This window comes from Plecotus auritus, assembly GCF_963455305.1.
Source record: "Plecotus auritus genome assembly, chromosome: 1".
NCBI lineage: Eukaryota > Metazoa > Chordata > Mammalia > Chiroptera > Vespertilionidae > Plecotus > Plecotus auritus.
In genome coordinates, this window is record NC_137770.1 from 33,205,088 (window position 1) to 33,277,176 (window position 72,089).

The following is a 72,089-nucleotide window of genomic DNA, read 5'->3' on the forward strand; positions in this document are numbered from 1 at the left end:
ATGTTATGTGATACCATTTACATAAAGTTTAAACTATGTCACACCACATTGTGTAAAAATACCTTATACAGTAAAAAAAAACACACACACACAAATATTTATGGGGCTAAAATCACTAAATCTGGTACAGTGGTTACTTTGGGGGTTGGGGGAGAAGGATGAGTAAGAAAGGGCTACATCATTTTTTACATGATGTTTTATTTATCAAAAAATAGATTTGGAGAAAGCCTAGCAAAATGTTAGGACTGGATACGACTGAGTGGTAAGTGTGTGGATGGTTGTTATATTATGCTCTGTGCTTTTTTTATGTGTGCTATATCGCATTCTGTTCTAGAATGACAACAGACCTAAGATTCTCTTGCCAGGGCAGGTCACCATTGCACAAAGCTGGCACAGGAGGAAGTACCAAAGATATTTTTCAATTCAGGGAGTTTGGTTTCCTCCAATTAGATGGATGGATTCATTTGAGTTCTTTCTACACATTAGGAAGCTCACATAGATTAGTTCTTTTTAAATACTGGCAATAAAACAAAGGAAGGTCAGACAATAAGGCATGATCTTTTTAAAATATGGTAAATAAATGTTTGTTTTTCTCTGGGGAAGAGCTCATTATCAAAGCAGTGCACCAGGTGGGCAGCTGACAATGCTGAGAACAGTGGTTCTGACATTTTAACGAACAAAAAATCACCTGGGACACTTGTTAAAATGCAGATTCGCTAGTCCCACCCCTGACCCACCTCCTCCCCCAGCACATAAATGTTTGTTTTTTTACTGTATATGGTATTTTTACACAATGTGGTGTGACAAAGTTTAAACTTTATGTAAATGGTTTCACATAGCATGCATTTCTCTGCAAATGTTTGTTTTGCTCAGTGATTTACCATGTTGACATATGTAGATCTAGCTCATTTAACTATTACATAGTACGGCACAGTGTGACACAGTGTTGTGTAGTAGAGAGTGATAGTATAGCATTAATAGTAGTATACTGTTGAATGAATGTAGCACCAATTTTTTTTCAAATATATTTTTATTGATTTCAGAGAGGGAGAGAGATAAAAACATCAATGATGAGAAAGGATCATTGTCTGGCTGCCTCCTGCATGCCCCTCACCAGGGATCGAGCCCGCAACCCAAGCATGTGCCCTTGACTAGAATTGAACCCGAGACCCTTTAGTCCACAGGCCGATGCTCTATCCACTGAGCCAAACCAGCTAGGGATGTAGCACCAATTTTACATGCCACTTCAGCTCACCAGTGCTAGGGCCCTGTCATTTCCACTTTCAGATATCACCCAGCTAATGTGGTCACAACTGGTAGGTGAACAAAGTGACCGTAGAGTAAACTGGGACTCTCCCAGGCAGGTTGTCCCATTCCTGAACCAGAAAACATCAGTGGTTCTGATTATGAGAATACACTGTGAGCCTTGTGAGTGTCATAGTAATATTAGCTAAGAAACAGCTCCTTGAAAATCCAAATTTGTAACATTATCACATACCACATACTGCTCAGCATTCATGCATTCACCAGATATTTATCAAATGTTTGTTACATGTCCAGTACTTCTTTTCTCTTCCTTAGTTGTACCCTATATTAATTTATTGACACATACACATATGTAAAATTTCATATAAATGCATAAATGTGGTCTGTTGGTTCATCATTTTGGCTCTCCCCCCTTCCCCCACCCCAAAGTTGAACTGATTGGCCAGGAATGTTTTTTAGGTATAGTCTTTTCTTGTCCTTTTAATTTGTTTAACCATCCCTCCTACTCTTATTTTTTCATCCATATTAGCCACCCCTAGCCCAGATAATCCACATTAGCAGTTTAATATGTACCTTTCCATATACTTCTTAATGCTCATATGATCTTCTATAGGCATATGTGCACACACACTTAAGCATAGCATATCCACATGCATAGATGACTCAGCATTGTAAAAGACATAGTCTCTGCCAGAAGCTTGTCAGAAGCTTGTCATCCTTTGGGAAAGAGAATGCACATCTGCAAAAATACCAAGACAAAGAAGACAAAGGAGGAAAGATTACACAAGAGGTATAGTGCTATAGTTGTACAATGAAAAATACATTAAAAGGGCCTATCATCTCATATGTTGTAGGCTTATGCAAGGCAAAAAAAAAGTAGAAACTTTAAGGGTCATTGTCATTGTTTCCTTGGCAGATCAGGACCACCCAGCTCAAAATCAGCTTAAAACCTGGATTCTATGCATGCAAGAGACATATTCTCCCAGGGCAAGGGACCGTCATGCCCTCAGAGGGCAGAGCTGAGGGGAGAGTCCCCTCCCCAAGGTGAGCTCCCAGGTGCCAGGAACATCTTGGGGCTGGAGCAAGGTGAAGGTTAGGCAAGCAAAAGCACGCTATTTAACTTAGCAAATGCCATGGTGATATTTGCAGGCGCAATCATACAAATGTTATTTGCTGTGAGAAATGCATTTCCAAAGCAGATGCTTCTCACCATCTATGCACTTGGCTGCCTGGAAATGAAGCAATTCCTTCCTCAGCCTCCCAGGCGAGTGTTCGTGTGTAGGGGCCTGGGATTAAGATTTGGCAGCCGACCTAAAGGAAGAGCTAAAATCCTCCTCTGGGCTGGTGATGTGGGCTTCTGCCCTGGGGCTGGCAGAGCCGAACAAGCAGGCTCCGGAGGACCCAGGAAAATCCTAGCCTCCAGGTCAGCCCTGTGTCCTGACCGAGAAGGGAAGTGAGACTCTGAGTAGAAGCTGACCACCTGCATTAACCCAGAATTAGAGCTTAAGGTGAGCAGGAAGGGAACAGAAAGTCTAGAAAGTAAGTGGCACAGAGACAAACCAGCAAAACAAAAGCAGCTGGGATCAGTGAGGCGAAAGGAGGTTGCTTTCTAGTTGATGATTCCCAGTTCTCCTGTGTGCTGGCTGCTTTATTTAGCCAGCTGGCTTTATTTTTTTCAATCCTCTTGGCAGACCAAGAATTTAGGGTCATAGGACTCCCCAGTCCTTGGCTGGCCCAGGTAGCAGATGGAAAAATAAAGAAGTCGGCTAAGCAAAGAAACCTACAGCATGACCTTTTCTACCGCTATCAGGGTTAGCCCCAGACCCCTCCACGGAGTAATAAGAACTCGCTTGAATCCTCTGAGAAACACCTGTTGCGGTCCTATCACGTGAGAATGTTAACATCTTCCCACTTACCTCACCTGATTAATGCGAGGGTTGTGTGTGGCGCTGACTACTAAAGCATTTTTGAAATAGTAAAGGTTACACCATGATAAGGTCTTTATGGCACTGCATCCAATCCTCTGCCACTCGGTGTGATAACTAACACGGTTTATCTAATGCTGACCTGAAAAGCTGGCTGGCAGGCATCTTTATTTTCAGTAAATATTAAGAAGAAAAAAAAGATAATCACATGCACCTGTCACTTAACTTCTGTCCTGTCACACAGCAGCTGGAGGTGGCTGAATTACTGATTTTTTTAATTGTAGAATACTTTTCACAACATTGGGCCATTTCAGGAAAAACCCTAGTGAATGAAATATGAGGCTTGGGGCAGGGGGTGGGGGGAAGGGGAGCTCTTTGTGGCTTATTCTCTCATCTCAAAGGTGGGTGGAGGCTGAGTCAGCAGAGGCCCCTTAGTAAGGGGGAGACTTGGATTCAGCTTCATAGATACCCCTCCAACTTGAGGGTGAAGATGATTTTTTTTCTACTCTCTGATAAAGTCATCATGTGCTTCATGTTCACCTAGGTTTTTTAATTGTTCAGTAATTCAAATCCTCAAGAACTGGAATCTCCCAACTTCTTTCTAAAACTGAATCTTATAGGCCAGAGTCACCACTTGCTTCTCTGGCGATGAAGCTGAGCCTGAGTTTTCCCCTTACTAAGGGGCCTCTAGGTTTCCTTTGCTGACCCTTGGCCTCCACCTACCTTTAAGATGGGAGAATAAACCACAAAGAGCCGCCCAACCCTTCATTCCCTCATACTTCTTTCATTAGGCTTTACCTACAATGGCCCAATGTTGTGAAGGATTTTTTTAAAAAAATCAAGCAGTAATTCAGCCACCTCCAACCTGCTGTGTGACAGGACAGGTGTAAATGGCACATGCCATTTCCCTACCTAATATTTATTCAAAATACTGATGCCTGCTAGCCAACTTCAGATTCACATTAGATAACCAGTATTCCCATGCCGAGCTAATAATATAATTCTAGCCAAAGGCAGAGAAACTTCACATTTCTGTTATCAGATACATTATTATCTGTACAATTTTCAAGAGCTTTTCTGAAATATTGAAAATAGTTCGTAAAGCTCTGATGAGATCTGGAAGCTCAGATCTCCAGGTGGGCAATCACTTTACCAAAAGGTAATCCCCTGGCACGCTCCTTCCTCCCAGGCTCTCCATCCAGGGGTCTTAATTGTCTCTCCATCCCAGCCCCAGGCAGGAGCATATGCTGAGCTTCTTCCAAGCCAAGAAGCAAAATGAATGCATTGGACCATCTCTAGTTAACCCCTCATTGGCTGACTTGGGGGGCGGGGGGGGGGGGGCCTCGTGGCTCACCCAGAGCTGAGCCGACCGTGGCATCCAGCTACCCTGCCTCCTAATCTACTTCTCTCTCTTTTCTTCTTTGGAAGGCAGGGATTTTCATATCTTGCTGTAAAATAAAATTAATCTCAGAAACCTCACCATGGTTTTCTTAAAGCAGCATTGTGATGACAGAAGATTTGGGGGCTTAAGGGGGAGAATATTAGAAAGTAAAATTTGGAAGATAAGATTGTATTGGAACATCACCAATAATGAGCAAGAGAGAAGGTGCCCTGAATTCCAAAGGCCAGCACCAATAAGCCAGGCAGGAAGCTCTCTCGAGAAGAGTTATTCACTGGTGTTGTTCACTTGAGCAACATCCCTATCTGCCAGGTGGTCTCCTGAGCAGACTGTCTGCAGGAGGAACTACTATACAGATGGCTGCTGTGAGTCACCCTGAATGCTAACATCCGCATGCCCGTGTCCTCAATCCGGTTTGAGATCAGTAGGAATTCTTTCCCCCAGGCCAGATCCCCTGAACAGACCCTCCAAATCTGCATCACCAAGACCCAGACCTGGGACTGAGGTCCCCTGAGGTGCAAACTCAGTCCAAAGGTGGGGCCAAAACAGCCTCTCAGCTGCTGCCCTTGGGTCCCCTTGCCTGCACGGGGGGGTCCTTGGAAGAAGGCAGTGCAATGCAGGGGGTAAGCACATGGGCTTTGGTGTCAGCGCTGGCATTGCTGTGTGACTGGACAAGTGTTCCAGCCTCTCATAACCTGTGTCCCCTTCTACAAAGTGTGGATGGTGATAATAATAATAAGACTTACTTCAGAGGGTCATTGTGAGGATTAAATGGTGCTTAGCACAGCAGCTGGCACATTGTAACTGCTCCTTAAATGTTAGCTATTGCTATTAATACCCAGCAGGCTTCCCCCGTGTTGCTTGGCAAGGGCACGGCCTTGTGCTCTGCAGGATTCAGACAGTGTTCTCTCTTAACAGTCTGTCCTTCAGCACCCTGGCCAGAGTCCCCATGGTGTCGTTTTCCTGGACTTTACGAGACAGGATCAGAGGACATCCTGCCTGCATCATGGTCTTAAGCCCACACCACCGGCCCATGGGCTTGCCCGTCTCTCTGGGGGACTGGGAGCTCCGAACTTCAATCGCCTATAAATGGCACCAGATCAGGAAGCGAAACCAACATCCCCTCTGTGACTGTGGTTCTTCTAAGAGAAGGAAACCTTTTGATGGCCAAGGGGGAGCCCTTGATTCTAACCTCAGTTCTGGTCAAATCCCAGGTGGTGGAGCCCCGTCTGCTCAAGGCGGTGGAGGTACAAGATCAAACCAGAGAAGTGTGATTGAGGACTGCCCCAGCCTCTCACGTCTTTTCCCTCGCCTCTCCCAGCGGGGATTCGGGTTGAAAAACATCAATTTAGTATCACAGCCTGGTTTAATGAAGGCTCTTGGAGACAACGGAGGGAGCTGCAACTCTGCAGCCCTCAGATGGAAAGGGGAGCCCATGACATGCCCCAGGGCATTATTGCAAGTTGTTTTCTTGAAGATTCCAGAGCAGTCAAGCAATTACTTCTGTGCAAAATCCAGGAAAAGCTGGAGAGATAAACTCCCGGGAAAACAGAACTCATTCTGCAAAAAAGCAGGAGTGAGATGAGCAAAGAGCATGAAGATTATAATCGGAAGGGAGCTCTAGGTGATTCGTATTTTCCAAATGAGGAAGCAGGCTTAGGAAGAGGAGGCATTTCCTCAGATCACAATGAGTTGGAGGCAGGCATGAACCAATAATGGTAATAACCCAGCAGCTAGTGTTTACCTAGGGCTTACCATGGTCCAGGCACAGTGCTCAGGGCTTTATGGGACCTTGAGCACGGTACTTAACTTCTGTGCCTCAGTTTCTCCATCTGTGAAATGGATAATAATAGTGCCTACCTCAACCTTATAGGGTTATGGTGAGGATAAAGTCAGTTCTGCTTGTAAGGGTCTTCAAACACTGCCTGGCACACAGTAACTGCCATCTGTGTTAGTTCTTACTGCTACTATATCACCAAAATGATTATTACCACCTTTCCAGGTTGATATCAGGGAGGAGTAAAAAAATATTGTCTCAGCCCAGCTGGCCTGGCTCAGTGGTTAAGCATCGACCTATGAACCAGGAGTTCACTGTTCAATTCCCAGTCAGGGCACATGCCCAGCTTGAGGGCCTTATCCCCAGTAAGAGGCATGCAGGAGGCAGCCAATCAATGATTTTTCTCTCATCATTGATGTTTCTATCTCTATCTCCTTTCCTCTCTGAAATCCATAAAAATATATATTTTTTTAAAAATGTCTCAGAAGAAGGGCAAAACCTGTGGCTAATTCAAAGACAAGGCAAAATAAGTGTGGTTAACAGCCCTGACAAGAAAGCAGCCGTGACCCTGCACAGGAGGGCAAGAGTGTCACCTGCTAAGAAACAGGAGATTCCAGCCAAGCAGTGGCCACTCCAGGCAGCGCACAAGCCCCACCTGGCCAAAAGGGGAGCTGCAGCCAAGGAGCCAATGGGAGCTTAAGGGAGGCCAAGGCAGATGCTGTGAAGAGAACAGCAGCAGGAGGGCGGGGCAGGTATGGCAGAGGCAGAGGGGTGAGATTCCCCTCGGAACGCTTCATGCAGAATGGAGGACAGGAGGAGTCTGGATGGTGAGGGGTGCAACAGAGATAGCCAAAAAGATGAGCTTTAAAGACAATTCAGGCATCGATATGCGTTTTCCTTTGACTGTGAATTTACATAGTGTGACCTCGTTTATAAGGGTTTTTCCCAGCATATCTCCGCAGAATGTTCTTGCTATCTGCTTCAGCATCCTGGTTCTCGAACCACCCAGGTGCTTAAACTGGTTAAATACGGGGTCTGGGTCTCTGAGCATGTGCAGACAGGGCCCACAGCACTCCATGTTTGTGCTCTGGCAGCCGGCAGGTTTCAGGGTGGGGCCTGGCTGGACGCCCCCATTTCAGTCTGTGAGCCAAAGAAGATGCTCTGGACGGCATCAGCAAGTCCCTGTGCAAAAGCTCCAGCCTAGTCACTCTCTTCCCATCCTACAAAGCCAGCTGCTCGTCTGGCAGGGACTGGACTGAGCGGCTTCCTTGGCTGGAAGCAGAGGCTGTGTGTTCTTGATGCCCAGCTAGCTGGCCCTGGGAAACCCCTGCTCTGCATCCAGACTGCAGGGCCCACAAGGGAGGGCATTTTAAGGCAAAAAGCAAAAAGCACCAGGCTCCTGAATCCAGGAGTGTCCTTAGCACCTCTCCACATATGCTTATGTGTCAGGCATCTGCAGAGCAACGAAAGTCCAAGAGTCCCCAGGTGCCAGCCATTGATATCTACCCACTGGTATGTGGGCTTCGGATCATTTCCTGAACCTGAGGGATTGGGGATGGTGTCAAGGAGGCTATATTCGCCAAAGGCATTTAGTACATGACAGTGGATGTTTTCAAATAGGCTGGAAACAATTAGACTCAGGAGGATAAAAAAAAAAAGCACAACTCATTCTACAATGACTTCAACACACAGGTTGCTATTGTGTTCTGCCTTCTCCCCTTCCCTCCCCTCCTCCTCTTGTTTCCTTTCCATTCTTTCCCTTCAACATCTCATCTGTTCCTCCACCTTCAACCATCATCTGCAGACATGATTCTCCAATCCAGACTGCAGGGCCCATGAGGGGGCATTTTAAGGCAGAAAGCACCAGGCTCCTAAATCCAGGAGTGTCCTTAGCACCTCTCCACATACGCTTATGTGTCAGGCATCTGCAGAGCAACAAACATCCAAGAGTCCCCAGGTACCAGCCAGGAGCAGGTACTGCTCCTCCTTTCCCTGACCATGGTTCCACATTTCTGAACTTCTCCTGAATGTCTCTCTCTGCATGTGGAGCCAGCTTCTCAAACTCAATACGCCAGAACTAAATTCACCCTCCACTCCGCCGCAGCCTGCTTCTCCTGAGTGCCTTTCCTCTACTGGAACTAGCGTAGTCTCACCTACGGAATTGGAGCCCTCTGATCACCACCCTCCCAGCCCCCAGTATCCATGAGGCGAGAGCCTCCAGTTCTGTCAATTCCACCCTTAAAAGGTCTCTTGCTTCTGTCCTCTCCTTTATGTCCCCATCATCACTGTCACTTCCCTGACGGTGGCTGTTGAAACTTCCTGCTGAATTTTGGCAGCCACCTCCTCACTGGTCTCACAGCCTCAACTACTTTTTGCCCCCATCCCAGTCCTTTCCAGGCTCTGTTGTCAGATTAATCATCCAAAGGATCATGTTTGATTGTATCATCCCTTAAACTGGGGCAAGGGGAGCTGTTTCCTTCAGTCATTGTCTCCAAAATAAAATGCTAATTCCTTGGACTTCAAAAGGGCAAAGAGGGGTGTGGAATGAATTTTTCCTCATGAGCCAATGCTAATTGATCAGTGGTGGCTGTGTGGAGTGCAGTGTGGAAAAGGACTCTAAGACTGTATGCAGAGTTAATGGAAAAGATTCCCAGGATCAGTTGGTCCTGTCTTTCATGAGCACCCTACTTCTAGGCCTGCCATCCTATAACCCGACATCACCCTCTTTTTAACATTAGAGCTCCCCAATCTCTTGCTAAAGAAACAGAACACCACACTATTCCCAAACCTATTATATACCCACCTACTTCTGTGGTTTTTTCATGTTGTCATTCCTCCTCCCTGATGCCGTTAAGCTATGCATCTGTAAATCCAGCCTATTTCCCAAGGCCACACTCCAATTCCATCTCCTCCCTAAAAGGTCCTTATTTCCCCCCCGAGCTGAATCACATCTCCCTTAAACTTTTTAATTTGTAGTCCCTCTCCAATATTACACCTTCCTTCCCATAAGCAACTCAACAGCAGGGATGGCTTGTTCAGTACTTCCCACATAGTGGACAAATACTTGTCGAATGAATGAATGGATATCCAAATGTGATGTGTGTCCATGATAATGAAGCCATCTATCAGTTATTTTTTTCAATTAGGTTAAAATGCAAGTATTACAATTGAATTATTGGCTAATTATTAGCAATCAAAGCTATAAAAGAAATGCAAGCTGAGTTCTGATGTATGCTAAAACTCTGGGAACTTGATTATTAAGCATTTCAGTCCCTTCCCTTGCCGGGCGCCCTGAGAACACATGTGTGGAGGATAATTGAACCTCTTCAGGGCCTGTGCTCTACTGAGGCAGACAGCGGAGCCTTGGAGAGTTGTCTTGGCAGCCTGATGCCATTTGGAGAATTTATGCTGATTTTCTTGCAGATGGCGTGTTGTTTCAGTTTGCCTCCTACAAGTTCACGTTCATTGTTCTCCCTCTGGTTTCCAAAAACTCAAAAATTAGTTGGCTCAGAACCACCCCGAATTAAAAAGAAAAAAATTCAGACCCTGAGTAAATACACTGAAATAATTGTGATGGACTATGGTCTTTGAACACTGATTTAAAGATGGGTCACCTGTTGGTGTCACCTGTGTGTGACCCAGAGAAGGCAGAGCCCAGTGGTCCCTTCACTTGACTGAGCACCAAAGTCCACATGGAGATGCTTGGGCTTCACCCTCTGAGATCCTATTTGAGTTGGTTAGGGATGGTGGCTTAAAATCAATGTTTTAGAACCGTGGTCGGCAAACTGCGGCTAGCGAGCCACATGCGGCTCTTTGGCCCCTTGAGTGTGGCTCTTCCACAAAATACCATGGCCTGGGCAAGTCTATTTTGAAGAAGTGGCGTTAGAAGAAGTTTAAGTTTAAAAAATTTGGCTCTCAAAAGAAATTTCAATCGTTGTACTGTTGATATTTGGCTCTGTTGACTAATGAGTTTGCCGACCACTGTTTTAGAAAAAATCTTCCTATGCAATTCTGGTGTGCAGATATGTTAGGAAGCCAATTGTTACGGAGGGAATGTGTGGAGAACAGGGCCACTGTAAAGACCAAGGGAGTGCCCAGGTGGTGTGGCTCAGTGATTGAGCATTGACCTATAAGGAGGTCACAGTTCAATTCCCAGTCAGGGTACATTCTCGGGTTGTGGGCTCAGTCACCAATATGGGGCAGGCAGGAGGCAGACAATAAATGATTTTCTCTCATCATCGATGTTTCTATTTCTCTCATCCTCTCCCTTCCTCTCTAAAATCAATGCAAATATATTTTAAAAATAGAAGACTGAAGGAGCCTGTGCTTGCCCACCCAGCCGTGGAGCCTGTATGCAAGGCTGCCTGCTGCCTGGCAGGGCTGGGACAGGTCTCCTCCGGGCAGCAGTTCACCAGTTTAGTGTGCTAGAAGCATCTCCAGGAGACACTGGTAAACAAGGCCCAGCCTCCTTCATTCCGAGGTAGGAGATTTGGGGGTGTAGGGATTTGTACGTCTAACAAGCCCTCCATGGGAGCCTGAGGCAGGCAGGCCGAGAACCACGTGGAGGAATCCCTGCTCCAGGTTTTGGTCCACACGTAGCTCTGGGGTTGCCCCGTCCCAGCACTGCCAGCCTTTGGGAATGGTCCCAGTGCCCCCAGCTACTGCTTCAGCATACGAGAAGCCTTCCTACCTGACCCACCTCCATCGGCAGAAATAGCTATGATGTCTCCATTTCTTGGCACCACAGCCACATGACGAGCCCTCTGTTCTGAAAAATTCTTTGAAGGGGGAGAAACTTGTACCAGCAGCAAATCTCTCTCAGACTCTCATCCACAGCGCCCTAGCCAGCAGGCCTCTCTACCAGATGGTGGTAGGTTGCAAGGGATGGATAATGATGCTCTCTCGCTCTCAAGGCCCAGACCGAAGACCCACCTGTACATGGCCTTCTCTCTGTGCTGCCACCCAAAGGGGTCTCCCCTTACTCTGAACTTCTCGAGAGTGAACTGTCCTCTTCTTAGAGACCTTGCATTACCCTTAAGAGTGGGGGGTACTCAGCCAGCCAGCCAGGCTGGGTGCCATTTTAGGCAAAACCGGACCTACCTTGCCTGACACGCCAGCTCCTTGGCCTGGCCTCCCCTGACCCAGGCACGTGGACCCGCAGTCATTGAGTGCCCCCACCATAAGCCCTCACCTCAAGTTCACAGGGCTCTCACCGGAGGACAGAAAGTCACCAATGGGGTCACAGCATGACACCTGGGAGAATGAGGTGTGCAAGGTGCTGTGAGAGCTGAACAAGTGCACCTGACTGGTGTCTGAACCACCCCATGCTCCCACCCGGATCCTGAACATTTCAGGAGCCTCATCTCCTTTCACTACGAGGTGATACTGACTTAAATGACTTTATGTAGCTCTCTGCCCCACTCCCTCTGGTGGGCTATGGCTCACAGCTGTCCTTTTATACAACAGCCCTTCAAAGGCAGCCCTTGATTGTCTGAGCGGTTGTGGCACAGTGGGTGATAGCTGCGCCCTTCAAACCAGGCAACCTGGGTTCAAATCCCAGTTCTGTCACTTACAAAAAAGCAGAACCTCAAGCAGGTTAGTCAACGTACCTATCCCTCAATGTCCTCTTCAAAAGTGGGAATAATATCACCTGCCTCACACGGGTGAGGAAAAATACAAAAGAGATAATACACGCACTGTGGTGATTATAAAGGGCCAACGTATGACCCTAATGGTGAATTCCAGGCCTGGGGGAGAGAAGAGCAGGCTGCAGCAGGGTTTGGAGCAGGCAGGACCTTGTGGCTCACCTCCCAAATGGTCGGGCCCTGCTTCCTTTCTGCCTAGGCCTGTTAGAGCACAGTCCAGCAGCAGGAACGGGAACGAGAGCGCCCGCTCTGTGAGGACATGGCCAGCCTCTCCTTGCGGTGCTTTCCTGAGCCCCTTCACCCGCCCTGAGCTGCAATAAGCTCCCATGCAAAGGTAGGAGCCAGCCCACCTGCAGCTCCAAGTCCACTTGGCAGGCCTCATGGTCCTGAAGCACTGGAGACCCAGCTCCTCTCCACGGGGTCTGCAAACCCTCCTCTTATGTGGCAGCCAGGCCCCCTGTGCTACATGAACAGGTCTGCAGACCACAGAGGTGGGCAGTGGGGTGGGGGGCGAGGCTGCCAACAGGACGGAAGGTGTGTCTGATGGATGCCTGCCCAAAAACCAGCCATGAGAGTGTGCTGGTTGTCATAGCAACTCCCCACCCTTCTGGAAGTCTGGCCACTGTTGGAACCAGCCCTGTTTGGGCTATCCAAAGTGGATTGGTTTCTCAGGAAACATGCCACAACTTTCTTTACCTCCCATGGCCTTGGCTGATGAGCATGTTTGAAATTCCTAGTAATAATCAATTCTTCCAGGCTTGGTGGACAGAATCTGCCTTGTCTGCTCATTGCTAAAAATGCATTTGGAATACTTGATGGGAAATTTGGGTGTTGGTTCTATTTGCCAACTGAAGTGTTGATGCATATATAAACTATTCCTGCTGTGTATGTGTGTGTGTGTCTTCGCAATTGCTGTGTAACAAAGCATCCTGAAACCTAGTAGCTTAAAACAGTAAACATTGATTATTGGTTCCAAGCCTACAGGTAGGCTGGGAAATCTGGCCTCCACTGGGCTCACGCACTGACATGAGCTGTAGGTGGAGCAGGTAGCTCTCCTCCCCTTGACTGGGCTCTCACATGAGTCTGGAGGTCAGCAGGCTGTAAGATTATCTAGGACAGTGGTCGGCAAACTGCGGCTCGCGAGCCATATACAGCTCGCGAGCTGCGGTTTGCCGCTCTGTTGACTAATGAGTTTGCCGACCACTGCCTTAGGGAGAAACACTTAAAAAACATTTTAATAATGTACTAATGTCTTTAACCTGAAGTCAAAACTTCTGGGTAAGGGTAATGCCTTACAGCAGTGGTCGGCAAACTCATTAGTCAACAGAGCAGCAAACCGCAGCTTGCGAGCCGCAGTTTGCCGACCACTGATCTAGGATGTCCTGGGCTTCTTGTCAAGGTGACAGGGTTTTAAAGAGAGAGCAGAAGTAGTGGTCAAGGCTTCTTGAGGCCCAGGCTCTGGACTGGCACACCCTCATTTATGCCACCTTCTACTGGTGGAAGCAAGTCACACAGCCAGCCCAGATTCTACACAGGAGAGAGAGATTCCTTCTCCCAAGGAGAAAGCTGCAAAGCCATGTTAAAATTATGTATGGATATGGGGGGCAGGAGAAGTGGGGCATCTTTGCCAACAATGTATTTCAATGTGGAAAGATTGAGTGCTGTGAAACAATTTTCTTTAAAAGCCACATGAACTCACTTTGCAGTAAATTGCATTTCTAATTATGTTAATGCCTGATGAGGAAATGAATGAATGAATTTTAGAACTTGTCTTAAGCACCATTCCTTCCCCACTCTTGCATAGTTCAGGATTCCAGTCTGAATACCCAGGCTGCTCCATTTCTCTGTCACAGAACCCTTCACAATGAAGATCCTGTGAATCAGGCTTCCCCAAGGCCAGCAGGGTGAAGCTAGGTCAGCAGGAATGGGACCCAGGCATTGTAACCCAAAACCCGAGTGATGCTGAAAACTGCCTAGAGCCGGATGCATTAGGACTCCTCTCTGGAGCTTTGTAACCCAGTAGTTGCTGAGTCTAGAGAATAAGTACACAGCTGTGTCCCTTTTAAAAACAAGTGGCACGAAGAGAGCAACAAGATAATGTAGGACATCAATATCAATTGTACCTGGGAACATGATCCCAAGCTGTCTAAGTTGCTAAGGCAATGCCAGCAGGTCAGGGATAGAGGAAGCCAGTGTGGAGACTCTGGAAACTTCCACACTCCCTGCCCCTCCCCCTTGGGCACAGAACCAGCGACCCTATCGCTGTATAGTTCTAATTTGCACTCTTACATGTCTCACTGATGAATGGTTGCCTCCATGTTCCAGTTTACAAGTAGCTCTTGACGTCCTGGGTTCCCAACGTGGATGTGGTTTTTTTATTCCTGGGGGCACAGGATGGCTCCATCTAAAAGATATGACCCCCCGTGTACTAAATGGCAGGCCTCAAGAAATCTGCAGCCGCCAAACCCTCCCATCTGCTTGAAAACCTCCTCTTCTCCTCACCCGCTGTGTCCCACGTTGAAGAGAACCTGACAATGGTCAGATCTCTCTTAGGTTGTATTTCACTGGTGCCCTAGAAGCATCCTTGGGATCTGCCCCCGCTGGGAGGACATGGCCAGCCTCTCCTTGCTGCTGGCCTCAGCTTTCCTTTTTGTTCGAAAAAGCCAGCAGGGGGGGCAGCAAACCCCCCAGAGCCCTGTTTTTATTTTTAACATCTGTCTCCTGCATACATTATACATAATCCCCTCCTCCCCCACAGTACTGTGATCAATTTGTTCTTTCTGGAAACAAGACTGTGGCTAAAAGGAAAAAAAATCCCAAATACTAAATAATTAACTCAAGGACATCTTCCAAGAAATATACAAGAATTCAAAAGAGTAATCTTCCACTTGAATGATTTGGGCCTCTATTAATTATAACTTGCTATTCATTGTGATTAATGATTGCCAGGATGACATTTAGAACAGAAAGTTGGAAAAGAATATCAAGGGGAACTTGTCTTTGTGATAAGATCTAGCCATGGAATAGTCTTTCCCAGAGGAAGGGCAGAACTTCATTCCAGGACCATTTTAACACTAGTCCTAGCACAGCCTCAGAGAATACTCTAGAAGGAGCACTTGTCCTCCAGGGAGAGATCAAAGAGGCCCTGAACAGTTTCTTACATCTTGGCTTTCAAAGTGATTGACAGCTGTGACTGAGAATGACAGCAGCAAATACGGGCAATACAAATTCGGAGAAAGTTGACTTTCTGTTTTTAAATGAATTATTGCAACCAACTTAACAACTTGTTAGAAGTTATTGGTAAGCCGTTCATACTCATCAGTTTCCATTTGAGAAGCCTTTCCCCCATGTTTGTATTTAGATCTATTTTCTTTTACTCCCCAGGTTCAATTAACACATTACATGTATCACCTGCTAAGTCCAATACCAAATGTCCCACATACTTTAGATGACAGCCTGTAATTTAGGAGGAAGCCCCCTGGAGATACAAGTGTCATGAGCTGTTAGAACATGCTACAGTCCCGTGTGCCTTCTCCAGGGTGGTGAGGAGCTGTTGATAACTCAGTGACACTGAGAATGTACCAGATCTATTTGATATTTAGAGGCAACAATTGCAAATAAGCAATTGTACGAGCATCTCAAAGCCCAGCAGCTTCGACCTCCACACAATTTCCTACAAGGATCCCCAGTCTTTGCCTGGTTTTTTAGGGTCCCTCACCCTATTGTAGCCTGCTAGGGAGCCAAGACCCCAGAGGGACCCCTTGAGGCTGCCCCTATCAGCTCTTCTTCAGGGATTCAGTTACTCAGGCACCACCCCTGTTCAGCAAGACAGGAAGGGGCCTGTGGAGACAGGAGCAGTGTTCAAGGTCACACTTACTCAAACAGGGCTAGCCCAGCTGCCTAGCTCCAGTCTCTCTAGACTCTACCACTGCCTTCAGGCTGCATAAGATACTACTTAAGGCTCAAGGCATAGCTCCTTCCACTCCCACATCTGTGGCCATGTTACCTGTGACAAACTCTAGTCACTGAACAGGGCCACTCCAACCCATCAGATGTGGACGGGGTTTTCTTCACCACATGCCAGCTAACACATTGTGGACCACCTGCTGAATCTACCATAGACCATGCCACAGTTCCCAAGGCTCAGCCAGCAAAGCCTCAACTCCTGCCCTTGACAGATTTCCTTTCAGGTGACCTGTTGTCATTTTCTGGTTGAAGTCAGCCCATACTCTCAGATCTAGAGAGCTAGCTTTCTATCTTTGCGTGTGTGTGTGTGTGTGTGTGTGTGTGTGTGTGTGTGTGTGTGTGATGATAAGGGAATGAGACCAATAACAAGGGCACTCTCAGGACCCTGATCTCTTCTCTCCCAAGTATCTCTTCCTCTGTATGACTAGGTAGATGCAGGTAGAAACCATTCTACCAACCCCAAGTGCAAACAGATAAGTGCAGAATAACCTACTGAGACATTAATTTGCACTGGTTTTCCGTGGGAGTCAAAGAATGAGAGGTATTTACCCCTCTCCCATCCCAAGAGGCTTTTGTGTAGGACAGCAGGGCTGCCTAGTCTCCACGGAGTTTTCCTGGCATTTGCAGCTCAGGTTGATAGCCAGAAATTGCAAATGCCCAGGAGATTGCCACGTGCATGCTTGCATGACACATTACCTTCCCTCCACCATCTATGAAACAACCTCCATATGGGAGCTCTTGGGCTGCCGGAAGCCAATTCCAGCATGTCATAATTGCAAGAGTTTCATCAAAAGGTTGATGAAACTTGGGGACTCAACAAGGGCTGAGTCACATATGTAATCACCTGTTGGAATGGCTGAAAAGCACTTCCCCCAAACCGGAATAGGATGATTATTTGCTGCCAGACAGCTCAGGGCTTCTTAATCTACATGTTATTGCCTCCTGTTGGCCAAACACCTTAACAGCCGTAGGCTATTCCCCAATCTGACAAGGCTTCTGTACCCTACCCTTTGAAGTGTATTATCTCCACCTTGGTTAAGGACAAATTGTGTTAATAAAAAGCAAGGGTCCTGAGACAAGAACTTTAGCTAATTTAGCTGAAGCTCCTCTGACCCCCAATGCCTTTCAAAATTATCTTTCATCTCTGGACTCTTATTTAATCTATGCACAGCCTTTCTCCAGATTGCTGAACCCTTTGTAATGCTGGAACAAGAACCCTGCATTGGGCATTGCTGTATTTCATACAAATCACACATTGCCATTCTCCATGGGGTCACAGGGCAGGAAATTTGCATGAGCTGCCATGCTGTATACCATCACCCGTTAAACTGAACATACACATTGCCCCTCAGATGAGATTTCACGTTGCAGCTGATCTTGATCTGGATCACCTTCCCCATGTTCTGACCTGGGGGAGCACGTCTTCGAGGGTAGGTCTCCTCCTCGCTGCCCTCCAGGCTGGCATCTGGGTCACAGTCATCCCTTCAGCACTGCTCCATTCAAACACTGTAAACATGCTTCTGATAAGAAGGGTGGGGTTTGATGTTGGGAAACTGTTTACGTGAACACCTATCTCCAAATCTGCAAGCTCCCATTTTACTGTAGAATGGACAGTTAGCTCCACCATTCACCATTTCTCCATCATTCATCAGTCTGTGGGTGGTTCTGGGATTTGCTCTATTTTCCAGCTCATTTTCAACCCTCGCCAGCCTTCTCTCTCTTTCTTCCTGTAGCTCCGGCTCCTCTTCTCTCTCTTTCTCTACCGTTTTCATTCTCCTTTTAACTTTCCTGTTCTTCCTGCTGTTTTCTAGGTGCCTCTTCCTTTTCCTTCTTTATTCTGAATTCTTCTTGTGCCTCTGCTCCCACAGCCACCACTCCTCATGTAATTGTTGCCTCTCTATCTCCAACAGCTTCTCTTGTTGTTGTTCAATAAAAGCTTTCTCCTCCTTCTTCTGTGAGAGTCCCGAGTCTCTCCATCAAGTGAGTTCCTGCAGACGTTTCTTTCCTTTCTCCTTCTTCAGGGCAGCCCTGTACTTCTTTGGCTACATTTGTTCGGAAGCATCACCATCTGGGGCGCTACCATGTCGCCAGCCTCTCTTTCCATTTCTAAAACCTAAGCCAAGCCCTGACCAGTGTTCTAAGTGGTTAGAGAATCAGTTTGCACACCCAAGGCTCACGGGTTTGGTTCCCAGTCAAGGGCACGTACCTGGGTTGCAGATTCGAACCCTGGCACCAGTAGGGCAGTAGAGGCGCCTTCTCTCTCTCTCTCTCTCTCTCTTTCTCTCTCTCTCTCTCTCTCTCTCCCTCCCACTCTCCCTTTCATTCTCTCTGAAAATCAATGGAAAGGAATATCCTGGGATGAGGATTAACATAACAAAACAAAACCTAAGTCAAGCTCCCACCACCCCACCTCAGAGGCCCAGCCCAGATGAGCCTACTTCTTTTCCTGGCATCTCCTCTTCCCACCCTCAGTCCTTCCTGGACTGTCCAGGCCACATTCATTTAGAGTCTCTCTTACGCCAATTAAAGGAAACATTTCTAGATATTTCTGATATGGTTTGTTGTTGATTTGTTAGTTGACTACATGCTCCAGGAGGGTAAGAACCATGCCTTCTACTCCGCTGACACTCCCAGCTGATGCCAGTTTAAACGCAGGTCTCTATCTGTAAAGCCCCAGGCCACCTGTGTATTCTAGAAACACCCACCCCAAGAGGACACTATCTGGGGCCTGGAAGTAAATCCTCACTGCTTCCTGCCTTGTTCCCTTTGCCTTTCCTGCTTAAAGCCAAGGTTATATCACCTCTTCATGCAGGTGTGAGAGGAGTTTGGAAAGTCAGAAGTGCCTTAAATCAGTATTTTGTGAACAGAACCAAATTCAAGAAAGGAAGCAGCCAACCAGCATCAGTCTATTAAGGCCCGACTTGCTTGGTTTGGTGCTATCAGTCAACAGTTTTCTCAGCTGGACGGATTTATTGCCCTGCCAAGGACTTGCACAGTGAACTGGCTGAGCCTCGCATCCCTCTCTGCTTTTGGGTTGCCCCAGGGGCCACGCCCTTCATGCAAAGGAGATGAGATTATCCACTTTGCTCCAGAATCACAGTTCTGGGTAACTTTGCTGTAGCATCTTTGCCGCAGACAGCGTTGCCACAAGCACTTGCTGTAAAAAATAAAAAATAAATAAATAAAATAACTGTTTGACAGCTTGGGTTTTTGTTTGTTTGGTTGGTTGGTTTCATTTTTCCATTGACGAATTGACTGCCATAAGAAATATAAAATAACAGTTTGAGGTTTTTCTTATTTGCTTTCATTTCTCCATCGATGAATCAATTGCTGTAAAAAAGATAAAATAACTGGTTGACAGTTTGGTTTCATTTCTCCATTGATGAAGTGCTTCCATTTTTATATGATATAAATCTTAGTCCACATTTCCCATGGACCTTAGGATCGTTTATCAATGGCCATGTGACAACATGTCGAGAACAAACAGGGCAGAGGCTTCCGCAACGCAATAGAAAGCTGTTACGTCTTGGCATCTTGGCATTTGGAAACCCAAACGCCTCTTAATGAAGGAAGAAATTTTAGCGAAAAAGAAAAAGCGTGATGCTGAACAAGGAAATGCATCAACAAGAAAAACAACGCATAATGCTATGTAACAGAAGACTTCAACGACAAGTGCTTAAGTACAACCCCAAAATAAATTCAGTTATTTCAGTAGGATGGCTATGAATCGACACACACTTCAAATGTATTCAAATCTTTTGTATTTTGCAATAAAGTTAAGATTTTCTCCTTTTTAGGCAAAATTGCCTATGGCCAATTAGTTAGGTGGCGAAATTGCTTGTGGCAAAGTTGTCTATGGCAAAGACGCTTACGGCTGAATTACTGGACCCGCACAATCACAACATTCCTCTGGACTAGGCATCTCCCGCACGTCAATTCTCAGCCTGGACTTTCTTGCCGACCTGTTTCTTGGACCACCATGTGCTGATGGAAGTGGAGGGTGAATCTAAAGCCATCCCCAGGCCCCCCAAAGATTTTTTAGGGTTCCTCAGAGGCATCCCAGGCAAGACACTGGCTGACCAGTGATTTCAGTCATTCCGTATCTTAGAATGGATAGCACAACCCATGCTGAGCAGCTCAGGGCTTACCCAGTGTTTTCTCAGCTCTTCCGCATCCATTAACAGCCTTTTTTTTTTTTTTTTTTTTTTTTTTTTACACCTGACCCATTTATGGCAGTAAATCCCAGGTGACACCAATAGCCACCACACATCTGTGTCTTTTTAAAAGGCTCCCAGCAAAGGTACCTGCTTCTACCACTAATTCAGCCCTCCCTCTCTTCTCGTGTTGGTAAAGGGAGAGAGAAAAGTCTCCACCGGCTGATGTCTCATCCGAGGTGCCCGGCCAGATACCCAGCTGAGCCCAGTGTGTGCAGGTCTCCGGCTGGCACTGCCGCATCCTCCCGTGACCATTTCTGCCCGAGAGCCCCGCTCTGCCCAGCACTGCTCTGCTGGCTGCCCGCACTGGCTCCATTTCGGGAGATTGCGCTTCTCCAGAACCCTGCGCTGCTTGGGTGTGGTTAGTGTACAGCAGACGCTCGGGGTGCAGCCTCCCCAGGTGTCCACAGGACTTCTCTGCCAGGTTGGGTGCCTGACATGCCATCTGCCTGCCACATCTGCTGCGACTTCGTAGTTTCTGACCCGCATTACCTGTTCCTTGTATTCTACACTCAGTCTGTTAACAGCTCGACTCCCTCCGCCTCTGTGCAGAGAGTTGATCTACCAAAGCGTCTCCTGTTCTGTGGCAACAGCCCTGCGTGTGCAGTTGGCCAGCCGTCAGCACACCCTTCTCCGGGGCCTCTTCGTCAGACACCGTGCCGTTCCTGCCTGCTGGAGTGCCGGGTGCAGGCGAGAGGCCCAGTCCCACTTCTCACCTGCACGCTGGCCGATTTGTCACAGACTGACAGGAGCTGGGCGCATGGTGGGACACAGGCTCTTATTTGTAAACATCACTCAGACTTTTGCATGGACTTTTTCAAAGTCAGAAAATGGGGTCTGGATTTATAGACTTGGTTAGCAACCTATTTGTCTTACTGGATCCAGAGCCTTTAGGCAAGACTACCAAAGAATTTCCTTCCAGTGAGTTGTGAGCATTCTTGCCAATATTTCACACACTAACAAGGGGTCAGGTTAGAATACTGAAATGTTGGACAAGCTTCTTTCAAGGAAAAAAGAAGAAATTGTAATGAATGAGGACTGCTAGCTCAATTTTGAAAATGAAATGTATTTTAATAAACACTGCTTTTATAATTACTCAAAGGTGTGTATACATTTTGGGGGATGTATATATAGAGAGAGAGGGCAACATAAGACTAATAAAAAATTATTTACCATTATTGTAATAATTTAGTGAATTAATGTATTAATAGCACCAAAATAAAATTTTACTCCCTCAAGTATTTGCAATAATATTTAGTAATTCTCAGTATTCCAAGTAGTTAAAGTAATAATTAATACTTTTAATAAATCATGTTATTTAATTTAATTGTCCTTCTACCTTGAAAAATTAATGTTTCTTCATAATTAAAACATTTAAATTAATTATAAGGATTTTTATGTGATTTAATCTATTAATAATTTAATAACCAAACTTTAAATATGTCCTCATTCTAATCATAAAACTATTTTAAAGACTTTTAAAAATAGTATCCAAGTCTTTATATTAGCCAATTATTCCCGTTGATGTAAAAACATTCTAATTTGCTCTTGATGAAAGCTGCTGGTATTAAAAAATAGGCCAGATAATTTTAATAAATAATACATAACATTTTGTAATGTGTATATAGCCTATTGACATACATGCAATAACTAAAAATGGACACTAGAGGGAGGTAGATGGAGAGGGTGAGAAGGAAGGTAAAAGGGGATACTGTTGTGCTGGAATGAAGAATGCATTGGTTTGACCTCTCTGATGCTCATTTGCTGGAGGCCATTCCCAGGAACCTATTTAGAAATCTGACATGTGATTCACATAACGTGAATTTACTTCATTTGGAAAAAGACCTGAGCTCCTCAGGCCTGTCTCTGAAGAAAGAAACTCATTATCATGCTCCCTCTACCCACCCAATACTTGTATAATGGATTCCAGTTTTCAAAATGATTTCATAGACATTATCTTATTTTGGAGGCAATGTGGTGTAGCAGAAAGAAAATTAGACTTGAGTCAGGAAACCTGAATTGTAGTCTGGTCTCTTCCACCAGATGCCGATGACCTTGGATGAGGTACTTAACCTGTCTGGGCAGAAGCTTGCTCATATGTAACATGCCAGTGTTAGAACAGATTATCTCTAGGTCCTTTGAATTCCAAAACTCTATAATTTTATACTATAGCTTGAGAGAGAGAAAAAACCTATAGTGTGTGTGTGTGTGTGTGTGTGTGTGTGTGTGTATACCTTAAACAGAATTCTTTCAAATAAAACACTACTCTGCCTCCCTGAAAGCATTTTCTCCTTCTGCCTTGGAGAAATAATGCAAATGCCAGGAACTCCCAGGTAGTGAAACAGCCCCTCTGGGATTCAGCAAGTACCAAGATTGGGTTACAAAACCTAATGCCTATATGAAATGTTTCCATCAACTTATAAAATAAAAGTCTAATAAAAGCAGTGGCTTTTTATTATTATTTAGATTTATATTATCCCCTGCAGTGTTGAAAACCCAAAGGCAACCTCCTGAGTTTAGTGGGATCTCAGAATGAAATGAAATCTGAACATGGTGAGGAAAATAGATGCATTAGACATCATCGCCCTACCTAAAAGCAATTCTTGTTCTTTGTTTTTTGTGTGCTTCTTTAAGCCCAGCAAACAGCACAAATGCTGAAAGCTCATTAGAATTTTAAAGAATTCTGAACTTGCTGATCAATTCTAACTTATGGAATTTCTGAATTATTTTCTTGTCTTCACTCTGGCCCCTCTGTGTCATTTTCATTAAAATAACACAAAGCATCTCATCCCCGGCCTGGAAGAAATCCTTTAACTCTCTTGTCTAGGAGTGTGTGGCTGCATGCCTTGCTTTTCATCTGCCTCTGCCTCTCAGCTCCCAAACTTCTGGCTCAATAAAAAACAAAGACAGATTCTAGGAGAGCTAGGAGTGTGCACTGAGAATGCCCATTCAAGGATGGGGCAGGGCGGCGGCGGGGGGGCTGTGGGGGAGGGTGGATTCTGTTTCATGGACTATCAAGTAGCGACTTGGGCAGGAGACCAGGAAGCCCAGAGAATGCAGGCTGGGAGAGACCACTGCAGAGTTCCACAGAGCAGCTGTGTAACTGGCTAAGGTGCGCTCCAAAGGGTGGCTCACGGGGTCAGTGCAACCCAATCGGCAAAGCAGAGCAAGCAGTCAAGGTTATGCAGAGGGCATCTAGATTCTCGGGTATTGTGGCTGTACGAGGATCAAATTGAAAGCGTGCACGTTGAGAGAAGGCCCAGCAAGTATGAACATGGGAAGCATCGAAAAGCTTTCAATTCGATCCCTTGAGCCCCTTTCTACAGAGAAATTCCAACTTAAGAGAAGCATTTCATTCAATAATATTGATTAAGCTCCCACTGGCCCTGTTCTAGGCACTGCATACATCAGTGAACAAGCCAGACAAAACCTCTGCTTTGATGGACATCATGTCCCTGGGAGGGGACAGAGACAAATACAGCTTCTAATAATATGTTAGATTTTGAAGGCAGCTGCCATGGAAAAAATGTCAGTAAGATAAGAAGGATAGGAATGATTAGGGATCAGGGATGGACTGTGTGCTACTTGAAAGAGTGGTCAGCATGGTCCTCCCTGAAAAGGCGACATTTCAGCCGAGTTTAAAAAGGTGAGGGAGAGCCATGCAGGTACGTAGAGGAAGAGCATTCCAGGCAGAGGAGCAGCCAGCGCAAAGGCCCCGAGGCTGTAGCAATATGTTCCAGGGAGAGGAATGTGGCTGAAGCAGAGTGAATGAGAGGGGTAGTATAAGGCCGCGGTTGGCAAACTGCGGCTCGCAAGCCACATGGGGCTCTTTAGTGTGGCTCTTCCACAAAATACCACGGCCTGGGCGAGTCTATTTTGAAGAAGTGGCGTTAGAAGAAGTTTAAGTTTAAAAAATTTGTCTCTCAAAAGAAATTTCAGTCGTTGTACTGTTGATATTTGGCTCTGCTGACTACTGAGTTTGCCGACCACTGGATAAGGAAGTAAGGTCAGAGAAGTAATCATTGACAAAATGTGTAGAACATTGGGTGCAATTGTGAGAACTCTGCTTTTTACTTTGAGTGAAATGGGGAACCACTGGAGGGTTTTGAGCAGAATTACATTTTAACTAGAGGCCCGATGCACGAAAATTCATGCAAGAATAAGCCTTACTTCCCCCGGCTGCCGGCACAGGATTCCCTCCAGCACCTGGGACCCGGGCTGCTTTCCTCCTCATGGCCCGAGGGTACCCAGGACCCGGCTGGCTTCCCTCTGGCCCTGGCTTTGTCAGGAAGGACATCCCAAAGACGAAGACATCTGGTCTAATTAGCATATTACCCTTTCATTATTATAGATAGGATCACTCTGGCAACTGTGTTGAGATTAGCCTGAAAGGAGTATATAACTCAATGTTAAATGGGACTTTCCATCTGAAATGGCCTCCCACCTGGGGCAACCTTCTAAAATCCCTGAGCCATGCCTACAATGCCTCTGTCCCTTAGAGAGGTCCCTGGGCCACAGCAAGATGATAAGTCTTTTAAGAGGTGATCCTGCCATGAGGTGAAGGGGGTTTGCTCATTCCTTCTTGGCTGGAGCCACTGCAAGATGGCGTGGCAGCACCTGTGGCCCCTTCCCAGAATGCTTTCCACGCACTCAGCCTTCTCCAGGTCGAGCCCAGAGTAGCCTACAATCTCAGAAAGCAGAAGGCCGAGGAAAGCAGAGGCTCCTTTAGCTTATAAAGGAGAGCCTGCGCACACTTGATCTTTCATGAAGACCCCTTGCTCCAGACCTCGGTCTCTTCCCTTCTTCATCCCTACCCCCTTCACGCAGCCCCCTCCTTCAGGTCCCCAGGCCAGCCTTCTCCTCCTCCTCTGTACAGTGGAAACTCCACCACTCCCACAGGAGGAGGTGCTGCCCCCTAGGACCCTAGCATCTCAGCCATCACCAAGATGCCCTCTCGTTGGCTCTTAAGCAGGGTGGGAGGATTGGGACATGGGGAGGGGACACTTGTTTCAGCTACAATGACTGGGCACACTGTGGGCATTTAGTCCTTGGGGGCAGGGATGCTACATATCCACAGTAATCAGGACAGTCTTTTTCCTTCCCAAATGCCAATAATACCACTAAGAATCATTCGAGTGCTTGAGAGTGAGAGCAGAGACGAGAGCCAGACCCCAGGTCATTCCCACCTGTGAGAGGCACAGCTGATTTTCTCACTGGTTTCCTACGAAGCAAGCGTGTTTCTCCAACACAAACTATAATTTAACATTAATTGTTCTTATAGAAAACATACGAGGAAGGTTAATTCCTCCTGATAGTGTGCCTTTGACCTTGCCCCCTGGCAATATATTGTATAGCACCGGAGGACGAGCTACCTAGGGTGAATCCTGACTCTACCACTGATTGGTTAGTAGTGTTGTTCTGAGCAGGTTACCAACCTAAGGCAGTTTTGTCATGCATAAAATGGGGAGAAAAACAGCACCCATTTCACGTGGATGTTGTGAGAGAATATGTGTTGGGGCTGAACTTCCTAGTGCTCAGGAAATTTAATTCCCTTCTTGAAACGCATCTGTTCAACCTGTTCCCCGCCTCCCCTGCCCGCAAAGATCATAATATGTAATACAAAACACGCCAATAAATGGAGTGTGTATGTTTTTCACATTGCCTGGTTGGTGACTGCAGCCCCAAGCCATAATTCAATGTGAATCTAAATGAGTTACTATTTTGCCAAAGCTCACAGGGCTTGGCAAGAGCAGATGGCTGTCAGCTGTGACACATCCCAAGGGTTGCTCCATAATCACACAACAACATTCAAGGCATTTGGAAGAATATAACACCCCATATAGTCTGAAGGTGATGTTGCTCTGAGGGTTCTTATCGCTTCCAGCAAGTCCATCCGAGTAAAACAAGAAGCCAACTGAACTTACCTGTTGAAAGAGCAGGCAAATCATCACCCCAACCCTGGCTTTTTCAGGCAGTAGCTTGGACCTGCTGTTCTCCAAGACCTTTTGGGCAGAACTGGAACCAAATAGCAGAGTTGGTGGGGTTTTTATTAGGTTTTTGAAACTCTTCCCTGAATTGTTACTTTGTTCTTTCCCCCATTTACTTCCTTGAACTTCTCAGAGAAGTAAACTGCATCCTTTCTTCTCCTAGTGAAGTCAAATGGCCTTACGGTGTTCAGATCATAGCACAGAGTCTCCTTTTTCACCAAGTCAGCTGAGTAGATGAGAAACTGGCCTGGATATGTGTGTATGTGGTGTATGTATATAGGGGTAGGGGTATATGTGGGGGGGCATGTATGTGGGGGAAATGTGTGTGTATGTATCCCTGTGGTATGCAATGGTGTGTTTGTATGTGTTGTGTGTATGAGTATCGTATATGGTATGTATTGTAGTGTGTATCATGTGGTAGGTGTGTGGAAGGAATGTGTGTATGTAAGGAGAAGGGTGTATATGTGTATATGTGTCTGGGTGTGTAGGTATGATATGTATGATATGTATGTGGGTATGATGTGTATGTGCATATATGTGTGTAGTGTGGGGAGAAGTGTATATATGTGGGAGAACGGTATGTGTGTCTGCCTGTGTGTGTGTGTCTGTGTGTATGTCTGTACCTGTGTGTGTGTCTGTGTGTGTCTCTCTGTCTGTCTGTGTTGGGCAGACAGAGAGCCAGGAATGGAGAGTGCTCCAAGTCAGACCTGACCTGGCTTTGCTAAGTGCCTGATCTTTGAGTGACTTACATACATAATATCTAAACTGCACAATTCCACAAGACTTGTTTACAGATGAAGAAACTGAGTTTCAGAGAGGTCAAGTGTAGGTAACTTGCCCAAGGTCTTATAGACCGTAAGCAGAATAACTGGGATTCAACTAGGCCTGGATACCCCTAAAAGCACACACTCTTTATGTTCTCAGGTAGTTTACCATATAACAGTCTAAGGGAAACTAAAACATTAATGTTTTAGTCTGGATTTCTTTCCCTTTCATGGTTCCTTTTCCCCAAAGTTCTTTCTATCCATTAAGTGCTCTGGTGTCAGGAATTAACTGTGTGAGTGGATTTAGGAGGGGGAAGCAGAGCTGTCAACAATCCTGTCAACAATCACAATTCTCCACTCTGGCCCTTAAGAGTGAGCAAGAGGTGACAAAAGAGGAAGAGGGAAGAGACAACTCAAACCATCTTCAAGGAATTGGTTGGAGGAGGCGTTGGCCATGGAACAATGATGTTCAGTCATAGTTATTTGTAAGCTAGTGGTCATGGGACATTAGCCCAAAAGAGCATGGCATAGAGAGTATATGGGAAAGGATAATGAGTGAAATGAATGGGGTCATAAACAGAATGGCTGGCACCTACCAGATGTTTGACATATTCACGGGGGCCATTTGGCCTCAAGCCTCTCACAGGTGAAAAGCTGAGGATATCTTGGCTCCATTAACTCATTCAAACACAAGGGCTGAGATCTGGTTCATAGTAGGGCTGTAGCAGAGATACATAGAGCATCTGTCAACAGCAGCAACTTTCTAGCTCTATTCCTTCCATTTGGCCCGAGACACCCTGGGACCATCTTGGCTGTGGGGAAACAGTCCCAGGGCACAGGCATTGCAGCACATTTGAATAGATATTGGAAGGACTTCAAATATCCAGGAAGAAAGGAAAAGCAGGCATTAGATTCAAGCTCTAAGAGACATAGACATTGTAATCTGTTACTATTGAATGAAAGAATACATGCAAGAGAATACTGAAAATATTTTGAGCTCAGTAGAAATGCAGGTAGGATTATTTTCCCTAAAGAAATCCATGGTAGGTTGGTTCAGTTCATTTATTCACCCAACAGATATTTATGAGTGCCTACTATCTAACTGTGATTTCAGGGCTAGACATACAATGAACAAGGACTGGTCCCTGCTCTTTAAGTAACTATGTCTGTTGGAAGAGACAGAATATAAGTAAACATATAAATGAGATCATTCCAGCTTGTGTGAGTGCCATGAAGAAAAAAATAAAAGCAAGAGAGCAACCTAATATCTAAACTGCACAATTCCACAAGACTTCTGTGTGGGAGGAGATGAGCTTCCACCAATGGACTCTGCAGTCAGTCAATGTTGGGTTCGAACCCCAGCTCCACCACTTGCTCTTGGTAAGTTACTCTCCCATGCCCTGGTTTTCTCATCTCTAAAACAAGGCTAATAATGCTGGCTTTGCAGAGTGCTTGAGAGATGGATGACAACAAGCAGATGAAGCACTAGCAAATAGTTAAGACCTCAAAAAGTGAGCATGACAGTGGGATTCTTTTTAAACATATATATATATACTAGAGGCCGGGTGCACAAATTCACGCATGGGTGGGGTCCCTAGCCTGGCTGGCTATTGGGCTGGTCAGGGGGAGGGACCGCTGGAGGTTGGCCACTGGCCTGATCAGGGCAATCAGGGCCCATTGGGCCTGGCCAGCTGCGGGGAGGGACTGTGGGAGTTTGGCTGTGGGAGCGCACTGACTACCAGGGTGCAGCTCCTGCGTTGAGTGCTCAACCATCATAGCGACTGGTTGACTGGTCATTCCGGTCCTTCCAGTTGTAACCATAGCTTAGGCTCTTATATATATATATACTAGAGGCTTGATGCACGAAATTCATGCAAGAGTAGGCCTTTGCAGCCACAGCGGCTGCCTCGATCCCTCCCTCACAGCCACAGTGGCTGCCTCAATCCTGCGGCTGCAGCCCCGGCTTCATCTGGAAGGTCGTCCAGATGGCCGTTCGGTCGATTTGCATATTACGCTTTTATTATTATAGATAGATATTTTATTGATTTCAGAGAGGAAGGAAGAGGGAGAGGGAGAGAGAGATAGAAACATCAATGATGAGAGAGAATCATCCATCGGCTACCTCCTGCTCTCCCCACACTGGGACCGAGCCTGCAACCCCGGGCATGTGCTGTGACGGGAATCGAACTGTGACCTCCTGTTTCATAGGTCAAAGTTCAACCATGAGCCATGCCAGCCAGGCTGATGACAGGGTTCTTAGTCGCAAACAGTATGTACTTCTGCAAGTTTAAGCAGCAAAGGAATTTAATAAAGGCTATCTCAGGGAATATGTCAGAGGGCCAGAGAATTAAACTTGCATTCTGGGAGAGTGTGCAATTGCCCCTCGATTGCTGAGTGGAAATCCCATCTCAGCAGTTTCCATGGTTAAGCTTGCCTGTAGGGTGCTTCCATTGGGAGCTCTACCACTGTGGCTTCCAAAACCAGGATGTCTCTATTATTTCACCCAACTAGATTCCACTCAGCACCTCCTTCTTCAAATTCCAAATTTGTATTTATATGGGTACTAGAGGCTTGGTGCATGAGATTCGTGCACTCGGAGGGGTTCCTCAGCCCAGCCTGCACCCTCTTGCAGTCCGGGAGCCCTTGGGGGATGTCCGACTGATGTCCTTTAGAAGCGGGCCTAAGCCGTCAGTGGGACATCCTTAGTGCTGCCGCAGAGGCAGGAGAAGCTCCCGTCACCATCATTGCACTCGCCAGCCGTGAGCCCAGCTAATGAGCCAGCCATGAGCCTGGCACTCCCCCTGTGGGAGTGCACTGACCACCAGGGAGCAGCTCCTGCTTTGAGCGTCTGTCCCCTGGTGGTCAGTGCACATCATAGTGACCAGTTATTCCACCGTTCAGTTGATTTGCATATTAGCCTTTTATTATATAGGATGTCTGATTGACAGATTGGAAGCCCTGTGTAAAATCTGGTTCCTTGGGAGGCTAGTGAATCGGGTTACGGTTTCATTCTAGGGAGGCAGGACTCATGGGAAATTCTTCAAGCAAAGGAAGGATGATCAGCAGTGCTGGGTGCTATGAATCTCAGGTGTCCATGGTACAGAGCAAAACAACCCATGCCCGAAACTACTCCTTCCCTCCCCTAAGAAAACAAATCGGCACAGTCAGAGACCATCTTTGCAAGTGTGGCTTCTCTTCTTCTGAAGTTATTTTAAAAAAGGAGGAAAGGAAATAGGGAAACAACAAAGAGATAACATTTTACACCATCATATCAGCAACATGTAAAAGTCTAACAATACCATGCATTAATGAGCAGGTGGAGAAAAGAAAATTCTCATACGTGGCTAGTGGGAGTGTGGATTGGCACAGCCGTTTTTGGCATGCAATCCAGAAATGATCAATGGAATTAAAGATGTGCATGCTCTTTGACCCAGAAATCCACTCCTAGAGAAATTCTCAAGTGTACACACAAAGAGACACATATAAAATGTTCACTGCAGGACTGTGGGTAGTAGTGGAAAACTAGAAAAAAAAAAACAGAATGCACACTAAACAGAAAACATAAATAAATGGTGGCTTATCAAATAATGAAATAGTATTCTGCAGTTATAATAAATGAACTTACAGCATCATGGGTAGATGCCTGACACATGAAAAAGAAAGTCACAGAAGAAAAAAAGAAAAGCAAACCGTAGTCTGATATCAATTAAATAAAATTTGAAAATGTAAAACCCTGCCGTCACATATTGATGGGTACATTTACATGGCGTGAAAGTGTAAGTCACACGTGGGGGTGATAAATACCACAGTCAGATGGTGCATCTCTCTGGGGAGAGAGGGAAGGAAATTAAAGGAAGGCTTCGATTCTGTATAAAATATGATGTCTACATAAACAGGTTCCTGCTTGTGATTAAAATGTTTTATAACTTAAAAAAGAAACTTAAAGGGTGGCGGATATAGAATCAACTCTGGGTTGAGACTCTGAATCTTCCACTTACTGGAAAAAAATTGTAAACTATCTTTCATCTGGAAAATGGGGCTAATACTACCTGAAATTGTCTCTTTTCCAGGACAAAGACAGTAGCATATCAGGGGTTTCATAGGTTCCATCTAACCTTACCCAGTAGAGCTGTGGTGGGAACCAAATGAAAGTGCATGGTAGAGGGCCACTCCGGTGCTCATGAAAAGCTGAGATGTTTTGCTGGAAGGTGTGGGTGGATGCTGGAAGCACAGGAGCGAGGTGATCTCTGGAGGTCTGCTGTCTCAGGGAGCCCAGGTCCTATCCGGTGGGTCCAGAATTCCCCAGACCATTGCAATAGGGTCTGAGATGTGGGAAAGACACTTGCTGATACCGAGTCTTGCAGCACAGAATTTCTAATATCATTTCAAAAGGAGAGTCTGGGGTAGGGGGTCCCTTTTAAAGACAAACGAGGCTTTCTCTGGCTGCTGTCAGATGGAGAGGCCTGCAGAGACACATCTGTTTGGCTCAAGTGCAGGGCAGCACCAGCCAGGGGCCAGACTGTGATTTCAAAGCCAATCAGCTTGGCCAACCTGCCAAAAAGGGCTCTGAGTAAGCCTCCACCAACCTTAAGGAGAACCGACTGGCACTTTCCCCATAGAATCAGCCTTCAAAACATTGAGTGCATATCTTCAGTGTACTCAAGACCAAACAAATTGCCTAGTAAATGTTTGTAGTGGGTTCCAGAAATGGCAGTGTGTGGGGGGACGGGGGAAGGGGTTTGTTTTGTTGTGCTGTGTTTATTTGTGTGTTGTTTTTTTTTTAGGTGGGGATGGCAGGAAAGAGCTGAAGATGATTAATGATCAAAGCCTAGGAAAAAAACACTCGAGCCAATTTGTGCTGATTTTCTTCTGCCTGAAAATGGGGGAAACCCATGGATTACTCAAGCTTAATTGATGTTTTTGCAGTAAAGGAAATGAAAGGTGCTTAATTCATACATACACTCTCAGAGGCCCATTACCAAGCTGTCACCCCATCAGCCAAGCCAGTAGGTTTTCCTTGGGTTCTGCTGTCTGTGCTCACATCAATCTGCTCCCAGCCGTATGTCAATCCCCGGGCACCTGGCTGGTCGGTTGTTTACGAGGAAAAAGTAGATTTGAGAACGAGCTGAAAAAAAATAATCTGGACAGAAAATCAACATCTTGGTCTTTGCAATTAACAATTAAGCAATTTAACTTGTTCTCCTTGAGTTGCAATTTTTCTGGCTCTAGCCCTGAAATAGTATTGAAAAATTTATCCAAAGTCACAGCAACTGTGGTGACCGAACTCAAACTTCCTGGGCAGGTGCTTAACTCCCTGAGTCCCAGTTTCTTCGTGCATCTACCATGGAGACCTATAAGATAGGGACAGCACTTTTCTCAAAGTTGCAGTGAGGTTTGAGTCACAGAAGATATAAGTGACACAGACTGGATGTTCCATAAATGTTATTCTCTTCTCCATGGCATTTATGAGGACAGGTAATCTTCATGTATATGGCCCACAGTACTTAATGAGTGCAGGCAGAGGAAAAGGGTACAGGAAAATGTGTACCATGCAATAGCAGCTGGGCTTTGTTAGCTAATTCTTCCCACTCTAACCAAATGAATATAAGTGTAATAGCTGTACATACTCAAAAACCAAAGAGTGCACCCCAAAAGTCAGCACACAATGAACTACAAAATCATACATAAACTAGAGGCCTGGTGCATGAATTCGTGCACCAGTGGGGTCCTTCAGCCTGGCCTGTGGGATGGGGCCAAAACCGGCTCTCCAACATCCCCCGAGAAGTCCCGGATTGTGAGAGGGTGCAAGCCAGGCTGAGGGACCCCACTGGTGCACAATCAGGGTTGGAGAGGGACGCGGGAGGTTGGCCAGCCAGGGAGGGACCGTGGGAGGGCTCCAGGGCATGTCTGGCCTGTCTCACTCAGTCCCGATCTGCTGGCCCCAGCAGCAAGCTAACCTACCAGTCGGAGCATCTTCCCCTGGTTGTCAGTGCACGTCATAGTGAGCAGTTGAATGGCCTTAGCATATTACACTTTGATTGGTTGATCGGACAACCAGACACTTAGCATATTAGGCTTTTATTATATAGGATGAAGTAGCCCTTCAAATCACATGCGAACTGTGCAAGTGAAGAGCATGAAACAAGTAAGCAGCAAAGCCTGGGCAAGACCATATTTCCTAGTAAGTGAGTGCCTTTCATTCCAGCTGTTGTTGCTAAAAGCATGTTTGAAAGGGAGGGACAATAAAGCAATGATAGAGACAGGATGTTAGCACAACGAGAAAGGTTGTCCAGGCAGCACTGAGCTGTGAACACGTGGTTCACCAGAAGTCCTTTCGCCAGCAAAGGCTACACAGAATGCATTTGCATTCAAGGAGATGCCCCTCCAGCATCTCCCAAATTGCCCGGATGGGCATTCCCTGTGAATGCAAACTTAAAATAACAGCTCTAGAAAATTAATTGCATTCTGCAATGAGCATGTTATTTCTTTTGTAATCAGAAGACAATAGATCTCACAAAAAAAGAAAATTTAAAAGCCAAATTGATTAAGGTGATTCAATTGAGTCAGAAGCCCATGTAAAGGGTGTGGCAAAAGTAGGTTTGCAGTTGTTCATATGGAAAAATACTATAATAAATAATAATATAATAATAAATTGTTTCACATACTCACAACTATAAACCTACTTTTGCCCCACCCTGCATATTGAAGCCTCATCTTTACAAATAGTTGGGGACAGTGTGAGAGTATACAACAATCCTTGTAGAAGCTTTGATGTAGAGGAGCAACCAATACAGTACTGAACAGCAGGGGCCAGCAAGGGACATGGGTCAGTATGGGACATCAACAAACAACAGAGCTAAAGAGAAGACAATGAAGAAGAGCTTTGGAACCAGAAAATAACCACCTTAGCATTACTAATACCCCTAGAGAACAGAGGAGACTAGTTGTTATCAACAGATCTGCCCTATAGAGACAACACTTATAAACCAAAAAGTCCCCTAGATCCTATCCTAGGCAAGGTCACTTTAATAGTTCGCAGTATGTCCTCTAGATCAATGTCTACTACCTACCCTGTTGCATGATCTTAGCCTTCCGCTTTCTTGTATCTCCAAAGGAAGATTCTTAAGGAATCTCCAAAGGGATGAAGGGCCTTTGGATTACACTGTTTCCATGTGTCATCGGAGTCTCCTCCAGTCTCTGTCCTGTCCTCTATCCACTATCTGGTGTCCCTAGCTAGTGACTCGTGCCTGGTGCACCTCATTCTATCAGGCTGCCAACCTGGATGTTCTTCATGGCCATTGCCACTGCCAACTGCCTCCAGAAGGCTGGCCTCTGCTCTGCTCCATGCTACTGCAGATCACCCACTCATGCTCCTGTTACAATGCCCAGTCCACCCACCCAGAGCCCTGATCTCCCTTGGGTCTGCCCCACCAAACACTGGTCCTGAGCTTTTCTCCCACCGCTGCACCGCTTGCCTGAGTCACCAGCCAGTCAGGAAACACGGCCCCTTTCCTTGTTCAGCACTTTCAGTGGGGTTCCCAAAGGAGAGTTGCTCAGTCCCAGTCATATGGTTCTTTCCATTTTGTCACACAATCTTCTCCCTGCAGGAATGTCTCCCACACAGATTGGGGGTAAACAAATATGACAAAAGCACTCACCCTAAAGAAGCCCACAGCCCAGTGGAAGGAACCTTGCAGATCTCCTAGAGAAGAGGCTGCCTTCTGGGCACTGTGGCCAGTCAATAGTAGTAACAGCCATCATTTTTGAGCTCTCACTGTGTGCCAAGATGCCACACTAAGTGCTTCTTAAAGCCCTTCTACCATTGGAGGTAGGTACTGGGGTAGACCAAATTGTTGTTCAAACCATTTCTGTCCTTCCCTGGGGAATCATGCTCTTCATTCACTTGGAGAGTCATGAGTGATATTCTCTCTCTCTCTCTCTCTCTCTCTCTCTCTTCCTCTCTCTCTCCCTCTCTCTCTCTCTCAAATATCTGAGCATGCCACAAAATAAGGATTCACTGTAACACAAAGTTGATGTATTGGTACTTAGGCTAAATACAAACATACATGCACACACATACATACATGTATACATGAATATTTACCTACATGCATATGTATACATGAATATTTACCTACATGCATGCATTCATAAAACAAAATCCCAGGGCTATCCTTCAGTCATTACCTTGGATCCAGTCAGTCAGCAAATCCTGTCTTGCCAGCCTCTATTCTTCTTCTGGCCACCACCACCTCCCAGCTGGTGTCCTGCTTCTGCCCATAGCCCCTGTAATCCATCCACAATAGGGCAACCAGAGGGATCCTGCCCAAATGTGAGTCAGATCATGCTGCTATTTTGCTCAGAGCCCTCAAATGCTCCCACCTCACACACCCTCACTCTGACTTCACATGCGCCCATGCCCTGGGTCTCCTCTTTAACTTCATCCCCTGTAGTTTAGCCCTCACCAGACCTGCCAGGTCAGCTCCTGCCCCAGGACCTTGGCACTGGCTGCTCCCTCTACTGGGAGCTTTTACCTGGTGACTGCTCGGCTATTTCCTCACTCTCCTTAGGTCTTTGATCAAGATTCGCTGCTCTGATCACCCTGTCTAAAACATCCCAGTCCCCCCAAATATTTATTACTGTTTGTATTGTGTATTTATCTTGTCTGTTGTCTGCCTCCCCTCGCTAGGATATAAGCTGCCTTTTATCAGTTTTATTCACTAAGTGCACCCAGTGGTTGGTAAATAATTATTGAAGGAATGGGAAAAGAGGAGACATGTCAGATGACTCTTGAAGGACAGGATGTAAAAGGATTCTGACATCCATGCAGCCACACATTATTATCAGGTTGTTCTTCAAGGGAAGAGGCCCACAGCCTACAACTACTACTCTGGTCGGTTTTCCACAGTCCAGAATCTGACTCTCGATCTTTTAAGCCAGAAACCAATTTGTTCCTTCTCTAATGACCAAATTATAAAATCAGAAATCCCATTTACTTCCTTACAATCATTTTCAAAACCTCTTATTTAGATGGAAAAAGTCTATGAACATATGTGATCAGTACATTCACTCTCCCTGGGAAGATCTACTTGGAAAATCAACAGTAATCAGAAGGCAGCTTGATAATAATGAAATGAAATCAAGGAACATGAGAAGAAACAAATGTATAGTTGCCCTCAGGCTTAGATGGCCTGATGTGTAAGTGCCATTAGAATTCTTATGGTTGCAAGTGACAGAAACCCAATCCAACTGGCTTAAGCAAAAAGGGATCTACTGGTTCGTACAACTGATAGTCAGTAGAGCTGACCCCAGGCATGACTTAATGCAGGAGCTTAAAGGGAATCAGTTTTTCTCTTTCCATCTCCCTGCCCCTGCTTCCTCATGGTTGACTCCATTCCCAGACAAATTCTCTCCACAGGGTGGCAAAGTGGCTGCAGCAGCACCAGCCTCACACTCACAACTCCAAAACTAGGTAAGGACACAGCCTCTTCTCTGGGGGACCTGCAAAGTTCTAAGATTTACACACTGCAATCAGGGGATGAAGCGTGCTGACTAGCCTAGGCTCATCTCATGGTCTACCCAGTAAGTTGGGGATCAGACCATACCTAAAAGATGTGGCCTTAGAATGAGGGAAGGTGAATCTCAAACATTAATGGGGCTACTAATAAAATGGGGTGAGCGGATACTAAGAGGAAAAATTAAAAATTTTCCCTGCAGCCTACAACTTACTATTATATGTTCTTGTCAACGGTGTGGGAACCTGCACACCCCATCTCCACATTACGCATTCCTGGAGTCTGCTGAGCAAGGCACCCCCTGTCTTGGTTAGTGCATGGAAATACACTCCTTTTTCTGAGGCTCCACTGCTGATCAACCCCAGCGCACACATTCAGTCCATGACAACCAGGCCTGCTGGCTGGGAACCCTTCCTTCTCTCTCCTATAGGTGACTTCGCATGCCTATGCTCTACTTCCAGGTAACTCAGGTCCTTTATGGGAAGAACAAGAACTGAGGGCATAGTCTGAGACAAACCCTGCAGACACATGTTCTTTAAAATCTTAAGTTCCACCTTAGTTTTTAATACAGATTTTGCATTTCATTCTATAGTATTGTACTTACCTCCCAGTGACAATGGAATCTCCAGGAATGTGCTTCATGGCCACACACTGTGCTCTATTCACCTGAAATGCCACCCTGTGAAGCATGCAATCTGGCTCCTAAATGTAGTCCAACCTGCAGGAGAAATACTGCGTGTGGTCTGGGGTATTTAGATATGAGGTGTATATGGGACATACAAGGGAGCCTGTCTAGTGGACAATTGGTGATTAGGGCATATAGCTCAGGAGAGAGGCGGGGATTGGAGAGACAAAGCTGAATACCAGAGTGGTGTGATGGTGGAAGTCACGGTGGTGGGCAGAATTGCCTGTGGGCGGTGAAAAGAGAAGAGAAAAACCTGCGGGTGAAACGCTGAGTGTAGCCCACACAGCTGAGTGATGGAGAAAGAAATGGGACCAGGTGGGTAGAATCAAGACCAGCCTTGGGCAAACTATGGCCCTCGGGCCGGATCCGGCTGTTCTATCCGGTTCTCTTGCTCTCCCCTCCGCTCCTTTACTTTGAATTTATATTAGTTCACACAAACACTCCATCCATGATTTTGTTCCGGCCCTCCAGTCCAGTTTAAGAACCCATTGTGGCCCTTGAGTCAAAAAGTTTGCCCACCCCTGATCAAGACTATCTCAAAAGGCAGAGAAAGCCTCAAAGACTCCAAGAAAATGGCCAAGAAAGGCAAACCAAGCTTCGGTGCTGGATAACCTGAGGTTTCCTGAGCCAGTGCTCAGCGCTGGCCGGTGCTGCAGCTGAAAACAACCCGGGGTTTCTGGCCTGCTCGGCACAGGACTCAGCACTCGGTCACCCGTCCCATGGAGCTCCAGGCTGCAGGACCACTTGGCATCGTCTCCAGTCCTCAGTGATGCAGCTGCTGTACCACAGAGGGCCACCTTCGCAGCACAGGTGGGCAAGCCCCTGAGGGTCCTCTCTGCTGGCTCCACACCTTTTGTCACTTGCTCCTTGTTTGCCCAGATCAAAGGCCCAGAAAGTGGCGGGAGAGATCAAGGTATGTTGCTGTCTGCACCACGACTTGCTAAAGAACTGTGTCTTTAAAGATATCTATCTGTGAATGGCTGGACTGAACAGGTGACCACATGCTTTTTAATTCTTGGATCCTTTCTAGAGGTCACGGTCACCATGGTGTTTATAATGGGTCTTTTGCCATCATGGCTTCAAACCTTCCTTACGACCAAGCTTTGAACCGCCGGGAGAAGAGGAGGAACTAACATGGGTTCTGCACCCATGCGGAGCCGGCTGCATATCAGACACCCCCCACGCCTGCCTCGTTTCCTCTGCAGAATGACCTGCGGGGCAGGTGCTGTCATTACCTCCATTTACAGATGAGGACGCAGGGCTCAAAGGACTAGTGAGCGGAGAGCTACACCAGAGAACTTTCGTTTTTCAGTTTGCAGTAACGACTCTGGAGTTGACAAAGCTCTCCCACTGGAGTGTTGCCTTTTGAGTCAGAGACTCACACTGAGAATTCGCCCCATTTTACAAATGAGAAAACCGAGACCCTGCGAGTTTCAGTGACTTGTCCGCGATCGAAGGTGAGGCCCTCTGGAGTTCAGTGTTCTTCGCACGATACTTCTGTCCACTCCTGCTCCCCATTCACTCCGAGAGAAAGCCTGGGGCATACAAACAGGCAACTTTCCCATAACAGACAAATGATTTCCTAAAGCGGAGACCTCTTTCCTGAAGGGTTCGTTAGGAGATGTTAGAATCTGCCAAGTGCCAGAGCGAAGTCTGTGAAATCCCAAGAGGGCGTTGATATGGGGAAATGACTGCTCTGGGTTAATGAAGCCCCTGCCACCTCTCTTCCTCTTTGCCCAGCCTGGACCTCTGCTTCTGAGGGACCCAGAGAGGTGGCCATCTTGGCTACTCACTGTGTCTCCTTACACCTCCAGCTCCATTGACTTGGCTCCTAACAACACCTCTGTCCTCATCCTCACACACCACTCTCTGTCCCTCGTGCACCAGCTAGCCACGCAGCACCCTGTGGGTCCTGTGTGCTCTGCACTACATTTTCATCTAACTTACCTTTATTACCTGCTTCAGGCTCAGATGTTCTGCTTCCCCAGCATGAGAACCAAGGATCTTGTCTTGATTCTCTCTGGAACTCTGCGTGGGTCCACACTTAGAGGCTTTTCTTAGGATCTAGCAAATCAGATTAATTTTTTTACTATAATAATCATTCCAACTTGTCAGGGGGAGATGCTGGCAATTTCCCCATCAATTTTCTTCACCATGGAAGTCTGCTCACAAACAGGCTGTCACAACATCGTTCCACAGAGAAGCGTCTGGTCCATCACACATTCTGAGCTGCCTTGCTCCCTTTGCTAAGCATTGGCCAGAGGAGAATAGCAGGCTGTTTGGTATCTTAGTGAGGCCTTGAGTTTACCACTTGGAATAATCTATACTAATAAAAGGGTAATATGCAAATTGGTCATGACACCCTCACAGGAACAACTGACCAGCAGGCTGCGTGGGGTGACCAGGCCGGCAGGGGGGTTAGCGAGGGACGACCCAACGACTGACCAGCAGGCTGCATGGGGCAACCAGGTCAGCGGGGGGTGGGGGGGACAGTAAGGGGTGACCAGGCCAGCGGGGGGGGGCAGTAGGGGGCAACCAGGCCATCACGGGGGTGCACTAATGGGTGACCAGACTAGCAGGGGTGGCAGTTGGGGGCAGTTAGGGGCGATCAGGCTGGCAGGCAGAGGTAGCTAGGGGTGATCAGGCTGGTGGGGGGGCAGTTAGGGGCAATCAGGCAGGCAGGCAGGTGAGCAGTTAGGAGCCAGCAGTCCCGGATTATGATAGGGATGTCCAACTGCCTGTTTTGGCCTGATCCCAAACCAGCAGTCATACGTCCCCTGAGGGGCCCCAGATTGGAGAGGGTGCAGGCTGGGCTGAGGTGTACTTTAATGACAAGTACAGTTCCGCGGCTTTCCATAGCAGCAACTTCCATAAATCGGACGGCGTTTGAGACATGAGGGGAATCCTCATGCAGCCAGGTGTGGCCCCCTCAGCTGAAGCAGCTGGTGAGAACTAGGGACTAATCAGGAAGTGGACCCAGCTAAGCTCCAGGACAGCGCCCAACCCGCAAGACAGTGAAGGCGCCCCTGGTGGAAAGGTACAAGGCGCTCGCGGTCCTTGGGGCACCCAGGGAGAGCCAGTGAGAGGGACAAAAGAGGTGGGAGACTTCCTGGACAGCTCCCCGGCCTCTCCCCAGGCAAGTCGGTGTGGACAGCTGCTTCCCAAGGTCACCCACAGCTGACGGGCCCAGCTGATTCCACAGCAAGTGTTTCTCCTGGGCTCCCACTTGCCATGGAGGAGTCAAGGCAATCTGTGATCCAGGTTTCCAGCTCGAGGAATTACATCTTGTTGGAAATTCAACAGGTAAAATTCTGCTATAGTTTTTTGCCTGCCTGGCATGCCGTCCTTCTCCCGCCCGCCCCCCGACCCCCAACACACACACACACACACACACACACACACACACACACACACTTTTTTTTTTAGTAACAACACCTTGATTTTCCTTAAGGGTCTCTCACTCCCCCACCCACCTTCAGTCCATGTGGTTCACCTCCCACCTGGTAGCTTGCCAGCCTAAAGCCCCTGAGAAGCACTGGCTGAGTCCTTGGCAACCCAGATAAACAATCTTCCTCTTGGAAGCCTTTTTTGACCCTGGAAAGCAGTTTCCCACTTCTCCTGCAACATCTGAATCTGCGTCCATCACACTGCACCGTGTGTGATGGTGTGTGTGTCCTCCCTTCCACACTCTGGGCCTGAAGAGCTGGAGCTGTCTTTTAATTGTATTCATACCAGCAGTTTCTAGCACAGCGCCTGGCACACGATCGGTGCTCAATAACTGTCGGTGAGAGAATGAAGGATAAGACTCGCTCATAAACTACAGATAATCATGTAAGTACCACCTGGCAGACCAGACCCTCAAGGCTGGTGGACATTTTATCAGCCTCCAGTGCTACCAACCATGATCCGTCAAGGTTTTATTGCATTTATTAGTGAGGCAAGATAAACCCCATCTGACAGATCCTCCTACTCCTATATCAGACAGACAGCAAAGATTAAACAATCAGCCCTGGCACACACCCGCAGTGACCCCCGAGGCCAGGCTACATCTGGTACCCAGGGGCTGAGCGGGAGCACTGCACCCCGGGACTGGAATAGTCCTCAAGGTCTCGCCCTGGGTCAGGGCTGGGCCAGGGAAGGGAGCCTGTGGAGGAGGGGGGCTGCTCTAAGTGTTCTTGGTACAGTATCTGGTTTAGGAAAACAAGATCCTTGCCCGAGGCAACAGAGGACCACCAGGCTCCAAAGGCTGATGCTCAAAAATAAGATACTCTGCGATAAGAAAGAGTTACACCATAAAAGAGATTCTGAGCAATTGAGGGCACGTCTCTCCTTGTAAAATGCATGAACTCAATCAATACACATTCTTCCTCCGGCTCAGCAGCCCAGGACAACCTGGCCTCAATGGGAGAATTTCACCTTTGGCAGGAAGGGGGTGAACTCAGCCTTGTTCTCAAGATAAGCAAATTCCAACGGTGAGGCCGTTTCTCTTCCCCTTTCCTACCCCCTCCCCCAATTTAGAAGAATGAGTGCATTTGCTGCCTCCCCAAGTTTGGGTCAGAGAAAGCTGAAGTAAGAGCTATTTCTTCATGGAGGTTCGATATTCCTCTAAATCTACTTTTTGTGGCCCCAAGCCAAAGCCAGCTATCTGGTGATGGAAAGGAATTGTTTCAGTGTGATATGATTTGTATCTGGTTAAGTCATGCACCCTGCGGATTATCGTCATATTCCTGTCCTTTGGCTGTTTTCAAAATGACAGTCTATTGATCCAGTCATCGCCGCCCAGGTTTTGAAGTTCATGGGAAAGGACGTCTCCCTTGTGTTGTTCATTCGCGCTGTTCCTTGTGCTGCAGCTTAGCAGAGCCCCTTTAAATGAGGACAAATCACCCAGGTCCTTCTGATGCCTACCAGGCACAGGTCCAGGCGCTGAGCTGGCTCCCAGGGTTTGCTAGCTGAGTGGAGTTGAGTATAACTGTCGCTTCCAACCTCTGTTGAGACTCTGCCCTTTAAATCAGGAAGTGACAGCATCATGGGTCCTCTCTGGGAAGGCAGCGGGTATAGCAGGACATCGCGTTACGGATGCCTCCTCTGTTTTGCTTGAGCCCTACAGCCATCAGCGAGGCTGGGAGAGGGTGGCTGCTCGGCATTTTACACGGGCGGGAACTGGGTTTTCCTGAGGGACTCTGGAGCCACAGAGCTGGGCTTTGGCCCTGGTGTGCTGGCGCCAGACACAGAGCTCTTTACTCTCTACCTTATCCCCGAGTCCGTCTCAGTATCATTCCGCTGCAAGCAGCATTGCTTTAACAGCACCTTGGCCCTGCCGTTCGGTGCTGTGGGACCTTGAGCAAGGTTTATCTTTCCCAGCCTCAGTTTCTTCACCTGCTGACTGAAGCTCCAAGGCCCCAGTTAGCATTCCCCAGGGCTGCTGCACAAGTAAAGCAAATGATGCAGTTGGAGATTCTCATACAGCTGTTGTTCCTTCTTAGTGACCAACTGCTTAATGCGAGCGAGGGAAGCTCTTCCTGCTGTGACCAGCAAATTGCCTTCCGGGCACTGCGGCCAGTCAATAGTAATAACAGCCATCATTTTTTGAGCTCTCACTATGTGCCAAGATGCCACACTAAGTGCTTCCTAAAGCCCTTCTACCATTGGAGGTAGGTACCTGGGTAGACCAAATTGTTGTTCAAAGCATTTCTGCCCTTCCCGGGGGATCAGCTCTCCTCTCCCATTCACTTGAAGAGTCATCAGTGATATTCATTCTCTCTCTCTCTCTCCCCCTCTCCCTTCCTCCCTCTGTTTCCCCATCTTCTGCCACTGAAATGGCAAGGCCTAGGCAGGGGCTGCATCTAAGTCTGGGCCACATTGAACCTGACCTGGATCAGCAGAGCTAAAACCAATCCACAGTGAACATGGAACGTGAAAAAGAAATAAACTTCGGTGGGTTAACACAGCATAACTTGGTTTAAATGGACATGATAATAAGGGACATGGAGGCACAGATCAGATCCGGCAATTGCCCGAGATGGCCCTGCCAGCAGGTGGCAGCGTCCCTCTAACCGCAGGCCCCCTGCAGCTCATTTTCCTCTCCCCTGCTCTCCTCGCAGCACCAGGTCCTCTGGGCAAAGGCAGCCTCTCACTTGTCCCTTCACTGGCTTCTCTGCAGCAGGGCACCGGGAGCCACTTTCTCATTCTTCAGACACTCCTGTGGGGACTTCCAGGACCTGCACCCCTCCCTGCCTGCTCCCCAGCATCTTCTCATCCCCCAAGGCAGCCTGACTCCATAGTTACAGCACAGGCTTGAGAGTCAAACAGAATCCAAACGTCCAATCCTGTCCCAGCTCCGTGGCCATAGGCATGTCACTCACCCACGATGAGCGCCAGTTTTTGAAAGGAAGCCTAGGATAAATGCCTCCCTCACAGGCTGTTGGGAGCATCATTAACCCAGCGGGCATGCATGAGGGGGACATGCCGGCCATGTGGCCTCTCGTGCCCTTACCTGAGCATCTTTCCTACCTCACTTGACCCTACCCTTCTCCCTCTCTGGTCAGTGCATCCATCAAATTGAACTAAAAGATCCAGAAACAAATTAGTGAGATCCATTAGCAATTGCTCATCCTTCAGACCCATCCATAATCTCATCTCACCTTGCCACCCCTCAGCTTCCAGCCTGGTGCGGCTCCGTCCTCGCACCTGGATCACCGCGGTGGCCTCCTAACTGCTCTCCCTGGTCCCACACGGCACCTGCAGCTCTCCTGTTACCATGCAGGTCCCACCACGTCCCTCCTCCCCTCTCCACCCCCCAAAGGCTGTGTCTCGTGGCTCATATGCCTCTAGGCTTTGGGTAAACTGGCCCCACAGCCCCTCTCAGAGCTCAGCTCTTCTGACGTTCCCCCACCCACTCATACCAGCCACACTCGTCTCCACGCTCAGCTGTGAACACCTCAGGCCGTGCCCCATGTCAGATCTTGACCCACATTCTCCCCTCCGCCTCAGACATCCTCATGGACCCCTCGCTCACTCACCTTCGCGGCTCTGCTCTGATGTTGCTGGACCAGAGGGAGGCCTTCCCAGACAGCAGTTACAAACACAGCACTCGGCCCACCTCCCAAAGTCTCTTTCCAGACCCACACTTACCTTACTCCTCTTCACAGCAGCACTGCACCCGGACACTGTGTATCTGCTCACTCTGTCTCCCCAGCTAGCAGGGACGAAACTGCTTTGATAGCTGCTGTAACCCCAGAGCCTAAAATCACCGCCTGATGTGGTGGGTATTCAATACATTTTATTGGATGAATGATTGCATGGATGATACTGGATTCTTGAACTAAAAAGCAACAGTAAGGCCACAGAGAAGCAAGGAAGGCATCCAATAGGCAGCAGAGAACAGCAGGGAAATGGAACAGACACAGAGAGGAAGGCAGAAATTAGATACCTTTTGTCCCAAGAACTATGGATAAAGGGGCTGCCATGCCTGACTTCTACGGTCATGTTCCAGAGGGTCCGGCTGTTTCATGCCCTGGGCTATAATAACACTACAGACTGTGAGCACACACACACCACACATGCCACATCACACACACACCCATCCATATGCATACACACACATAGACACATATACACCACCCCACACCATGCAGGCACATGTACCACACACCACACCACATACCACACAACGCACTGTACTGGAATGCCCTTGAGTGAGTTTCTGAGTCTTGCCGCCTAATGATCCGCACAGCGGCAGTGCGTGAACAGCCCACACAGAGCCAGGCACACACTCGTGTTCATTAGTGTGAGCTCCTTTCTCCCATGGGAGCTCCAGCTCTGAGCAGTCCCCAAGGTGAGCACTTGCCCAGTGTTCATGTCCGTGTAGTCTTTTTCCTTAGAGTCATCGCCTCGTCCCCTCCCCCCCCAACTTCCCCCTGTCCCCCTTCCTCCGTCCACCTGCCTTCCTACTTTGTTGCATTTCCAGTCTCTCCATCTGTCCTCTCCACTTGCTTTGTTCTCTGCTGTTCCCCCTGCAAAACCGATGCCCCTCCCAACTGCCCCGTCTGGCAAGAGCGCCTTTGACTTGCAGGCATTCTGGTCAGAGACCAGAACTCATCTTGAGCAGCCATGGCCATCACGCCGGCATCTGTCCACGCAGCCTGCTAATTCCTCGCCAACACTTCCTGGAGTAACCTCTCTCCTCCATTGCCACGGCTTCATCGGGAACCCTTCACTAAGCCCAGAACAGGTCGGGTCCCCTTTATGCTCTAAGAGCCCCTGCACTTTCATTCACAGCATGGGCATGCTTTGTAACTGCCTGCCTGTGAGAACGTTGCGTTACTGTCTCTCTCCCCCGCTGGACTCTACAGTCCATAAGGACGGTTCTCAGTAAATGCTGTTGGATGGACAAATGGAGCTATTGGAGCTATTTTTTCCTTTGTTTCTCTGTCCTCATCCCCAGCGATTATGTCAGTTTCCTGAAGGACAGAGCTGTGTTTATTACTGCTTGTATCGGCCCCAGCCCCAGTGCTTAGCACAAAACCGAGAGCATCTAGGTGCTCGGCAAATAAGGGCGTATACTACTGTGTCCCTGTCAATCAGGCAGATGTTGAGTTTGTTTGGGGAAAAGCAAGATCCCACTCCCAAGTGACCAGTCCCGTAACCAGGCCTTGCCGGCGCCAGAACCCGATAACCTGGATGTCGGTATTGCCCAGCGGCCCACCAGGCTGGCAGAGTTTCCTTCCTTTGCCTCCTGATACGGCAGTGATTAGAAACAGCCATCGCCACCACATTGCCTTCCCCAGAGCGCCCTGTAGGTTGCGCAGAACGCATGTAGCTGCCAGACCCCCTGCTGGGAAGAGAATAGAGGCATCATTTGCTGAACATGGCCAGGGTGACAGTGACGGCAAAGGGGATGAGACGCTGCATAGCAAATAGCTGCCCATCTTCCCCAAAGCCCTAAATAATTTCTCCACTTGAAAAAAATAAAATAAAAGAGAAAGAGAGAGAAATGCACAATTAATTTTTCATGGAGATCATCCCACTTAGAAGCTTAGGGAAGGGCTGTGCATACTAAAAGCCGGGTTTGGGAGGCCACGGTCAAACTAAGAGCCGGGCTTGGGAAGCCACGGTCATACTAAGAGCCGGGCTTGGGAGGCCACGGTCATACTAAGAGCCGGGCTTGGGAGGCCACGGTCATGCTAAGAGCCGGGCTTGGGAGGCCACGGTCGTGGCTTAGACAAAGCCGCCGAGAGGGAAGCAAAGCAGGAAACCGGTGGCATTTCCGTGGCTCCTGTGGACCTGGGGCAGCAAGACGGAGGCTGCCTGCGTGCTCTCTTATCTCTACGTCCTGCTCTGGGCTCTGGCGTGTCGTGTTCACGGCCATATTTGCCACAACAACACTGGGGGGCCGACTTCTCCTTCTCTACAGGAGGAAACAGGCTCAGGGAAGCCGGGCGCCTCGGCCAAGGTCACCCAGCCAGTGGGAGGCCGAGCAGGACTCCAAGGCCAGCAGGGTTCCCCTCGCGCAGGCCCGCCCGAGGCCCTACAGATATCGGGGAGGCGCTGGGTGACCATCTGTCTAGACAGTATGGCAGGCTGGCCTTCACTCCAGCGAGTTGCCCATCCAGGTTTCTCTGTGCATGTTAACCATTTACACTCTCTGCCTTAGCCCCCAAGTGAAGAGCAGTCAGGAGCCCGGCAAAGGCGGCTGACTCTCCGCCTGGCCCTCCAAGTAGGGGTCCCTCCAACATGACACCCAGCGCTACTGGGGAGCCTATTTCCACAGAGGAGAGGGTAAAAACATCAGCTCGAAGACACCCACCCCGCCTTCCATTTCCTCTGCAACCTCACTAGCTGTGTGACCCTGGCAAATGGCTTAACCTCTCTGCATTTAGTCCCCAGGGCTGCTGGAAGAAAGTACTGCAAACTGGGAGCCTTAAAACAGCAGAAATGAATCCTCTTATAGTTCTGGAGGCTGGAAGTCTGAAATCAGGATGTCACCAAGGGTTGATTCCTTCTGAGGGCTCTGAGGGAGAATGGGGTCCAGGCCACTCTGCAAGCTTCTGGTGGCTGCTGGCCTTCCTCGGGATTGCACGACTTGAGGAGGCATCACTCCAATCTCTGCTGCCTCTCCACGTGGCATCCTCCTTGCATGTCCTTCTCTTCCTATAAGGACAGCAGTCCTACTGGATTAGGGGGGCCTTCTCTAGTGTGACTAACAAATGCAACCACCCTATTTTTTAAAGTATATTTTATAATTTTTATTTATTTCACAGAGGATGTGTGTGTGAGAGAGAGACAGAAACATCAATGATGATAGAGAACCATTGATCGGCTGCCTCCTGCACATCCCCTACTGGGGATATAGCTCCAACCTGGGCATGTGCCCTGACCTCCTGGTTCATAGGTGGATGCTCAACCACCCAGCTCACTGGCCCGGCTGCAACCGCCCTATTTCCACATGAGGTTGTTCTGAGGTGCTGGGGTTAGAATCTCAACGCACCTTTTGGGAGGACAGAATTCAACCCTCCGCTCTGTTCCTCCTAAAGGAAGAAAACAACAGCACACACTTCGCAGGGTGTCTGTGAGGATGGCTGAGTTAGCACTTGGTGGGGACTCAGAGGAGAACCTAGTATGTGGTAAGAGTGCCACACCTGTTACTTGTGATTAATGATGTTGTCATTATCACTGTGGGGGGATGGAAGTGTCCCTTTTTCTCTGAGCACCAGCTGAATAGACTGTATCCTATATAATAAAAGGGTAATATGCAAATTTTCCCCTCAACCTGGAGTTCTATGGGAGTTCGACCAGGGGGAGGGGTGGCCTGACACCTGCCCAGGGCCCCTCCCCCTGGCTAGCCCTGCCTGATTGGCTGATCAGGGCAGGACGGCTGGACCCACCCATGCACGAAATGGTGCACTGGGCCTCTAGTTTTCATATAGAAACTAGCTCTATTCCCACAACTAGAAGCTTAAATATTCATTAGCTCGGGTCCTTAGTGGCATATGAAGGAAATCTCTTTGGGCCAGCATTGGCAGAGAGGGGAGAGGTTGGGAGAGGGGGGAGCAAGAATTGCCCAAACAAAAGGAAGAATTCCAAGAGGGTTGGGAAACCGAGGTCTGGGGGCTGTAGGGAATTCGGAAGCCCAGCTTTCTAACATTTCTCTCTGCATATCTTTTCTGCTCCTTCACCTACCTGGGTACAGACCCTTATTCCCTGCATGTTTTGGGGTGACTTACTGAACCTCTCCGTGCCTCAGTTTCGTCATCTGAAACAGGGATGAGAATAGGGTAAAATGAGTTAATAACATGTAAAGCATGTACAGAAGAGCACTTTGCGTGTGTTAGCTGTTATTGTTCTCTCTGCTCGGCTTTTCCTGCTGTTCTGTCTACAAGGAGGAAAACAGCTGCTGACCACCCCAGAGGTTTTCCCAGTCCTCCCTTCACGAGAGCAATTCAGGCTGGGACCAAATATCCTCTTGGCAACACCGAGTTGCTGAAGAGCGTCTGGCCAGCCTGGGTGGGGGCCTGCCCTTGTGGTGTGTGGCAGCCTGATCCATGTCCAAGACCATCCCACCCTTTTCCAAACTCCTCCTGATGGAGAGGCCCCACAAGTGCCAATTGTAAGTTTGCTGCCCAGACTTTCAGGGTCAGATCCCATCCCACCACCTTCTGCGGTTTCGCACAACACCTCGATTAAGACCCATGTTGTCACTCTGGTTTGGAAGGCCCTCCCAGATCTAGCCCCTGCCTGCTTCCCAGACCTTTCCCAGGCTCCGCTGGCCTTGCCAGGCACGTTGGCCTTCTTTCTGTTCCTCAAGCACAGCAAGCTGTCACCTCCCCAGGACCTTTGCATGTGCCAGTCCTGCTGCCTAGAATATCTTTCCCCAAGGTTTCCACATGACCGTCTTTTCTCACTATTCAGATCTCTGCTCAAATGCCACTCACCTTCCCAGAGAGACCTGCCCTGACCTCTTTATCTAACAGCAGCTCCTATCACCACCCCCAGCCACCCTCTCTTTATCACCTGGTTGTCATTGCTTCGTAGCAGTGATCGCTGTCTGGTTCTATCTCGTCTGCTCATGAGCTTGCTTATTTATTTTCAGTCTACTTTCCACAGAACATAAGCCTCATGGGAGTAAAGACATTACTTGTCCTAGTCTCTCTGATGTCCCCCGCACCCACAGCAGAGTTTATACATCCTATATACTCACAACAATTGGGGGAATGAACAGATCTATGAATGAATGAACTCTGAACCTGGCATTGCGTGAGTGGTGGTCAGAAGTTTCTCTTTGCTTTGAATTCCTAACCTTGTACCGCCCACTCCAGGGTGCCAACAACACGCGATCAGGCCCTGCTGTGCCGTTAGCTTCTCAGACCCCCATATTTAGCAAGGTTTATATCTTTTGGAAATTTTGTACCAGCTTTTTATTTTCCCGTCGCCCTAGTTTTACTTTTTTTACTCAATGGCCCGTAGTACAGTTCTTCAGTTACTATCTTAAATATCACTAATAGCATTTATCAAAATCAGGCAGGGCTCTTCCCCCTTTTAGTCCTGGGCAATCAGAGAAATTTTCCAATCCTCCAGTTTATTATGTAATTTTATCATCACCCAAGGATGCAAGATGATTTATTTGTTTACATGGGTTCAGATTGTTCAAATATGCCTTTATCTGCTCTGGAGTAGCCATTCTTCTTCTATTGCCTTAATTGTATCTTATTAGACATCTTGGTTTTGTTTTATGTTGTGTGGCCTCGGGATATACGGATGTGTTTAAACATCCTCACACACACTTGGATATATTGCAAGTCATTTATTTAGACTCATTGTAACTTGTCTAGGAGCTAAGAAACCATCGTGGATCACTCTCTTACAAAGAAAAACTAAGCCAAGGGCCGTTCTCCTGCATCCTGACGGGCAAACAGCCAGGCTCCGGGAAGGGTGTTTACATCTTCCTCCCATGCTATGCCCATCCTAGCTCCTTTCAAGAGAAAGTAGAAATTGCCTCAACTTGCAAAGAGGTCCCTGGCAGCAGAGGGCCAGAGTGTCCGGCACCACCACAAAGCGTTTACAAGGCTTCTCGGTGCAGACGCTAACTGGTCTCTGGTCCTCAGAGCACGCGGGAAAGGAAAGCGGCCTCAGGATTCACAGCCCGGGTCTCACTCCAGCCCTCTTTCCTCAGCTGCTTTGTGGAGTTTGATTCTTGTGGGTTTGGTTGTTGGACGTTTCCTCTCTGTGTCCCACGAGTTACTGAGCAATCCACCCGCAAGCTCAGAGCACTGAGCTGGGGTTGGGTTTCTGTTAGAAAGGAACAGCCTCCCCCTAGGGTCGAGGAGGCCTCGGTACCCTCCCTCAGGAAGCGCTGTCTGTCCCTGTGACCTCCTCCTCAGCCCTGCACCTCGGGTGGCTGCGTGCAATGGCTAACAGGGTCTTGGTCTAGAGCCGCCCATGGCTGAGGCCTATCAGGATGGAGTCACTTCCCTGTGATATATCCAGACGCGGATGCTCAAGCAGCCTGTTCCAGTAGAAAAGACCCCACGCAGCTTAGTTTGACCTGCAATTAAGTCCCTTCTTTAATGAATTGCTCAGGGGACTTTTCCAGCTTTCCCTCTCGTTTTATGGTTTTCTTCAGATTCCTTTCCCTGCATTGTTCTCTCCCCTCCTCCCCCCACCCCACACCCTCCTGTCTAGAGCTGGAGAAATCGCTTCTTCCCCTGCTGAACCTCCTGGTTTATGGTCGCTGGCACAGACGCTTCCCTGTGGCTCCTGAGCTTCCCAATCATTTCCTCCCTAATAGGAAGCAGCAGGCTCAGAGGGATTGCATTGTCTTATTTCCAAGTCATAAAATTCTCTTCCTTCCTTGGGGATGCTGCCTGGGTCTCCCCGTGGATAACTGCAGTTAAACCCCTGCACGTGTCCTGCTGGCAGACTCTGTATTTACGGTGACCTGTGGCCCCGCGGCCAGGCCATCACTGGTTGGCTCGGTGAAATTTTCCAGAACACTTACAATATCCAGCTCTCGCTGCACACCAATGAGCTGTGGATTAATATGACTCCTGTCACTGTAGTCTATAAAGGCCACGAAAGCCACGGAGATCCGTGTGGCTGACCCAGGGCCCCTTCGTAGAGCAGTCGGGCAGCCCCTTTGCTGGACTGCAAGCTCCGCCACAGGAAACAGCAAATTTTATTCTCTCCATCCTCGAGCCACTCGGAGTGTCTCTCTACCCTGCTCCCCTTGCTCCAGTCCCTCCACCCCCACCCACCCCCAGACCCCAGAAGACAGAGAACGGGAAGCATGACCTTCCATTGTGTCGGACGCTAAAGAAAAACACCTAGCTATGGATGCAGTGGGTTTTCTACTTGAAGAGTGCCCTTCCTCCTGGAATGCAAAGCCTTTTACAAAACTGCCATTTCCTCACATAGCAGAGGAGACTGGTTTATTAAAAAAGGGGGGAAAGCTAGACACAAATAGAAGATAAGTTGGCCCAAGGTCCTATTTGGGAGTCAGAGATGGAATAAGAAGTGGTCGCTGGACTTTCCCAGAAAATGCTTTGTGGCCCAGCTTCCCTGGCGGTGCTCTGAGCACTGGCTCCGGGCAGGCAGCGGCCGGGAGCCCTCCAAGAGGGCCGGCCTCGGACCCCTCTCTGCTTTGTATCTTCTAGGGCTTTAGGGCAGGGCAAATACAAAGCACCTTTCCCAGTCCCGGCCTACCCTGTCAGAGTCCACGAATTAGTCGGAGACTCCTGTGTGTTGAATAAACTGCCAAGGAACCACCCAAGCTTGGCTCCCAACGCTGAAATCATAATTACTCCAGCACAGGTTCCATAGGAGACCCAACTAAGACGTTTGACATTTACAGAGAGGAATAGCGTGACTGCTTATGTAAATTATAGCTCAGGATGCAAAGGAATTTAATTATTTTTTGGTTGCTCTGGCAGCAACACACAATGACTTTTAACGAAATATTTAACAAGGATTTGTTTTTCACGTTGCGTCCTTTGAGATTTTTTTTTTCTGGAGTAGATATCCATTTGCAAACAGTTAAAAGACAATGTATGGAAATACAACCTAATGTTCCTAACTAAAGCTGAGGAAAACGTTGACTTTAAAAACTGCCTTTTTAGTGTGGGTAAGCTACGTGTCGCGGTGTGTGCAAAGCAGCTCCTGTGCTCGTCCTGTTGAAACTTTCACTCCAGCAGGGGAATGAATGGGGTGGGGCGAAGGCAGGCAGGGCAGAGGTGCCCAGCTAGACGCGGGAGTCAGTCTCCTGGGGTCAAATCCCAATTCTGCCACTTGGGCCCTGGCAGTAATGGGGCCTCCCTGAGCCTCAGTTTTGTCTCATGTAAAATGACAATCACCATCTTCTGCCCTGTAGCACAGAGGCCTACGTGAATTCATTTATGGGAGTCTCTTAGCTCCACGCCGGCCACATAAGCGCTAGAAACAGTAATGATTATTATGAAGAGGAATGTGGCAAATTTCAAGTATGCCCATGCAAACTAGGACGGGGGTGCAGTGGAGGAGGGAGGACCTGCAGGCAGAGCTATACGGGGCCACGGCAATTAGAGGAGAGAATATTTTATCTATGAAATGTGGACGGTGCAAGAGACAGACGGGTGTTGACTTAGAAGAAAGTGCCATTCAGTAGAGTTCAGGAGACAGGCTGCCAAATTCTTTGAAGGCCATGACTATAGGACCTCTGAGAAACCTGTGTGATGGTGAGAGGGAGAAAGAAAATGCGAATAGCCCAGACCATGCCAGCCCTTCGCTGGTGTCGCATATTTGTGGGGCATCTTAGCTAAAGCAAAACTTTGTGGGGACAGATTCGTTTAGGGCTAAGGCCCCTCTGCCCTCTGGAGCTCAGCCCGGGAGCCTGCTACCTGCACCAGATCACCCTGTCTGCAAGGCCTCATGTCAGGGGATTTTCTGGGGTGGGACAGCATCTACTGCCCCCTGGTCTGTAAGGGAGGCCGGCCATGCACTGTGGACAAACTGAGGTGCTTGAAGAAGGTTCAGAGGTGCCCTGGCTGGGTGGCTTGGGTTGCAGGTTGGATCCCCAGCTGGGGTGCGTACAGGAGGCGACTGATGGATGTTTCTCTCTCACATGGCTATTTCTTTCTCACCTTCTCTCTCTAAAAATCAATAAGAACATATCGTCAAGTGAGGATTTTTTTAAAACATGTTTATTGATTTCAGAGAGGAAGGGAGAGGGAGAGAGAGAGAGAGACATCAATGATGAGAGAGAATCATTGATTGGCTGCCTCCTGCACACCACACACTGGGGATTGAGCCCGTAAATTGGGTATGTGTCCTGATTGGGAATCGAACCATGACCTCCAGGTTCATAGGTCAATGCTCAACCACTAAGCAACGCCAGCTGGGCCTCAAGTGAGGTTTTAAAAAAAGGTTCACAGCTCACTGGTTTAAACAGGTCATGGAATAATTGTTTTCTTCAAGAGAAACTTCTAAGAATATAAATTTTCTTTTGTCCTTGTGTTTAGGATTCCGAAAGTTAAATTTTAATCTTCTGTTCCCACTATGTTAACCCTCGTGGTTAGAATGTTTGCTTTTTTCTTTCCTTGGTCCTGATTTTCCATTTTATTGGTCCCGTCTTTTATGCCCTTGATTGTAAGCTGCCTAGAATTCCTGTTGGAAGAGGTGAGATCTAAACCATAAAATAAAAATAAAAATAAAGAGAAGACACTCTATAAAAGTTTGCTGAAGTTATTGAAGTGTCTAATGTTTCCACATAAACCGGACTGCTTCTGAAAAGCAAGTAACCACAAGAGAGAGCAATAACCAAAAAGCGTTCTTCTTATTTTTTTGTTTATGTATCGGAATCCCACCTAGGAGAGCAATCCTGTTCCCCCATTTCCTGCAGCCATAACACAAACCCCCTCTTCCCTGTGAGGGGATCCGAGAACCTGTGGGTGCAGATGCTTCAGAGGCTGGCGGCACGAGCTGCACACCATCTGTTCATCTTCTGCCTGAAGGCACAGGCCGTTGCTCGTTGGAGTGAGCATCTTCAACAGCTCAGCCCTATCCTTACCATCCTTCCACCACTGCCCTGCCCTGCCTCGCCTCCTGGAGGGGAAAAAAGAGAGAAGAAAAAAAGCAGAAAAACACACCTGCATTCTCAAGGATCAAAGAGATCTCTTCTGAAGACATTCTTGAGGTTGCTATGGTGATGGACAATTCTGATCCTGGGGTGCAGGAGCCGCTGGTGTGAGGAAAGCGTTGAGTTGAAGAGTTATGACCAGATGGGTGGCGAGAGTGCCAGAGTGGCTCCCCACTTGAGAAAATGACTGGCTTATTCAGCCCACTCTCCACACTCCTGCAAAGCCTGCCGGACGGGAAGCCAGCCTCTCCACACTCGGCTTGAACATTACCTGGCCCTTCTCTGCATGCTCTGGAGGAGGCCTTTTTCCATTACGCTCTAATGGGCCCTACAAGGATGTCCTGAAGAAGGTAGCAATTTGCCTCTGAGGGTTCTGAAGTCGGTTGATTTGAAGAGGAGCCCAGTTTCTCCTCTAATGGACTCCCAGGGTGCTGCCTTTCCCACCACAGCCCCAAAGCTATAAACTTTGAGCCTGGTCCACACCAGGACTGGCTTCTGCTTGCTTGTGGAGTGACAACAGGAATTGTAGGCAGATGCGGTCCGATGTCTAACCAACCTGAGGCCATCTTCCTGCAAAGCCTTGTCGCCACGTGCTTGTCCAGCCTTCTTTGCACACCTCTGTCCCTCTGTCCCCTAGACAACTGTGTGCTTTTCTCATTTTGAAAAAGACTTGTTAAATCCATTAGGTAAAATTCACAGGGTCTAACAACTGAGCCTATTTGTTTGTGCTGGCTAAAGAGAACTGGCAAGGAGAACAATGAACCATAAATAGAAGGAAGACAGACAATGCCTCCATCCCAAGGCTGTGGGCCCCTGAGGAAAATGGAAGGTTGGCATCTAAACACATTCCTGGCCCATTCCTCCGACTAGCTCTCCTACAAGGCTCAAGTCTCTCCTTTCCCAGCCTCCCTTGAATGCAGGAATGGCCATGTGACATCATTCCAGCCAATGATGTCTGCTAGGGCCTCCTGGAAGATTACTATTTTTCCCAATAAAAAAGTACCACCTCTTTCTTCCTTCTGCCTTCTCCCTCTCTTGAATGGAGAAGTGATGACTTGAGCAGTGATGTGACCACCACGAGAGGTGCAGGCGATCTGTGAGCCAATGTCAGTGATGGCCATGCTTCTTGTTTGAAGAAAATCATCCCTGTTTATGTAAACCATTGTAGTTAGGCTGTTCCTTCACTGGCAGCCGAATGCCTTCCTCTTGATTTAGGCTCTCTCATTTCCATTTTCTTTTTTTTTCCATTTAAAACAATTTTTTATTGAATTTACTGGGATGACATTGATTAATAAAATGATATAGGTTTCAAGTGTACAATTCTATGATACATCATGTGTATATTGTGTTGTGTGTTCACCACCCCAAGTCAAGTCTCCTTCTGTCACCATTTACCCCCCTTTACCCTTTTTTACCTTCCCCCAACCCCTTTCCCTCTGGTACTCACCATACTGTTGTCTGTCTATGAGGGTTTTTTGTTTGTTTGTTTTTTTTTTTTGGTGTGTTTGTTTTCTTTAATTTTTTATTGTTTAAAGTATTACATATAGTATTACATATGTCTCCTTTTCCCCCATTGACCTCTCCCCAGCCACCCCTAACTCCCCCTCATGCCCTCACACCCCTGGTGTCTGTGTCCATTGGTTATGCTTATATGCATGCATAGAAATCCTTTGGTTGATCTCTACCCACTCCCGATCCCCACCTTCCCTTTGAAGTTTGACCATCTATTCGATTCTTCTCTGTCTCTAGATCTATTTTTGTTCATCAGTTTATGTTGTTTACTATGTTCCACAAATGAGTGAGATAATGTGATATTTATCTTTATCAATACAGCTCCTAGGGCAATGGAAACTAAGGAGAAAATAAACCAATGGAACTACATCAGAATAAAAAGCTCTGCACAGCAAAAGAAACCATCAACAAAACAATAAGGAAGCCCACTGCATGGGAGAACATATTTGCCAATGTTATATCCGATAAGGGCCTAATCTCCAAAATTTATTTGGAACTCATACATCTTAACAAAAGGAAGATAAACAATCCAATCAAAAAATGGGCAAAGGACTTAAATAGACACCTTTCAAAAATGGACATACAGAAGGCCAAGAGACATATGAAAACATGCTCAAAGTCACTAATCATCTGAGAGATGCAAATCAAAATGACAATGAAATACCGTCTCACACCTGTCAGAATGGCTATCATCAACAAATGACAAGTGCTGGTGAAGATGTGGAGAAAAAGGAACCCTCATGCACTGCTGGTGGGAATGCAGACTGGTGTAGCCGCTGTGGGGAACAGTATGGAGTTTCCTCAAGAAACTAAAAATGGAACTCACATTTGACCCAGTAATCCCAATTCTAGGAATATATCATTTCCATATTCTGACTCTTTCTCAAAAACGCAAATGTATAAGGAGAAGCAGACACCAAAGCCAATGGAGGGTCACTTCTTGGAAATTTTAAACTCAAAGTTATATCATTTGAATCATTTGGCAGCAGCTGGAGGTGTTCTGTCCATCGTTTCTGTTGTTTTTAAATGTTGGCTAGGTTAGGGTTTTCTTAGAGCCTCAGAAATCCTGCTGTATGCCTGGGGAATGGAGCAGTATTCCAATTTCTTCTGACCAAACTATTTTGGAAGGGAGCAGAGGAAGAGAGATGGAATGGTAGCACAGTAGAATGATAAAGTAACTAGCCCTATAATTTCCTGTAGGATAGATGAAAGGCCTCTTAAATATGCAGAATTCCTAAAAGGCAAGAGAATGAAGAGAGAAGTGGGACCCTAATTTCCTTTTTATATGACAAGGCTCAATCCCAAATCAACCTTTGTCCCTTTGAGAAATGTTCCACAAAGAAGGACATTGAAGAGGGGACAAGGATAGCCCAACCCCCAAACGTGACAATGGAAGATTACAAGACCTTTTCCCAAACCACTTTCATTGCATTGTGTTCACTACCAATGATGTTGGCAAATATTCTGATCTCTCTGTTCCACCTCCTGGACCATAGGCCATAGTTCATTCAAAGATCGGGTTCATTTCCCCAAAGTGTCAAAGAAAACAGGGATCCCAGTACCCACTGTCCCTCTAACACCACCTCTCTATCCTAGCACCAACCACAGAAGAATAAAGTGAATCACCTCCCATCCCCAGCTTTCTCCTCACTTCCTGTTTCTCCAAAGTTCTTCTTCAGCTTTCTTCAGGGGCCTTTCTCTCTCTAAAGTTGTATATGTTCCTGAGAAACTCTTTATTTTATTTATTTATTTTTCAGTTTCAGATTTATTGCTCTGTGTCTGATCTAAGATTCTGAGAGAAACCAGGAAGACCATTTCTCCTGCCTGACTCTTCTTCTTTGTCCCTATCTCAGACCTACAGGAAAATCCTCTCATACATTAGACACCATCAAGTGCTTTAGACAAGGAAGACTTGCTACCTTGGGACCTACAAGCCAGGAAGCCTGAGAACTGGGCCATTTGAATTCTTCTATAGGGGACTAGCTGGGGTCTGTTATCAAAAGGACTACCCTTTCTGTACAGACTCTGGATAAAGAAAAAATTTAATACAAAATACACTTGAGAAATAGTCTTATGACCTGCTCATAAAAGGAAAGGATAACTACTCAAGTGACCTAATGTATTCCTTTATTTAACAAAATATATTGAATGACTATTATGTGCCAGGTACCAGGAATAACGGACATTAAGCATGGACCCTGTTCTTAAGTAGCTCACAATAGGATGGGAGATGGAGAAAGAGACACATCATAATATGGTATGACAAGTACTATGATAGATATAAATATGTATGAAGAGCATGCAAGCTTCTAGAATGCTGAGTAGAAGTTAACTAACCAAAAGAGAAAGTACATAGGAGAGGGAAGAGAGGTACACAGTCCTGATGCAAGGGACAATGAGCTAGGAACGTGGGAAAGGCTGCTTGTGAGGTGATGGATGAGGGGCTGGGAGCACTTTCATTGCCCAGGAGTTGCATGTGGTCAGAGTCCACATCTGCCAACACTAGGGCTTTATATCACCAGCACCCCAGAGAATTGTAATTTCTTCTCATTTAGACCAAGCTGCCTATAGTAGGAGCAAAGCCCATCCACACCAGCTCCACATGTGCCTGCACTCGGCCACTTCTAGCCACCCTTGAGAGTGCCTCTCTGCATTGCCAGCCTGGGTGACTTATAAGGTTAAGAAAAGAGACACCTAGGCAGGGTGGTGAATCATACAAGTAGAGTCATGCTTTCATACAATCATTTCTGTAATGACTGATGGCCAAACACCACTGTATTGATGTGCCATGCATTATTAAACCAGTTCCCCTATTGTTGGACCTTTGGGTTGCTTATTAATATTTTTTTAAATCCTTACGGGAGGATATTTTTCCATTGACATTTTTAGAAAAGTAGAAGGAAGAGGATGAGAGAGAGAAATGTGAGAAAGACACGTCAGTTGGTTGCTTCCCACACGTGCCTCGACCAGGGCTGAGGATGGAGCCTGCAACCAAGGTCTGTGCCCTTGACCGGAATCAAACCCAGGACCCTGCTGTCTGCAGGCCCGAGGCCCTATCCACTGAGCCAAACTGGCCAGGGCTGGGTTGTTTATTATTAATGATGTTGTGATGAATATCCATTAAAGAAGTTTCAAGCAGTAGTTTATGTAATGTATTCAAATTAACCACCTGAAGGATCCTTATTTTTCATTAACCTTTAAAATCTACTTTAACTTCATTATAATTTATACCAAAACTATCAACAAACCCCATCTCTGCCCTGTTGATTAGAGGCCTGATTTTGTTTCACTGTCTTGCATAAGCAAATGGTTTGATTGTTCATTACAGGAACTTCTCAAAAACCCATCAGCTCCTCAATGAAAACATCAATAGAATGTGCCCTAAAGTTCTCTGAATCCCTCCCCTCAAAATCCTTACTTGCTGTTTCCACCAACCCTGGATTATTGTAGAGTGGTTCTTAGCCAATCCTCAACAAGGATTATGCCTCTCCTCACCTCCATTGAAAGACTCACCTTAAACCAAACTTCCATTACAGCAAGTTCTGACCTTACATTCCCCTTTTGGAGACATTGCCAAAGATTTTCGAGGCAGTGGTCTCCTTCATGGAGGTAAGCAATAAACTCAGCTTTGTCTTAGCCAACAGGTTGCATTGGGGATATCTGGGGAGCCAGCTTTTGACAGGGCCTACACATTTTGTGCTGTGATATCCTCAAGCTACCCTTGGAAAGGTTATACTGGCTAGTAGTTCCAACAATGCACAGGCGTAGCCACTTACTCATCTCTCACCAATACAGTTGTGTTGTTTTACTGTCTTTCATATTTGCTAATTTCAGAGGTAAAAGAACCAAATTTTCATTGCTATTTGCTATTTCTTTAATGTTTGGTGAGCTAAGCCACACATTGTGAACTCTGAAATCAGACAGTTTGGGTCCTCTTACCAAAGCCACGGTAATCTCAGCTCTGTGCTCAGATTCCACTTCTGTGAAATGGGGTGTGTTAGCCTGAGTCCTCCAAAGAAACAGACCAATAAGACATATTTTTTTTGTAAATAGTGATATATTTTTCAAGAGGAGATATTAATTGATTAGTTGATTATTTGCTGTAAGGAACTGGCTCCCATGATTATGGAGGCTGAGAAGTCCCAAGGTCTGTAGTTGACAAGCTGGGGACCCAGGAGAGCCGGCCATGTATGTTCCAGTCTGAGCCCTAGTCTGAAAGCAAGAGCAGACTGATGGTCAGCTCAAAGGCAGGCAGACAGAGAGAATATTTACTCATCAGCCTTTACTCTATTTAGGCCTTTAATGGGTTGGATGAGGCCCACACAGCTTGGGGAGGGCAATCAGTTTTACTCAGTCCACCACTTCAAATGTTACCCTCACTCAGAAACACCCTTAAAGACAAACCAGAAATGATGTTTCACCAACTATCAGGGCACCCCATGATCCAGTCACATTAACACATGCAATTCACCATCTCATGAAAGCAATAAATTGGTCCTACAAAAGAATGGTTGTTGTGAGAATTATATAATACAGATAAAGTACTTAGCATGGTATCTGGCACATATTAAGCACACAATAAAATATTTAAGAAATGAAATTCATCTGTGAAAGTTGTTTTGTATCAGAAGAGGAAGATCCTATTACAAATGTTGAGTTAAGCTTTAACCTCTTGAAACATTTTTATTTCACCATTTTCAAATTGCTCTAATGGCATTATTATTTCACAATAGTACAATTAATCAGCCCACACTCGACCTCTGCTCAGAGGGCAAATGTGCCCTCATCACAGGAGAAGGTCAGTGTCTGAGGAGGGAAGTTAGTCCGTGGGGTGCTTCTACTGAGAAAGGGAAATCATTAAGGTGAGTTCCTGTTGATTGACTGCCCTACTGTCCTAGTTAAATTAAGATTTTTCTTCTAAATGCAAATCATAGGCCCTTTCACTAAATGACTTAATTTGAATGACAATGTTGTGGAAAAGAAAATGAAGACTCCAGTTTTTTCATCCCAGACTAGGCCTATTAAAGAAAAAAGCAAGGATGGCAGGGGAGGGGAGAAAAGTGCTGAGCAAGGCAGGGTCCCTGATGATGATTCAGTGGTGATTCAATGGCTCTCATCTCCCAGAAATTACAATAAAAGGACATAAAATTACAGCATCGAGTTCTCTGAAATGGCCCTGTACCTCTTCAGGAATGGTCTGAGATATCTGAGTATTCATATGGATAGTCTCTGAACTAGAAACGGTATTGGAGGTCTCAGTCCTCTGTGAAAACCCATCCATGACTCCTTGACCCCTACACCTTAATTGAAATTCAAAGTTGTGAGAAAAGCTTCCATCATCCACCAGATCTGGCCATGTTCCCATTTTTGTTCCCACCCACCTTCAAGTGGTTAATTTGAATCCCAACCACCTCAAGAGGTTCTGCCTGGGGGACAAGGATGAGAGTAGCGGGATGTGGAGTCTAAGGCTTGGGGACATTCGACTAGTCCTGAGGAGGAAACTGGTCTTGCAGAACTTGTTATCTAAATGCAGAGGCCATGGAACTGTGAACAATGCACTGCCCTGGAGGGTGGTGGGGGTGTGGGGGGGGGGCAGCGGTTGTTATGCTGGTGCCAGGACGGACCCATGGGATGTGGCCTGACACCTGGGGACCTTCCTGCAGGGCCACGAAGGGCGCAGGGGGCATATCTGCAAGACAAAGACCCCAGCGGGATATATATAGACAGGCTCTCTGCCTGTCTCTTCACTCTGATTTGGAAATTATTCCCGGAGTCCATTAGTGTTAATAAACGGGGTCCCCCCTTTCTCTAGGAAGCGTGCTTGGTATTTCTTTGGTCTTCTGTAACAGTCCCATCAGTGATCCTGGCTTCTATGTCTATGCCAAATGACACTTTCTGTTCAGTGATAACCACTCAGTGACATCCATCTACATTTTCAAAGGAGAAGAGCACCACTTCAAATATTTTAAAGAAGAGAAGAATTTTAAATGGAGCACCAACAAGTATTTTATTATCTTTTAATAGAGTCAAGACTTTTTCATATTACTAAGCCCTAGTCTCATTCTCTGGGTATCAGAGCTCAGACTAGGCTGAATCACAGGGGGACACCCTCAAGCATTTATTTTGAATAATGAGAGTATCCAAGGATGGAAAAGGAGAAAACTAGACACCCTGAGAGGGAAAGGGAAAGTTCAGGAGGGAGAAGTTTGGGTAGCTGTGAAGTAAATAGGGTTTGCAGACATCTAGGCAGGGAAAGCGCATGCCCTGCCCTTCCCTCCACTTCTCTTTCCTACTGCGTCAGAGATCTCCAAGCCCACCCCAAGCTCCATGTTTTGTTTTGTTTTTTCCAGGAGGACTCAAACAATTCGTTATCTAGTCACACTCATGACTAAGATTCATTAAAGCAAAAGGGTACAAAGCCAAGTCAGCAAAGGGAAACCGGGCACAAGTTTTCAAGAGCGCTATCCCTGTCTGGTCATACAGTACACAATTCCTCCAGCAACAGCCAGTGATAGCATGGGAGATGCAGTCCTCCAGGGAAGCGTGACAGAGACTCGGTGCCCAGGAGTTTTACTGGGGGTTGACCACACAGCACCCTCTTATGCACACACAGGGAGCCATCTGATGGTGGGAACCCTTCTGAAAGCCAAGTTCCCAGAGGCCAACCTGGTAAGCAAGGCTTTCAGATGATAGCAGTCTTGCCCTGACGCAGTGGCTCAGTTGGTTGGAGCATCATCCCATACACCAAAAAGTTGTGGGTTCGATTCCCGGTCAGGGCACATACCTGGGTTGTAGGTTCGATCCCCAGTTGGGGTGTGTTCAGGAGGCAACCAATCTCTCTCTCTCTCTCTCTCTCTCTCTCTCTCGCTCTCGCTTTCGCTCTCGCTCTCGCTCTCGCTCTAATCAATAAAATATAAAAAATATATCCTCAGGTGAGGATTCAAAAAAACAAAAAAGATAGCATCTTAGGCCTGCTATGCTAACTCTCTCCATATCCTTTCTGGATCTGTTCAGTGTCCCCTGCAACAATAGCCACTCCCCCCCCCCCCCCGCCCCCAGCAAGAGTCCCACTCAGGGATCTGAGGCCACTGTGGGTCCCCCAGAAAAGGGCAAACAGATCTGTTTAGCGAAGTCATACATTTACATACACATATATTTCAAGTGACCTTCTCCTGTGGTGTTAGAACTGCTGACAGATATCTATGCTACACGTCACCCAAGCCAGCATCTCCCTGCCTCACTCACTCCTCCACGCCTGGAGTCAGGCGCCCTGGCCACGTGGGTTCAATGTCCTGCCCAGCCTTCGGGAGTGAGTGTAGAAGCCCCCGGCCATTCCCACTCCACAGGAGGGAGAGTTCACTCATCAGGTATTTATTGGGCATCTCAGGACACATGAATGGCCTGAGAAGTCACAGTGAGTGAGGGTGCATACTGCGAATAGCCCTCCCAGGAAGGACCTTGATTGGAGGGTGAATCACCCTGGAAATTACACATAGAAGTAGAAGGCAGGGGTGAGGGAAAGATTCTGGGGCCCGGGTTCAGGTTCTGGTTCTACTCCTTGCTAATTGTGGGGCTCCAAACTATATTTGCAAAATGGGGTGATAAACTCCACCTCACATTTGTTGGGAGGATTCAACGAGATACTTAACATAAAGTGCTACCGTGTTTCCCCGAAAATAAGACATCCTCCGAAAATAAGACCTACTAGCAGGTTTCCTTCTGAGTGAAATATAAGGCATCCCCCGAAAATAAGGCCCCAGGCTCTGTCTCAGAATGAAAATTAATTTACCGTAAACTGGTCCCTAGGGCCGCCCCGACTGGCGTGTAGCAACCAAGTGACGTTACGCGGAGTCCTGACGTCACTGCTGTGTGGAGGCGGAGCGGAGGTCAGAGTGAGCGGTGAGCGTGGGGCAGGAGAGAGGAGGAGACTTTCGCAGATGCGTGTAGAAGAACAGGAGGATTAGAGTGGATGGGACGCGGCGAAGGTGGTGAGTGCTGGTCTGTCTCTGGTGACACTACCTGATGCTCGTGGCCGCCTTCATGATGACTGAAGGTTCTCAGTCAGTGGCAGACCCTGTTCCAGCCCAGATCCAGGCCCCAGCAAGCCCAGTGACAGTCCCCAGGCAGGCCCCAGGGGGTAAATGTCTGATAAAGGGGTAGGGGGGATGTCTGGTGAAGGTGTTCAGTGGCACAGGGGTGGGGGGAGGGGGATCACTTAAAATGACACAGGAGGATCAGAGGGGGGCAATCAAAATGACACAGGAGGATCAAAAGGGGTTACTAAAATGGTAATCCCCCCTCTGATTCTCTTGTGCCATTTTGATTCCCCCCTCTGATTCCCCCTGTGTCATTTTGAGTGATCCCCCTCCCCCCACCTTGATACCCCAATTCCTTTTTTTTTACCCCTAGAAATGAGCGCAAAAAGAAAAAGCTACTCCGTGGAGTACAAGAAAGGAATCGTGGAAGACTCTTGGGGCCAAAATCTTACTGCTTTCTGCAAAGAGAAGATGTTGAGTGTCCGATTGGTCCGAAAATGGCGAGCAGAGTATGGTAACCTCATTGAACAAGTGGACAAGGGAAATGCTAAAAAGCGCAAGTGTGGATCAGGTCGGCAACCATTATTTTCCGAGCTGGAAGACCTGATCTGTGAATGGGTTGTTGACAGGAGAGCAAAGGCTTTGGTTGTGAATAGGGCTCAGATTCAAGAATTTGCCCTTGCAATGGCACCACAGTTTGACATAGCCCCTGAAGACTTCAAAGCATCACAACACTGGCTGGATAATTTCCTTCAGTGAAGTGAACTGTCTTTAAGAAGATCTACAACATTGTTTAGGTTGGAAGATACTCAAGTTATTAAGCGAATACTTGCATTCAAGTCCTTTATTGATGATGCTGACTTCTCTAAATACAATCTTTCCAACATGATTGCTATGGATGAAACTGCTGTGTTTATGGGCCAATCATCTCAAACAACAATTGAACAGCGGGGTGCCTCCTTAGTGTACATTCCCTCCACTGCTTACGAAAGTGCACATGTTTCCTGTATTTTGGCAATTCATCTGGATGGCTCTAAAATCCCACCTTTAATCATTTCTAAGGGCAAGAAGGAAAAGATTGAATGTGTTTTGGGCGTTTTTATTCTTGAAACTGAAAAAGCCTGGGCCACACAAGCAGTTATAAGGAAGTGGGTCGATTTAATGCTGCCGCTTGCTATGCGAGGGAGCCAAAGAGGTCTGCTAGTCTGGGATGCAGTCAGCACTCACCGCGCTAAAGACATGAAGACATTTCTTCACGAAAGAAAAATAGATCAGATAATGATTCCCACAGGAATGACGGCCTATCTCCAGACTCTTGATATTGCAATAAACAAGCCATTCAAAGACAATTTGCGCATGGAAATTAATGACTACATTGAAAATAGAATGGAGAGAAATCAGCGTGGAAACTTTGTGAAACCTAAACTGCAAGAAGTTGTGACTTGGGTGAAGAATTCATGGGAGAAAATCACTGACAGTTGCATTGCAAATGCACTGCGAGCAGGCTACCTTGACAAGAAGTACTCATTTAAAGACAGTGCTATTGCTAAACATGAGAGATTTGGTCCACTGATTCTGAAAGAAATGGAGTCACAAGAAATTCACCAGGAAATTCAGGAATTGGATTGTTGTGATGATGTTCCAGAAGATGATGACATGATTGTCATTGAATAAATGAGTAAATTCTTGATACTGTAGGATTCATAGTTTGTCTGGTTTGTGTTGACAGCTACCGTACTACCGTACCGTATACAGGTAATAAATTTCCTTTATTTTCATTTAACAATAAATGTGTACCGTATTCTTCTTCTTGAAAAAATAAGACATCCACTGAAAATAAGACCCAGCATGTCTTTGGGGGCAAAAATTAACATAAGACACTGTCTTATTTTGGGGAAAACACGGTAGTTCCCTTGCCTTTCACCTTTTCTGTGATCTAAAGGGCTCCAAGTCATTCTTGCTTCTCTCAGTAGCCAAAGTCCAACCTTAAATGCATTAGAAGATAGCGCTGGAGTATCAACAATAATCCTGTCTCACCCTCCCAGCAAGGATCATCGACCCAGACAAGGTCTGTTTGCTTAGCAGGAAAAGGCTCTGAATATAAAGGTTCACACAGAAATCCCAGAGCCCCAGAAAGCTCGACTAAAAGAAGAAAGTTTAAATAAGTTGAAGTTGAGAGTTGATCATAATCAACAAATATTTATCATAGCCCTAGTCCTGGGATGCATACAGTGGGGACTCTAAGAGAAGCAATGAGCAAAACCTAATGGTCTTTGATACTAGGGTGTTGGAATTCCATGATGAAGAGAAGGCTCAGATACTTGGGCTAATAAGACAACTGTACAGAATAGAATAAAATCACAATCTTGGCTACAGGGAAAACAGACTATATTGTGTGCTAAAGGAATAACTAGGTAAGGAATAACTAGTGGCAGGCCCCCAACACCCCCACTTCCTGGTATCCAAACTTCAATGATCCTGGTAATCCCTGCCCATGTGGGCTGGACTTAAGGACGTGGTTTTTAACCAACAGAATACAGCAGAAGTCATAGGATGTCACTTCTGACATCCTATAAAATAAAAGGCTAATATGCAAATCGACTGAAGAGCGGAACGACTGGTTGCTATGACACACACTGACCACCAGGGAGCACAACTCAACCCAGGAGGTCCCTCAGCCTCTCCTGCCTCCAAGGCAGCACTAAGGACCCCTCAAGGGATGTCGGACTGCGAGAGGGCACAGACCAGGCTGAGGGACCACCCCCACCCCTGAGTGCATGAATGTCATGCACTGGGCCTCTAGGTTGGTTTTAAAAGACTCTCCCTTCCATCTCGGGTGTTCACTCTTGCTTGCTCTCCCACTTGCCCACTTGCTCTGAGAGAAGTCAGTTGCCATGTCATAAGATTCCCAAGGAGAGGCTCCCATGGCCTTCTGCCAACACCAGCAAGGACTTGAACACTGCCAGTGACCATGTGAGTGAGCTTGGAAATGGTCCCCCTGAAGTCCAGATGACACTGCAGCCCTGGCTGAAGGTTTTCAGTCTTATGGAAGACCTTGAGCCAGAGGCCCCTACCTAAGCCATACCTTGATTTATGACTCATAGAAGTTGTGGGATAATACATGTTTGTTGTTTTAAGCCACTAAGTTTTGGGGTAATATGTTATGCAACAATAAGTAACTAATACAGGTGAGAAGGCAGAGTAGGATTGCAGGGTGTGGAGAGTGTGTGTGTGTTGGGGAGCAAGGGGGTAGAGGGCAGACAGAGAGAGAGAATGAATGAATTTCAAGTGAACACTTTGGTGAAATAAACGATTGAGGAGTTCAGCTTCTGGTTAATAGCCGGTATGTGATTGTGTTATCATAGGCCATTACAAAGGCTTTGCCTGGCAGGCCTAGCGGGCAATCACCCTCCCACAGCAGCCTTGGTGCACAGCCCCTGCATCGCAGTCTCTAGGTGCAAGCACTCAGGGCCCTCCCTGGTCATACTCCTCACATACTGATTTTCCCAGCTCAGAGGCAGCTGCATTCCTAGTCTATCTGAGGCTTGGGCAGAGGTCCTCTTCAGATGCCCGTTCCTGCTGAGGTCTATTTGCGGGGTGGGAAGTGGGTGTGCAAGGGAACACCATGAAGACACTTACCCTATTCTGACTCAGTACCCAGTACTTTTCCACTCCTAGCCCTTCCCCCTCACTCTGCCCACAACCTCAAGATCCATAAAACTGAAGTCTTTTGTTCGGGAGCTTCCTCAACAGCTAGACAACCCCCACATTTATACTGACCACCGTCTCTGGACTGGTGTGCGTTTCCACAGGGGAAAACAGAACAGGGAAGAATCATTATCTTTTCTAGTTTTAGACTCTTGCTTATACCCTCACAGTAGGTGATTAACGGCTTAACTCTCGCTTTTTGTGGCCTGTTGATTTAATCAGCTATTCCATCACCTCAGTGCTGTCTCCCAGCTCAGCTGAGCTCCTGACAACTATCAACAATATGGAGGGAGCAATGTCTGTGCCCGAGGCTGGATTCCAGCTGAAGAAAATGAGACATAAAAGCTCCAGAAAGCGCAGCCCATCACTGAAGGAGGTGAACTCCAGAGGAGACCAAAGCTCCTGAATGGGAATGATACAAAGCAGGTTCCTTGTCATCTAATTGTCATCTTCAATATGTCTCCACCTGCTTTTTAGGGCTTCATGCCCTTACGGACAGGCGCAACCTCTGCCCTGATGACTTTGCTCTGCAGAATGTGCTCCTCGGACCGGCAGCATCAGCAGGGGCTTGTTAGACATGCAGGCTTGAAGGCTCGCTCAGACCTGCTACAGAATCTGCATGCTGACACGGTTCCCGGGTGATCTGTCTGCATAGGAAGGCTGAGCAGCACCGATTGACAGACTCACACACTGTTAATAAGAAAAGTTGAGAATTGGGATCAACTAATTTAATTACTCATTCAATTATTTACTTATTTATTTATTTAGAAGAACATTTATTGAGCATCTGTACTGAACATACCAAGCTGAAAAAAATATCTATAATAATAAAAGGGTAATATGCTAATTAGACAGGCTATCTTCTGGACATCATTCCTGACGTTGTTCCTGACAAAACCAGGGCTGGAGGGTGCCTGTGGGTGGCCCCTTGGAAGCCAGCCCGGGTCCTGGGTGCCTGCCGGAGGCCGGAGGGGGGAAGCAGCCCAGGTCCCAGGTGCTGGAGGGAAGCCAGTGAGGCAGCCCGGGTCCCAGCTGCCGGAGGGAAGCTGGTGCTGGCAGCTGGGGGAAGGAAGGCCTCCTCTTACACAAATCTTCGTACATCAGGCCTTTAGTGTATATACACACACACACACACACACACAATATATGGCCTCGCCCAAAAGAACTTACAGCTGGAAGAGTGGGGGTCACACACGTAAACAAAAACAGGTGTTGCAGGTACTACTATAGACATAGTTACAGGTCCAGAGGGGCACAGGAAAAGGATGGTCCACTCTACAAACGGTGTGCAGGGTCAACAAAAGCTTGAGTTGGGTCTTGTAATATGAGTAAGTGGTGACTCCGTGGGGAAGGACGTTCAGGCTGAGGATTATAAAACTTGGGCCAGTTGGCAAATGATTTGATGTAGCTGGGGATGGGGATGCAAGGTGGGGTTGGCAGGAAATGAGCTGGAGCAGGATACAGGGCAAACATGTGAAGGCCTTATGTTCCCTGCTAAGAAGTTGGATTTTATCCTACAGGAATCTGTGAACAAAGTCTTCAGTTGCTCTGCCTATAAATAACAAAAGAGGACCCATCGAAAAGTGGCTGAAGTTATAAGGACATTTAATGTTCTCATATAAGAAACGGTGCAGCAGTAGGAAGCTTCAGGAATGCATCAGTATAGGGTTCGGGTCAGCTTCCCTCCATAATCACAAGGTGGGAATCGAGGTCCAAGCATCGTGGCTTCAACATACAAAATCTCAAAGCAAGGAAAAAGGACTTTCTCTCATTTGTGTCTTTTCTAATAAGGAGGAACATATTACCCAGAAACCTTGAAATGTTCCCTTCAAGTCCAGTGGGCTAGAAGTGGGCTACAGTCCTATGCCCCAGCTGCAAGGAAATCTTGGAGCGTCAATATTTGCCACTTTTGGCATCTTTCACAGAGGCCAGCAGTGCCAGCGATGAAGCACAGCTCTGAGGATGGCCGAGAAGCAGCAACTGATAGCACCTGCCACAGGTGGACGGTAAACAGGAGGATCGTGTAAGATGTGCATCTGGAAGATAGCTCTGGTGGCAGCATGGAGGAAGGACTGAATGAGGAGAGAAGGTAATCGAGGGATAGGTTGAAGGTAGACCAGTGGGAGGTGGTGGACTGTTAGCGGCCCCAGAGAAGCAAATTTCCTCATGCACCCAAGTGAGACAACACCTGGAGTCCTCAAAACTAGTCCAGGGAGCACTTTCAGGGCCTGAGCTGCTTTGTGAGCCCCTGGTGGCTGTGTTATTATAGTCCTTACTAGAGGCCCGGTGCATGAAATTCGTGCACAGGGGTTAGAGGGTCCCTCAGGGACTGCTGGCTCCTAACTGCTCACTTGCCTTCCTGATCGCCCCTAACCACTCTGCCTGCTTGCCTGATCACCCCTAACCACTCACCTGCCTGCCTCATCTTCCCTAACCGCTTCCCTGCCTACCTGATCACCCCTAACCACTCTGCCTGCCTGCCTGCCTGATCACCCCTAACCTCCTCTGCCTGCCTGCCTAATCAGCCCTAACTGCTCACCTGCCTACCTGATCACCCCTAACCTCCTCTGCCTGCCTGCCTAATCAGCCCTAACTGCTCACCTGCCTACCTGATCGCCCCTAACCACCTCTGCCTCGGCTCCCACCACCACGACTTTGTCCAGAAGGATGTCGAGAATGACATCTGGAAGGTCGTTCAGCTGTCTGATCAAATTAGCATATTACGCTTTTATTATAGATTATCCTATCTAATAAAAGGGTAATATACAAATTAACCATCACTTTGTCACAAAGATGGTAGCACCCATAGTGGCTGGGGTGCTGGATGCTGGTGGCGTCACCCCAGCGATGGGCCCTAGCATCCCATATGCCCTGGCCCCACTGAAGGAGGGAGGGCAGGTGGGTGGGCCTCTGACCAGAGGCCAGCCAGGGTGTGGGATGCTGGTGTTGTTGCAGGCTGGGCTGAGGGGATCCCCCCCGCTCCGTGCATGAATTTTGTGCACCAGGCCGCTAGTTATAGATAATCTCAGCTCAACCTGCTGGTGAAGGAGGCCTGGGGACTGCCGGACTGCAGAAGACGCATTGGAATTCATTCCCCTTAAGATGATAATTGCAGTTAATACTGCACAGCTTTCCCTGGGAAAGCTCAGGAAGGGTCCTCAGGGCCAATTGATGTGAATGTTTAAAAGGGTTCATGGAACTGGAATTCCAGCAAGCCTGCAGCCCAGCCTCTCTGCAGCTGTCACAGTTCCAAGTTACCTGGAAAGATTCTTCAAAAGGCTGAGACAAAAACCTCTGGCCTTTGAGATCTTGTTCCTGGTTTGAGGAACAAGACTTACACATGTGGATGGTACAAGATAATGCTCTGATTAGAGGTCATGCTTGTAAGGGACTAAGGCCAACACAAATAAAAGACAGGACAGAAGACTGAAAGTTCAGTGAAGTAAGGCATGGCCTCACGACACCAGAGAGCACTAGGGGCTGAGCCTCACTTTCCATTTCTCTGGGGAACACAGTAGCTTGTGCCCATGTGTCCCTGTGTTGATTCCATCCTCTCACTTGTTTTAAAAAACTAGACTTTTCTGCACAAAACCAAAGCCCTAAAATGACCTTGTTAATAATCATGGCCATTGTAGTACCCAATTCTGTGCTGCCTTCCAAGTGCAGCGCTGACTGACAACTAACCAGAATTTTAACCTTTGAAAGCAGACCATGTCATTGGCAGGTGATGGGTCCATGAATGGGACTCCGTAGAGTCAGGCATCTCTGTCTGCTCCAATTGGCTGTACCTGGGGTCTCCATCCAGGTAGGAGAGAAGAAATACCCGTCCTGCAGCCAGCCAGGATCCAGTCCAAGTTGAAATGGATGCCCAGAAAACACAAGGTAGAGAGTTTGTGGAGCTGGAGAGGGAGTAGAGGTGTTTTCTTATCAAGAGACTGAAGTGGAAACATTACTCTCATTTTCACATCATCCCTGTTTTATGTCTATTTTTCCAAGATGGCAGAGCCACACCCCCAAAGTAGGAACATAAAGAGCATCTAACTTTTCCCAGGCCACGGAGAGGAGGAGGATGGTCCCAGAGAACCACGTTCCCAAGGCCATATTTTCTGAGTCTGCAAGTCACTTCGGCCCTCTGAGCCTCATTCCTGCATCTAGAGAATGAGAGGCTGCACTGATTGATTTCTGAAGTTCCTTCCAGCTGGGTCCTCCCGTGCCTGTGGGCTTTGTCCTTAAAGAGAGTGCTGGGAAAATGAAACAGTGAGGAGCAAGTCCTCTCATCACGGAAAAAGGCCTCGTCACTCGTCACTCATCGGCTATAGCACAATGTTTTCTCAGCATTCATGACCTTTCATCTTCTGAAAATACCATAGCACTGGAGGAACTAAGCTCTTAACTCTCTAGTGTAATTAAAAAAACAGATGACCAGAAGGAGACCTCTGTTCCCGACTGTGGTCTCCTGGTGGCAAAGGAAAAAAACAATGCTGGAAAGTCCTCTGTATGTGGCATCTGAAATAATAACCCTGCATATCGCAAGGCAGCAAGAGCTGAGGGCAGCGTCAAGGTCTGGAGCCGGCAGAACTGCAGTT

General features: G+C 47.3%; 1 pseudogene across 1 annotated transcript; it reads right to left on the minus strand.

Moving 5' to 3' along the window:
* Nucleotides 1-5,484: 5,484 nt before the first annotated feature.
* Nucleotides 5,485-27,568, minus strand: LOC308257530 (U2 small nuclear ribonucleoprotein auxiliary factor 35 kDa subunit-related protein 2-like; annotated as a pseudogene). The gene is made up of 4 exons: nt 27,540-27,568; nt 26,117-26,207; nt 17,148-18,020; nt 5,485-5,673 (listed from the first exon to the last, which is right to left on the minus strand). The product of its transcript is annotated as a U2 small nuclear ribonucleoprotein auxiliary factor 35 kDa subunit-related protein 2-like (transcript).
* Between the last annotated feature and the right edge of the window lie 44,521 nt (nt 27,569-72,089).